Source organism: Solanum pennellii, chromosome 11, assembly GCF_001406875.1.
Source record: "Solanum pennellii chromosome 11, SPENNV200".
NCBI lineage: Eukaryota > Viridiplantae > Streptophyta > Magnoliopsida > Solanales > Solanaceae > Solanum > Solanum pennellii.
The window spans coordinates 24,797,148-24,869,236 of record NC_028647.1 but is presented as its reverse complement, the minus strand read 5'-3'; the positions used below and the strand labels follow the sequence as shown (position 1 = coordinate 24,869,236).

The 72,089-nt window shown below is 34.5% G+C and overlaps 1 protein-coding gene and 1 long non-coding RNA gene across 2 annotated transcripts; one reads left to right on the top strand and one right to left on the bottom strand.

Annotated features, from left to right (window-relative positions):
* Window positions 1-3,566: 3,566 nt before the first annotated feature.
* LOC114074813 lies at window positions 3,567-4,085 on the bottom strand. Its single transcript, XR_003575094.1, has 2 exons — window positions 3,870-4,085; window positions 3,567-3,790 (listed from the first exon to the last, which is right to left on the bottom strand). It is a non-coding gene; the product is annotated as an uncharacterized LOC114074813 (long non-coding RNA).
* Window positions 4,086-37,542: 33,457 nt separating this feature from the next.
* LOC107002845 (GDSL esterase/lipase At1g33811) lies at window positions 37,543-40,266 on the top strand. The gene is made up of 5 exons (XM_015201030.2): window positions 37,543-37,833; window positions 38,152-38,276; window positions 38,642-38,890; window positions 39,547-39,802; window positions 39,884-40,266. Exons 1-5 carry the CDS (start codon window positions 37,590-37,592, stop codon window positions 40,105-40,107), a joined length of 1,098 nt encoding a protein of 365 aa, XP_015056516.1. The 5' UTR covers window positions 37,543-37,589; the 3' UTR covers window positions 40,108-40,266.
* Window positions 40,267-72,089: the final 31,823 nt, after the last annotated feature.

The following is a 72,089-nucleotide window of genomic DNA, read 5'->3' as shown; positions in this document are numbered from 1 at the left end:
GAAATGAAATGCAGACGATTTGTGACAGTTTCTCACCCTTCTTAAGGCTAAAATTAAGATTTTAACTCTCTGAATCCATTTTTGATCCGTAGAACGTATGTAACCTAATGGATAATTATAGATAGGGAAGAGTTTTGATCTGAGAATTATGGCGCAAAAAGCCTTAATTTGGATATGGGGATCATGGGTATGATCTAGGGTTGATAGAATTGTTAGTAATCCAGGTAATTAGTGATTTATTTTATTAATTTCCATGTTATCATGATTGTTTGTATACCAAGAACAAGTGGAACAAATACAAAAACGGAAGAATAATGTTTCTAGCTTTTTTTGAGGTAAGTAATTATTGTGATTCTATGATAGTGTATGTATATTTATTCTTGCTTCATCATGATACATTTATGTATGCGAAGGTTGCGCTATTGATCTCATTAATTGTAAAAGAGGACACATGAATAATGAATGTCATGAATCATGACTTAATTGTATGATTATGAGAATACACTTTGTGATTGTGATTATGGATTTTTGAATGGATAAGGTATTACATTCGGACACACTAACTTAGATTAATTTCCACGTTATGGCATAATTATTGGATCGGTTGCAACGTTCCGGCATAATTATGGGATCGGTTGCCACATTTCGGCATAAACATTTGATCGGGTACCACGTTGCGGTATGCTAACTATTTGGGTTTGGGTTTCATGAGAGGACCAATGATTTGCTATAATTGTGTATCTTGAGAAATGTGAAGTTGTACCATTTTCGTTAATATTAATAAAATTGTATGTGTTCGATATATGCATGTAATTATATTGTTGTAGTGACTTACTTATGTTGCACTTAATGGGATAGCAATATGTTCCTACCTGTACAATGTGGCTACATAATGATACTACACTTGCTCTTTCTTTGTTGAGTACAAGGCATCTTCAGGCGGATATTGGTGGTACTCCTTTGGAAGATCAGTGATCACCAATCAAATTCAAGAGTGACACAGTTCTTCTAGACTGCCATGAGTTATCCTTTGGTCTATGTCCACATTTCAGACTTAGTTTTTTTCTAGTTTGTTATTAGTTCATTATCTTGGGGTTGTAAACCTTCTTGCTAGACTTATGGATTCATTAGATGTTTTGGTACATTGACTTTCAGGTTCTAGCCGTTTTTTCCGCATTGTTTAGTTGTTAGATCTTTTGGAAGTTTGGGAACTTTGATTTTTTGCTATTTAACTTTCTTCCGTAACTTAAAAGTTTTAGTATATGATTAGAGTTGGTTATTTAATTAGCATAAATATTTATCCAACAAGAGGGTTAGTGTGGGCACCAATCACGATGATGTGGGTCGTGACAGCTTATATGGAAAGAGAGGAAGCCATAGTTCAGAAATTTTGAAGGCCCCAATGTGTTTGCTAAGCGAAATTAGATATTAGTGAGGGTTTGAGACTAATGTAAATGATCTGAGTTGTTATGATATTTGTTAGTAGTGAGAGTGTAGGTTTCAACGGAATAATATGAAGTGTATGTGGAGTCTAATAAATTGAGTATGTGTACAATTTCATTGAGGACTAGACTGATTTATTGTGGGTAGCTAAAAATCAATGAGATGGAGTCAACTGAATGAAAATGTTTGATATGGGCACTACGGAGAGTGCATTTTGTGTTATTCGACCTTGGTCTCTTACATGCTTATGTGACCATCTATTTTGTTATGGACATGATTTATAATATGATTCACTACCTATGGCCACACGTTTTCTTACTTCTGTTGGTGAATTGCTAATGGTGGATCAGGTGTACCAATCCTACGATGTAATCTTGGTAGGATAGGATGCTCGAAAAGGCTTGGTCATATTAGATATGAAATAGTTGGTATTTCTTGAGGGAGTTGAAGTATTACCGTTGTTCTACATGCCCCAACTTTGCTTATGAGAATTTATAGGAGAGCTACTATGAATATTTAAAGTTTTCCAACAGCCATAAGATTTATCCCATCATCGGTATCACGTTTGTCTATGTGTGATTGAATGTGGGGAACAATGGGTCAAGTTTTATCGTTCTTAAGGTTTGTCTACAATCGTAACTACTAATCTATTATTTTGACAATGTTATTAGAGGTTTTGTATACTTGAGTGTATCGCCTCGCTAGGCGGTTACTTGACCATTTTCATCTTTAGATTAAATATGTTTGGTCTTTTCTTGATGAGTACTCGATGTATGAATATCATATTTTTATTTTTAAACTCATCAAAAACAATTGTGTTGTAAAAAGGAAATCTTGATAAGATCTATGATGGTTTGTGCATTATACGTGTGTGGTGGTTGGTTCAAGTTCACTTCTGGTGGTAGTCGATATCGATTCAAAATGTTTTTGGCTATGTGAGGAAAATTTCGTCACAATAATTGTGTTTTGGTCTAGTGGGTTTAAGTTTAGATAGGGTTCATGGGTTAGTTTATGGCTTAATAATACCTCTTAATTTGTGGATATTCCAAAGTTCAAATTCTTAACAGTGGATGTTGAGGGAATGATCTTAAGGATGAACTCACATAGAGAATAAACACGGAATGGTAGGTCATAACTTTGATTTTTGGTAATGTTGGTTATTCTTATTTCTTATTTCTTATGTTTGAGAATGAACATGATCTTCCGTGGTGGATAATGTAATGGCCTGAAAAGTCATTTTTATATATTTTTTAATAAATTTACGGTTCTACCCATCTTGTTAGGTTACTCGAGTAAGTTTTGGTTAGTCGGTGAAGTTGGTGTGAGATTTTTGAATTATTTAATATGTACGTTAATTTAATTGACATGTATTTATTACATTATTTATTTTAATTTAATTGGTGGTTAATGGGTCAAGTCTATAATTTATTTTAAGACCCTATATAACTTGACCCATATGCATTAAATTAAGCATTTAGCGTTTGTCACTTTTTTGTAGAAATTTAGTTTATTTAGAAAAAAAAAAGAGAAAAAAAGGGAATAGGCGAGGACTTACTTGTAGCGGCATCCGACAAATGGAAAATGGAAGGCGTACTTCCTCGGGACAGAACTAGTAGAGTTCCAACCATTTCGATTTATATTGAAGTTAGGATATGACGTGTATATTAATATAATGATGTAGGATGAAGTTGGATTTAATATGTAATTTAATATGTAGGCACTATCATTTCTGTTGCTTAGGGAATTACGATTTTGAGTAGTTGCTAAGGTGTAGTTAAGACTAATGATTAAGGCAATCATTATGATAGTCTATAAATGGAATAGTTTCGGTGGCTTTAGTCTATCCTTCCTCGGACTATTTAAGGATTGATATAACTTGTCACCAATTTGAATTTTTACTTTTGATTATCATATGGAGGAGCTAAAGGAAAAGGAAGTGGTGGTCAAACATATTTTCAGAGTGGGGAACAAACTGGCGGATTTCTTAGCTAACAATGTCTTCAATTTTGCAGGTACAAATAGCATTGAGTTTGCATCAGTAAAAGATCTACCAGGACAAGCTCAAGCATTAGGCACACCAAATCTAAGGACAAAGAAGTGTCGAAATGCAAATTTCAATATATAAAAAAAATCTTTTACAAAGAAAAACAAAGAGAATTTCTTGCCCAACAAAAAAGATTTCAGGTCTACAATAAGATCGACACAACGATGGCGCAAAGAGGAATCCTTAGCAACGAACATAAAAATTAGGAAAAATCTGGTTAACAGTGTCATAAACTGCAGAATTAAAGAGGTTACCTAATAAGCCTTTAATTCTTGCAGTGGTATTAGATTCTCGAAGCTCAGCCTGCACGATTTAAGGTTTGTTAGCTCAATCTCTTTGACAAAGTTGTAACAAATTGTTAAGCTCTTGGAGTATGCGTTACCTAGCGGACAAGCTGGACGACTGGTAAGAGTTGAAGAAGTCTTCATCAGACCGGATCCATCGCGTTTGTGAGATTTTGAATGCCCAGGTGGATGCCGCCTAATCTCTTGATCATTTCGTGACAATTTTGCTATAGGAATGTGGCTAGAGTTGTTGATCGTGGTGGTGTCTAGAGCTGCGTCGTGCAGCTGCCAAGGAATAAGAAGCAGAGGGTTTCTCCTTCTCTGAATATTTCTCTGTATTTTGCTTTTGTTTCCTTCTTTGTTCTCTGTCCTTTTGTTTGTTAAAGGAATTTGCTTACTTTTATTTTAATTGAATAAAAGGGTCTTACCCACTTTTGATTTTTTTTTAAAAAAAAAAAATCAAGTTTCGATATTATAATATGGGTGATTAAATACTGGTTGTATTATATTGTGTAAAAGTTGTTAGGATTGTACTATTGGAAGAAATTAAGACTTAATTCCAAGTCTGAAACTTAGGAACTTGATTATAAAATCGAGGTGAGTAATTGGGTTTAGACTTGTCACGCCCTGAAGCTACCCCTAGGATGCAGAGACGGGACCTAGAATCACTACTCCAAGCTAACCCTGCTGGCATATTATAAGCATGCTAAAGATAAAATGAATCAATAAATATTGTGCAGAAGCTAATCATGATATGATTAGAAATGATTGGGAATACCCCTATATCAAATCTGAATATATAAAAAATGAGAGTTTTACAACAACGGAAAAATCAAACTCAAATATTAAAGCTGAATCTAACTATGTTTGAAAATAGTCTCTAATTGACTAGAAGTGCTGGGACATGCCCCAGCTAAGTCTAGCAAAATTGAAATCAAAACTAAAAGCAAAGAAAGATAATCATTTCACTCGTCCTTGAGGAATGAGGACTCACTGTTGATGTTGGTGTACTGAAGATCGGGGACCAATCTATTCGTGATATGGACTCTGAGAACCTGAACCTACATCACGAGAAAATATAGTGCAGAGTATTTGTCAGTACTTTAAGGGTACTGAGCATGCAGGATAGAGTTAAGCTGAACAATAATCATAACTAAATCAAAACATAAATACTGAGAAATAATAAGCGATAAACATGATTCTATACTGAAAATAGTGAACATGAAGTAACTCAATGCAATGATCAAGTTTATAGTGTGTTGAGACTGTAATCTGACGGTAACTAATAACATGGTCAATGAAATAGAATCTAACTCGACTGTGGGAGCTACTAATAACAAATATAAAACCACATGACCTAAATGAGGAGTCCGATGTATACACCCCATTGAGAGGAAACAACATACCTTGCAAGAGGTACAGAGGCATGACTGGTACGATCACTAAAATATAATGACGAACAAAGCAGATTTATCCTACAAGGCACGTAGTTCTAGGACTATTCGGGTACATTTAACCCTAGTTCAGTAGGTATTATGCTACTCCAATTGATTATGCCATTAACAATTTATGACTTGCTTTCTGTAATACTAATAGCTCAAAATACTAAAAAGAAAACTCAGAATGCAACATTAATATACTTATAATGAAAAATTCGAAAACGGAGGCATGTATGTATATATAAAAGAAATAACTGACCTAGCATGTGTAATTCATGAACTAAAAGAACTACATAGCTAGGTTTCTGAATTCATGAAAGAGTCTACACAAAACGATACTAAATTCATGACAATTTGATTTGGATCATTCTAATAGATAAAAGCGAACAATTTCTAACATTTAAGAATCCCTAACTCTTAAAACTAGGGACCTAATGGGTGAAAGGAACCTACTAGGGAAATCTCACATTCCTGATGAAGAATTTCATGGAGAACTCTTGCGATTTTAGGGCTGGAATGGCCGAAACCTTGTTGCATTTTTGGACTAGGGCTTGGTCTACTCTTTCTCCTTCACTATTATAATTTTTCTATGATTTTGGTGAATGATTTCTTAGGATAGATTCTAATTTAGTTACTATGCTAAAACTGACAAAAACTACGTAGTTTAAGAATTATACGATGTTGTGTAGGGTTCCAACGCATAAGAAAAAAACCAAATGAGCCCTGACTTAACTGTTGTTGGGGACAGCCGACGGACCAGACACATGGACTATAGATCAACCAACAGTTTGTATTGGTGAACGATCGATCGTCGTCTAGGCCTGCAATATGGGGCCTCGATCCATGGACTAGAATCACGTTCTGTGGCCTGGCCTACGGTCTGTAGGTTCGGCCGTGGGTTAACACTTGGAAAATTTTTTGAGGACTTTAGGGAAAGGGTCATAGTTGGTGAAGAAAAAACCACCAGCACGGGTCGTGGGTCACCCTACAAGCCACCTGCAAATTTTGAAGTCTTCAATCGGTATGTTTTCATATAAATGGTGTTACATTATCTCCCCTTGGGAACATTCGTCCAATAATCAAGACTAAACTAGTTGGAGATGGACGGAAAAAGCTTCAAACCCTACTTCAAAGTACTAGAAACTGATTTTTGACTAAATTAAGTTCCAAGAACATGAAAATATGTTGAAAATGCAATTAAAAATTGAATGAACATTATTTTACGACTGAATCTACGCATGATTGGCTGAAAACCTGAAGAGGAACTATTACCTCAAGCTTGAATAAAATCGAAAGAAAAGATATGAGGATACTTGCCCTTCATGACTGCTTCTTCCCAGATGTCAAGAATCTCAATTGGTACCTCTTCATAAATGATCCTATCCTTCACAGCCAAACTTTCTAAAGGTACAATAGATGATGTATCACCCACACACTTATTCAACAATGAAATGTGAAAAAACGGATGCACTGTTGCTAATTCTGTTGGCAGTTCTAATTCATAAGCCACTTTACCAAATTTTTCAAGATCTTGTAAGGACCTACATCTTCCTTTTCTCACCAAATCTCATCACCCCCTTCATAGTTCACTTTCAGAAAAACCCAATCATCACTTGGAACTCTAAGCCCCTTCTCTTTACATCTGCATAGGCTTCTGGCAACTTTGGATTGTCATAAGTCTATCTCTAATAAGTTGCACTTTCTCCATAGTATCATGAACTAGATCTGGCTCTATCAAGGCTGTTTCACGTACTTCAAACCAACCAATTATAGATCTACATTCATCTACACCCATATAATGCCTCATAAGGGGCCATCTGAATATTGGAATGGTAACTATTATTATAAGCGAACTCTATAACAAGAAGATGACCATCCCAACTATCCTTGAAATCAATCACGCAAGCTATCAGTATGTCCGCTAAGGTCTGAATGGTACGCTCTATCAGATCATCTGCTTGTAGATGAAATGTTATGCTAAGATTAACCTAAGTACCAAGACCTTTCTTAAATAACTTCCAAAAAAGAGAGGTAAACTGAGGACCTCTATCTGAGATGATAGACAAAGGAACACCACACAAAATAACTATCTCATTAATGTAGAGCTTGGAGTAGTCCTCCGTCGAATTTGTACCGCCAAAAAGCGCACAAACTTAGTAACTCATTCAACTATCACCCAAATAGAGTCATGTTATATGTAATTGAGAGGTAAGCCTTTAATGAAGCTGTGACAACCCCCTCGGGATCCACATACTCAGGTATTGTCTCTGCCATGGGCGGCCATTCGCTCTTTTAATCCCCTCTTATTGGCTCGCAGCCTCAAGGGAGAATCGAACCCGTGACCTATGGCTCCTTTACATCATTTTACCTTTATTTTATGAGAATCCACTTGTATCCCTTCTTTAGACACAACATGCTCAAGAAAAGCAACCGATTGCAACCTAACTCACATTTTCTAAACTTAGAAAATATTTGGCGATCTTTGAGAGTTTGTAGGACAACCTTTAACTGATTTGCACTTTCTTTCTCATTCCTAGAGTAGATGAGGATATCATCAATAAAGACGCTAACAAACAAGTCCAAATACCGCTTGAACACTTTAATCATTAAATCCATGAAAGCTGCAGGGGAATTTTTTAGTCCAAATGACATAAATTCAAATTCATAATGACCATACCGAGTTCTGAAGGTTGTGTTCTTAATTTCACCATCTTTGACTCTGAGATGATAATAACTAGATTTGAGGTCTATCTTCGACAAATAACTAGCATCCTGAAATTGGTCACAAAAGTCATCAATACTGGGGATAGGATACTTATTCTTTATTGTGAATTTGTTCAACTGCCTATAGTCAATGCACATGTTGAGGGTACCATCTTTCTTTTCACAAACAACATTGGTGCATTCCATGTGGAAATAGTGGGTCTAATAAAGCCCTTATCTAGAAGGCCTTTCAACTACTCTTTCGATTCCTTAAACTCAGTTTGATCCATTATGTAAAGAGGAATAGAAGTATTCTAGGTATTTAGAAGGAGATCAATTTCAAATTCGATTATCCTTTTTGGGAAGAACTCCGGGAAGATCTTCTAGAAACACTTATGGAAACTCATTAACAATTGAAACTGACTTAAGAGTTGGGTTTCAAAGCTTAAATACTTAACCCAAAATAGATGATAGAAATACCCCTTAGAAGTCATATTTCTGGCCTTAAGGTAAGAAATGAATTGACCCATATACAGTAAGCTACTACCCTTTCATTCTAAGATTGGTTCGTCTATAAACTCAGAATGAGCAATCCTAATTCTATAATCGATTGAGGCATAACATAAATGTAATCAATACATGCCTAGAATGATATTGAAACCTACCATTTCTAACACTAAAAGATCTGCAAAGTTGACGTTCTGAGAGACTATGGCAGGGCAATATTTGTATACCCATTTAGGTATAACTAAGTCACTGACTAAAGTAGAGACTAAGAAGGGTTCTGAGAGAGTTTTTGGACTAACATCAAAGTTGAATTCTATATAGGGAGTTACAAAGGAAAAAGTAGCCCCTGGATCTAAAAAATCATAAACATCTAGATTAAAACCTCGTAACTTACCAGTGAGAATATCAGGAGCATCATCCTGATCCTAGAAAGCTTGAAAAGCATAGAACCTATTTTGGTGCTGACCGCCACCTGTACCAGATGAGTTAGCTTGTTGAGTTGGGGGACTGGATGGTGCTGCTGAAGTTGTCGACTAAGCTCTACCATTTTTACCTCCTTGACGCATTTTAGAATAAAGAAAATATTTCAACTTATGACCAGTCTAACCATACCCAAAGAACCATTCCTCTTCTTTAAGACACTCGCCCAGATGGTTCTTACCACACTAAGGACAAGTTGGGTAGGTTCTGGTTCCTGAAACACTCCATTTTGACTTAGAAATTGATTCCCCACCTTTCTGATCGTGTCGACACTTGGAGGATGGAATACTAGCTTATGAAGGTGCTGGAGCTGAAGACTTTTGTTGAAGTTCCTAACAATGATCACATCCCAATTTCAATTGAGAATTCTCATAATAGCCTGTCCTAGCCTTCTTATTCTCCTTAGCTTGTTACCTAAGCTTATCTCACTCAACCTGCTGAGTATGAATCATGAGCCTAGAGATATTCATATCTTCCAGCAACATAGCATTCCTACACTCAGTTTTTACTAAGTCATATACCCCATACATAAACTTTTCATTTGAGCCTTCGAATCAGCAACCATGTAAGGAGCATACCTGGAGAGTTGGGTGAAGTTGAGTCCATACTCTTGGACCGTCATGTTACTTTGCCTTTAATTCATGAATACCTTAGATTTTGCATCCTTCAACTCCGTTGTGAAGAAACTGTCCAGAAAGGTCTCACTAAAGCATTCCCAAGTGATAGGAGTTGCATCTATACCCCTGTTCTCTTTCCATTGTGTATATCAAATATGATCTACATCGTTAAGCTAATAAGATTACAACTTTACCCCTATCATTACATGTCACTTGCATCACCCTAAATATTTTCTTGATCTCATATATGAAGTCTTGGGGATCCTCACCAATCTTCCATCCTAAGAACTCTAGCAGATTCATCTGAACAAATCACAAACCCTCGTTGTTACTGATCCACCAACAACTTTTGCAGGAACTGGAACGTACTGGTTGTTCTGGTTAGTCACATCTAAGCCAAAGCTGAATGGTGTTCTAAAACATAGCATTCAAAACTTCTTGATTTGGGACTGGAGGAGCTGTGTTAGTATTTTTGACGTTAGCATTCCTTCCATGATCTCTATGAGGAAGCATGATTTGAAAGCGCATAACGTCAAGTTAGAATGTGGAATTAGATCATTCCTTACGCACGATAAGAGTAACAAAAAAATAATTTTTTTCTAAAACACTTTGCAGCCTCTTTCTCATTACATGTCGTACACGTCACACCCATGAAAAAACTCAACTTACTGCGGCTTTTCAGACATCCTAGGACACTTAAACCTAATGTTCTGATGCTAAGTTTGTCACACCCTGAAGCTACCCCAGGATACGTATGCAGGACCTAGGATTACAAGTGACCCCAAGCTTACTCTATTGGCATATCATAAGCATAGTAAAGATAAACTGAATCAATAAATAATGTGTGGGAGCTAGTCATGAGATAATCTGAAATTATGGGGAATACCCATATACTAAATCTGAAGATATAGAAACTGAGAGTTTAACAACTGAAAAGTCAAACTCAAATACTAAAGTTGAATCTAATTATGTCTGAAAATAGCCTCTAAATGACTAGAAGTGTTGGGACATTCCCTAGCTATCTCTAATAAAAAAGAAACAAGAATAAAAGCAAAGGAAGATAATAATGGCACTCATCCTTGAAGAATGAGGACTCGTCGTTGATGTTGCTGAACTGAAGATCGCTAACCGATCTATGCATGAACTCGAAGTTGAAAATCTAAACCTACATCACGAGAAGATGTAGTGTACAGTATGCATCAGCACTTGAAGGGTACTGAGCAAGCAGGATAGTGTAAAGTTTAACAATAATCATAACTAAATTGAAGCATAAATACTAAGCAATTATAGGAGATAAACACAATGTTATATCGAGAATACTAAACATGAAGTAACTGAATGCAATGACCAAGTTTGTAACACGTTGAGATAGTCATCTGACTGTAACTGATAACATGGTCAATGTAATAGAATTTGACTGGATTGTAGGAGCTACTAATAACTGACATAAAACTATTTTATTTATTAAAAAAGACAATGGGTTTAAGAGTCGTCACTTAATTTTTAAAGAATTATAATGAAAACTAATTATTTTAAAAAGATTAAAATAGTAAATCTAATGAAAATATTAGAAGAGAGTTTTGGGGTTCATATTAGCATTTCGAAAAGGATTTCAAAGCATCCCAAATGCCCGCTAACATGCGGTTATCCGATAATTAACTATTTGGATAATTGATTTTTAAAAAAATAAGCATGCTTGACTAAATGAGGAAATAATGAACTTATGATTAAAATATTTTTTAGGGGGGATAGAAATATGATAAGTATTATTGCTTAAGTAAAGTGTTTTAAGTCAAATAAAATAAAATATACTTATTTGATTTTAACAGTTATGGTTATTTCATCTTTCGGGAAATTGAATTTGATAAAAACCTTAGAATTAATTTAAACGAATAGAACACATGATAACAAATAAATTAGTAAAGGGAGGAAAAGTGTAGGCCCAAGTCCGATTTTTCTGTCCGTCTGAGCCAGTTCTTGGGCCTAATCCAATTTTTGGGCCATTGGCCCAACACTTGGTACCTGTACTAATATTTGCTTTTTTGGGGGCCTTTGGCCCAATTCCAACTATCCTACAAACTAACGAGGTAATAATAACAATTTACATAAAAGGAGCATAGGCCCAATAATAACAAAACACAGCTGAATTTTTAGGGCTTTTTGAGCCCATTTCACTGCATTTAAACAGCGTATACAACTTGTATACAGTCCTTCTTGGACTTTTGAACACCTATATATCAACTTTTTGTGACCTATTCCTCAATTCCATTTGCTGGATGACTCGAGAAATGACATTATCGAGCCTTCGTGGCCCGATGGAATGCAAATGAGGAAGTATTTTAGTTCGAATGGGACTCCATCAGCGATCACATGCATCACAACAAACAATGATGCAGCATTATTAATTTTTTTTTAAAAAAAAAAGAGGGACCTGATTTATATTGACAAGGGTCCTTCACAAGAAATTGAGTTTAATAGATTATAATCACGATTAATAAAGAAAAAAAAACCATTGCCACAAAATTGTTCTAGTTGACTCTTAACATTTAGAATCAACAAAATGGTATTAGATGCTATACAAATCATTTTAACCAAAACTAGATGTGAACCTGTAATCTTAGCATTTTTGTAAGTAAAAACAATTCACGACAGAAAAGAACATTGCATAGAATGGAGAAGCGGCAACAAACCTATGCAATATTAGAGAATTTTCTATGCTAAAAACATGTACAAAAATAATAACAAAATATGACAAGATAATTCATAACCTCTAGGCATAAATAAATAAAATGGAACCTTAATATTTGCAAATTTTGACATGCTTGTTTACTACTCAAACATGGATACAAACAACACTCAACCAAACAATGAATTAAACAAAGCATTTTGGGACCTTTTGATGATAAACAATTGAAACAAAAGGTCAACACTACCTCACATCTCCATGTTATTACATCAAGAACAATACATAAAAACAAACAACCCAAAGCTAGACAAACTAAGTATCCTTATAAAAAAAACTACCCCATATTTGCAAGCTACGGAAAGTGGGGAAACTATTTGGTAAATTTAGTAAGGTACATAACCCTATCCTTTTTCAGAATAGCATGAAACTAAAGAAAAAGTTGTGTGTAATACTTAAATCAATTTGTATCCTAGATGTTATACATTATACCATGAGGAAAGGTGAAAGAGACACTAAGTAGGGATATTATCTTAAATTTATTCATTTTTATATTTTAAGCAATAGATAATCATGTCTTTCATAAAGGAACAGATCATGGGAAACACCAAAGCATGTTAAAGCCCGCTGAATATTTCACAACTAGACCAGTAAAAGAGTAAGATATTTATAGTTATGTATTGACCCAACCCACTGGATCGTGCGGGCACCTACTCTACCACCTAAGTAGGAGAACCTTCGATTCCTAAATAATTAAAGAAATGCAGAAGATTAAAAACTGGAGAAAAAAGGAAATTCAAGTAGATTTTACAAAATAAAGAGTTTTAAAATGACTCAAGTTAACTTGTAAAGTAGTTAACTTTCACAGGGATCTAGTGTAAATAGATACAAGAGTTTCAAAGATTACAAGATATGAATACAATAACAAAAGAAATAACTTTCACCACATGGAAGGAAAAATAGAAGTTGTTGGAGATCGTCTTTGTCTTCACCTGCATAACATCATTGATCCTCAAACAGACTATGCCGAAAAGGAATAGTAAGAGTAATATCAGTACAACTACACGTACTGGAAGGCATCATTGGTTAACCCAATGCCCACAACATAATATTAGAAATCGACTCGCCCGAAACAGGTAATAAGACTATTCATTCATCCACCTTTATATCTTCCTACCCTTACCATTCTCGGATACTTTAACATATACAAGTACACTCGACTCTAACCCTTTACTTGATCCGTCCTTGATCATAACTTAACCATTGTATCTCTTAGAGAAGTTTCCAGATGTAATCACTACCAACCCGGACAACCACTCACGACATACCTGTTGGGTTATGGGCCTTTTTTTCCCTTCCTATGTGGATAAATAAAAGCCCAATTTGGACCAACCCATTTTTGCCCATAGGCCCATTCTTATGAGGCAAATATAAGCCTATTTTGGTCTTATTTTCAGACACACAGAGAGTTTTTCAGCAGCCAAAAAGAGAGAAAGAGAGCAGATTTTCGCAGTCAAAAAATTCAGCCCTAACAGCCAACTTCAAATTGCGATTCCCGCTTCGTTTCTTGTCCGATTGAGCTGATTTTTGAACAGCATATTATATTCATCTCAATCTTTGATTAGGAACTGACAGAGTTGGATTTGGTGGCCTGCAGCTTCAGTTTTGCTGTCGTGAACAGTAGCTGCGAAATTGGTGATTTTGCTCCTTTAATTCTCTAGATTTGGTGCAATCTTATTTTGTTGTTGCTCGTTGTTTGGCACTTGTTTTGTGGCCAATTTTGGAGAACAATATTGTAACTCTTGGTGATTATAGTGGAGCTTTTGGTCCCGTGGTTTTTTACTCTTCACATCGAAGGGTTTTCCACGTAAATCTTGGTGTCTTGTGTGATTGGTTTATTATTGCCTTGTTATATTTGTTTGGTTGAATTACTTGCTGCCTTACTATCATATTGCTTGTGGTTGTTTGTCTTCTCTTGGTTCAAATCGAAAAGGGAAAGTATAGACTTGGGTATTCTTCCGCTGTTATCCTGTCAGGCATTCTTTGTTAGTGCCTTGTCTTTCCCAACAAAGTGGTATCAGAGCATTGGTTATTGTTGATTGTCGTTTTGAATGATGGAGGCAAATATGAGCAAAATGGTGTGTTTAAATGGTAGTAACTATCATATTTGGAAAGGCAAGATGAAAGATCTTCTATTTGTCAAGAAGATGCATTTACCTGTGTTTGCTTCTAATAAGCCTCAGTCTTTGAATGATGAAGAATGGGAATTTGAGCATCTGCAGGTTTGTGGCTATATTAGACAATGGGTTGAAGATAATGTTAGAAATCATATTGTGAATGAGACACATGCCAAAAGTTTGTGGGACAAGCTCGAGACACTTTATGCTTCGAAGACTGGCAACAACAAGTTGTTCCTATTGAAACAATTAATGAATATCAGGTATAAAGAGGGCACTCCTATTTCTGATCATATTAATGATTTTCAGGGTGTTCTTGACCAGCTGTCCGGAATGGGTGTAAAGTTTGATGATGAGATACAGGGACTTTGGCTTCTTAATACTCTGCCAGACTCTTGGGAAACTCTTCGAGTTTCTTTGACTAATTCTGCTCCCAGTGGTGTTGTAACCATGGAATATACTAAGAGTGGTGTCTTGAATGAAGAAATGAGAAGAAGATCTCAAGCCTCATCTTCTTCAGCTTCACACTCCGATGTTTTGGTTACTGAAGATAGGGGGAGAAACAAGTCCAGAGGTCAGAATGATAGAGGTAAAAGTAGAAGCAAGTCAAAGTCTAAATACAAGAATATTACATGTGACTATTGCCACAAGAATGGGCATATCATGAAATATTGTTACAAGCACAAGAGAGATATGAGACAACAAAAGAGAGAAGGCGATAATGAAAATCGTGTTGCTGTTGTTGCTAATGATGATCTTCTTGTTTCTTGTGATGCAAATGCCATTAATCTTGTTCGTGATGAGTCTAGCTGGTTTGTGGATTCTGGTGCTACTTCTCATGTCACGCCAAAGAAGGAATTATTTTCTTCTTATACTCCAGGTAATTTTGGAACGTTGAAAATGGGCAATAATCATGAAGTTGAAGTTATTGGCATTGGGACAGTTTGTTTGGAAAGTAACAATGGTTCCAAACTAGTTCTCAATAATGTCAAGTATGCTCCAGATGTTCGCTTGAATTTGATTTCTGTGGGATATCTTGATGATGAGGGTTATGTTAATACACTTGGTGTTGGCCAGTGGAAGCTTACTAGAGGTTTGATGGTTGTGGCCCGTGGTGACAAGTTGTCTAACTTGTATGTATTTCAGGGCTCCATGTCCAGAGACTCAGTAAATTTGGTGGAGAATGATACTTCATCAGAGTTATGGCATAGAAGGCTGAGTCATATGAGCGAGAAGGGGATTGATAGTTTGGCTAAGAAAAATTTGCTTTCTGGAGTGAAACAAGCAAAGTTGAAGAAATGTGTTCATTGCTTAGCCGGTAAACAGAAAAGAGTTTCTTTTCAGAGTCATCCGCCTTCAAGAAAGCTTGATTTGCTGGAGTTGGTACATTCTGATTTGTGTGGTCCTTTTAAGGTAAGATCTCATGGTGGTGCACTTTACTTTGTGACTTTTATTGATGATCATTCTCGCAAACTCTGGGTATTTCCTTTGAAGTCCAAGGATCAAGTACTTGATGTGTTCAAGAGTTTTCAGGCCTTGGTTGAAAGACAAACAGGGAAGACATTGAAATGCATCCGCTCAGATAATGGTGGTGAGTATATTGGTCCTTTTGATAGATATTGCAGAGAGCAGGGTATTAGGCATCAGAAAACTCCTACAAAGACTCCTCAGTTAAATGGTTTAGCAGAGAGGATGAACAGAACTCTAGTTGAGAGGGTTAGATGTATGCTTTCAGATGCTAAGCTGTCAGATTCCTTTTGGGCAGAAGCACTTAATACTGCTGCTTATGTTATCAATTTATCTCCTGCTGTTGCTTTAGATGGTGATGTCCCTGACAGAGTTTGGACTGGTAAGAATGTTTCTTATGATCATCTTAGAGTCTTTGGGTGTAAAGCCTTTGTACATGTTCCTAAGGATGAAAGGTCAAAGTTGGATGTTAAAACTAGGCAGTGTATCTTCATTGGTTATGGTCAAGATGAATTTGGCTATCGTTTCTATGATCCTGTTGAGAAGAAACTTGTTAGAAGCCGTGATGTTGTGTTCTTTGAAGACCAAACAATTGAAGATTTTGACAAAGCTGACAAGGCTGATTTTCAGAGTAGTGAGAGCTTAGTTGATGTTGATCCAGTTCCTTTGACTATTGCACCGGAAGAAAATCTTCATAATGATGAAAATCAAGTTGATAATGAAGATGGTGATCATGTTCAGAATGACCGGCATGATGTTGTTGATGCTCCAGTGCAAGATGATGTGGTTGTCCAACAACCAATTATAGATGCTCCAGAGAGTTCTCTCAGACGATCTAGTAGAGAGAGAATTCCTTCATCTCGTTATTCTCCCAATGAGTATGTACTCTTGACTGACGGGGGAGAACCTGAGAGTCTTGATGAGGCCATGGAAAGTGAAGAAAAAGAAAGGTGGTTTGATGCTATGGAAGATGAGATTAAATCCTTGCATGATAATCATACCTTTGATTTGGTTAAGTTACCTAAAGACAGAAAAGCTTTGAAAAACAGGTGGGTTTTTCGGGTGAAACATGAAGATGGTAATCCAGTTCCACGGTACAAAGCTAGATTAGTTGTCAAGGGATTTAATCAGAAAAGGGGAGTTGATTTTGATGAGATATTCTCTCCAGTTGTGAAGATGTCATCCATTCGTGTGGTTCTAGGCTTGGCTGCAAGTCTAGATTTAGAGGTTGAGCAAATGGATGTTAAAACTGCTTTCCTCCATGGTGACTTAGATGAAGAAATTTATATGGAGCAACCGGAAGGTTTTGAAGTCAAGGGTAAAGAGAATTATGTTTGCAAATTGAAGAAGAGCTTGTATGGTTTGAAACAAGCTCCCAGGCAGTGGTACAGGAAGTTTGGTTCTTTTATGAGTCAGCAGGGCTTCAAGAAGACTTCTTCAGACCATTGTGTTTTTGTGCAAAAGTTCTCTGATGGTGACTTTATTATTGTGTTGCTTTATGTTGATGACATGCTTGTTGTTGGTCATAATACTTGCAGGATTCAGAAGTTGAAGCAAGAGTTGAGTAAGTCTTTTGCTATGAAAGACTTAGGACCAGCAAGGCAGATTCTTGGCATGCAGATTGTCCGTGATAGAAAGGCCAAGAAATTGGTATTATCACAAGAGAAGTACATTCAGAAAGTACTTCGCAGATTCAGCATGGACAAAGCTAAGGTTGTCAGTACACCTTTAGCTATGCACTTCAAATTGAGCACGAAACAGTGTCCTTCTAGTGATGATGAGAAGGAAGATATGAAGAAAGTTCCTTATGCTTCAGCTGTTGGTAGTTTGATGTATGCGATGGTTTGTACAAGACCGGATATTGCTCACGCTGTTGGAGTTGTTAGCCGTTTTCTTTCTAATCCGGGAAGAGAACATTGGAATGCTGTGAAGTGGGTTATGAGATATCTCTGTGGCACTTCTAGTCTGAGTTTGTGTTTTGGTACAGGGAAGCCTATTCTTTGTGGTTATACTGATTCAGACATGGCTGGTGATGTTGATACTCGCAAGTCTACTTCAGGGTACTTGGTTACTTTTGCAGGGGGAGCTGTGTCTTGGCAATCTAGGTTGCAAAAATGTGTTGCTCTATCTACTACAGAAGCTGAGCTTATTGCTGTCGTTGAAGCTTGTAAAGAATTGCTTTGGATGAAGAGATTCTTGGGGGAACTTGGTTGTGCTCAAGAGAGGTATGTGCTTTATTGTGACAGTCAAAGTGCTATACATCTTGGCAAGAATTCTACGTTCCATGGTCGGTCTAAACACATTGATGTGAGATACCATTGGATTCGAGATGTGTTGGATTCTAAGTTGCTTGAGCTTGAAAAGATTCATACAAATGACAATGGTTCCGATATGATGACTAAAGCTTTGCCAAGAGGGAAGTTTGAAGATTGTTGCATGGTCGCCGGGATGGCGGTCTCCTCCACATAGTCGTGAGGGGGAGAATTGTTGGGTTATGGGCCTTTTTCCCTTCCTATGTGGATAAATAAAAGTCCAATTTGGACCAACCCATTTTTGCCCATAGGCCCATTCTTATGAGGCAAATATAAGCCTATTTAGGTCTTATTTTCAGACATACAAAGAGTTTTTCAGCAGCCAAAAAGAGAGAAAGAGAGCAGTTTTTCGCAGTCAAAAATTCAGCCCTAACAGCCAACTTCAAATTGCGATTCCCGCTTCGTTTCTTGTCCGATTGAGCTGATTTTTGGACAGCATATTATATTCATCTCAATCTTTGATTAGGAACTGACAGAGTTGGATTTGGTGGCCTGCAGCTTCAGTTTTGCTGTCGTGAACAGTAGCTGCGAAATTGGTGATTTTGCTCCTTTAATTCTCTAGATTTGGTGCAATCTTATTTTGTTGTTGCTCGTTGTTTGGCACTTGTTTTGTGGCCAATTTTGGAGAACAATATTGTAACTCTTGGTGATTATAGTGGAGCTTTTGGTCCCGTGGTTTTTTACTCTTCACATCGAAGGGTTTTCCACGTAAATCTTGGTGTCTTGTGTGATTTGTTTATTATTGCCTTGTTATATTTGTTTGGTTGAATTACTTGCTGCCTTACTATCATATTGCTTGTGGTTGTTTGTCTTCTCTTGGTTCAAAGCGAAAAGGGAAAGTATAGACTTGGGTATTCTTCCGCTGTTATCCTGTCAGGCATTTTTGTTAGTGCCTTGTCTTTCCCAACAATACCCTTACTTCTTGCACATCACCACTCAACCCTTGTCTCGTAGTACATTCTATCAAGGCTTGCTAACTATTTCAACAATTAACTCCCTTCCAAGGTAATACCTAACTACTTAACATTCACGATATAACACATCCCACTCCTCAATCTTAAGGAAAATAGAGAACCTCTCTAAGGTATCACATAGTGGCACCTATACCCTCGTCTCCACTTACTATGCCACATCCCAATTTGGGTCTTATCATTTACAGTTCATTTGGTAACGAGACATATAACATGTAAACACGACATAGTAAAACAAACATATACGAATAGTATAAATCAATTATCCTTTTAGGAGAAACATACCTTTTCCCCATATCAAAAACAAGTATACATGGACATAATCATCATAAGTGATTATCTCGTGGAACCCACACCCAAACTGTCAGTGTATTGAAAAATGCAACACCTGATCCAATATATGTGTCAGTACGTGACAACTGTCATATATGACATCCGACCCAATATATGTGTCAGTATGTGACACTGGACCCAATATATATGTAGGAATGTGATACCCAGTCTAGTCAACACAACCACAATCATAATCACACACAGCGAATAGTTCACATAGTCACACAATCAAATAAATGGTTCATGGCATGTAATTATACATACGTAGTTGCTTAACCGATTTCTATTCATAATCCTTTGTTAACATACACACATGCATACATGAGCCATTATCCAACATTTATCACATAAATAGGAAATAAACCATCACCCACTCCTAGTTCACAAAATGGGGCTTATCCTTATAGTAAACATCTTATGTAACAATTACGAATACATGTAAAACCATCCCTTTATCGGTGCACAAAGGCCTACACATGAATTCTACCATCAATTAACAATATCCTACGCAGTGAACATGGATTTAAGACTACTCAATTAATAAACCTAGCCTACTTGAGCGTCAAGCAGTCATAGAGGGATTAAAGCTCCAATTCTAGCTTTCGGACTACGAGAAAATGAATTTTGAATGGTAATCGGAAAATTATCATCAACATTACACTAGAAATCTCTTTCTCCTTTCTTCCCAAGTCTAGAGCAGCCTTTTGAGGGTTTCTAAAAAATGGAGAAAATAAGATTTCGCCTCATTTAAGTTCTGGCCTGATCATCTCGCTCTGGCACTCCTTGACTCGCTAGAGCGCCGCCGCTAGTGGCATATGTGCTGCTTTGGCGAATGATAGACCCAATTCTCCCAACGTTTCTCTTTCCTAAATAACGACAGTTCAGGTCATTACATTATGTCTTTTTGTTGTTTGATAATGTAATTACCCATTTGGTCGTTTTGAATTTTAGAACTTTTTATTTCATAAAAGATTCTTTTGTAGGTTCTAAATGGATATTCTGGACTAATCATAACTATAGTGATATGATTAAAGGGATAGTTTAAATAATTAATTTAGTTGGTGGTTAAAGAAAATAACATTAAAATTAGTAAGGGTTACTTTTGCCACTTTTATAATTAATATTTTAATAATTAATGTAGTAAAAAATCTGTAGAAGAAAACAAAAGAGGGGAAGAGGAGAACAAAGAGAAGACGGCATGGAACAAAAACCGAACGGGTATGCCTTCACGTAAATCTTCAACTAGTTGCAATGTTTTCCTATGCATATTGATTGTTGGGTGGGGGCTTATACCATTACTTATACTACTTCGTGCCATGTTATGGTAGAAAGGACAACAAGAAAAATTAAAGTCTGATAGGATAATTAATGATAAGAAATAACTAAAAAAAGAGGGGTTGTTATAAGTGTATTAGCTAGTGTTAGAACAAATGAACAACAATGATAAAAATACAAGGAATTCAAAACAAAAAGTTATTTATCTTAGAGGCACGTTAATACGTTTCTTGAAGATAGTTGGACTCTCTCCCAGGAGAAACCGGAAGATTAAATAACAACTTTAATTTCGGGGTTCAACTAAACCAAAAAACAAGTAGCATTCAAGGATGTTTCTCTTCTATTCTTGAATCCGTGGTTTCACATTTTGATTGATGTCTCACAAATGGTTTTCAAGGAAAAGTAATTTTTGAGTGCTTATCTTTTCAAACAAAAGAAACTCAATTTATAGCACAAAGTTTTGCAAGAACAACTTTTTAATAAAATAGTATTTATTATAGGTTCATGAATTGAAATGAAAAAGCTTATCTTCGAAAAATCTATAACATAGAATTTTAGAAGTGTTTTGCAAAAAATGTATATAAAGTAGAATTAAAACAAATGAATGTTACATCTCACATTCATGTATTTTGTTATTTCAAAGCTTTTTCAACGGATAAATTTGTTTCAAAATTAATTGAAACACTAACTCTTACAATCCCCCACTTGTTTCATCAAATGTTTTATCTTTGAAAAATCTAAAAATTATTTTGAGACATTAATCTAAGAACATGCATCAATAATGGTGTCTTTTAGACTGAAATCATTAGCTAGTGAAGATTTTTTAAATACTTGACTACTTAGTTAACAAATCTTAACTAAGTGGTTCATCGAATGAAGTTAGAAAAATACTCCACGCATATCACTATGTTCCGGTGAAAATCAAAATTCTTTGACACCTTACGGCCATGTGTCCTGAATCCTTTTAGCCAAGTTCTTTAAGATTTCCCTGTTAAAATCTTATTGAAGCGGACTCTACTTCGCACTTAATGTGGTGATTTCATCAAGAGTAAATTTGCATAATCCGACCAAACAGTCTATGAACTTAATTAAGTGAAATTAATATCATCATCCTTTATAGCAAAGTATCGGTAAATCTATCAAGAGTATTCCTACACACTCCAATCGAAATCGATTTATAGACTTATTAAGAGAACACAATCTAATCATTCTCTTCATTAGGAATATCGAAAAATTTATCAAGAATTTTCTTACTAACTCCAAACGAGATCGGTCTTATAAACTTATTGAGAGAAAAGAATGTCAATCATGTACATCTTCTTATTTCAAAAATGGGAATTTTGTTGATGTTCATCACAATTGTAATTGATTTATTTTTCCCTTTGAACCCAAGATACATCATTAAGTAGGGTTACCATAAAGCACAATTAATTTACAAAAGGCTTTATTCCCATATCATTACAAGTTCCCATCAATATCTCTTTGCCTAACCCTTTAGACAAAGGGTCCGCTAAATTAAATCTGGACTTCACATATTGAAGCAATATTACGCCTTCCTCCAATAATCTTCTCACGTGATTGTGTTTGAGACGAACTTTTATCGATTTTCTATTACAACAATTATTTGATGTCCGAAATATAGTAGCTTGATTATCACAATAGATAGTTAAAGGTGGTACAAGCTTACTGATGTACCGTGGATTCACAGTACTTTCAATGCTTTTTTATTAAGATTGGTGTGTGTCTAGAGCCTTTTTATAGTAGTTTTAACATATTTTTATTTTTGTTTTGCAGGAAAGGTGTCCAACCAAAACGTGGAAGGCAGCTGAAATTTAGTGCAGAGGTGACCGATAAAGGCCATCGACGGCCTGTCGTTCCATCGACGGACCATAGATGGTGACCATCGACTGAAAGTTCATGCATTTGGAGAAACTCGAGGAAAAATGACCAAGCGTGGGATACGAAAGGATTGATGATCCTTCGATTGATCGATGAACCGTCCTGTTGAATCGTCATTAGTTTCAGAGATAGTCCCAATACCCGAAGTTGAAGAAAGTGTAAGTATAGAATGACAGAAGGCATAGACGGATCGTAGATGCATTGACGAACCATGTTGTTGGTCCGTCGGTTGAATTAGAGAGGGTACCATCTGAAGGATGAAAAATGATTCTATGTCTGGACTGATGGAGGCAGTCGACCGTTCGTCGTTTCATCGACGGTCCGCCTGTGGGGGTCGTCGATTATAGTCGCATTTTTGGACAACTTTCCTTATTTTAATTCATTTTAATTTAGGTAATGTTTTCTATAAATAGGGTGTAAAACCTTGTTTTGGGGGTTGAATTCTATTATTTTTCATAGTTTGTTGTTGGAGATTGGTTTTTTGCAACTTTAGCATTAATTCAAATTTCTGAATTTGGGTTTGAAGTGATTTCTTGTTGTTTCAAGTTGAATTTTTAGATTTTCTTCGAATTTGCCAAAGTAAGTTCATGATTCATTGTTTATCTACTATGAATTGTGTTCTTCTACGCATAACAAAGTAAACCTAGCTTAATAACATTTCTCAAACAGGTTATTGCATGCATTGATAATTATTTCGCTTAGAAGCCCTTTTACGAGTGCACGCGTCAGAACTCATGTTATTGCTACTTGCCGGGCCAAGGTGGTAGTTGATAGGAAAAAAAATATCAACACAGATTTAGTGAGATACTATTTAATAGTCTAGTCTCGATTGGTGCGAAGTAATACCTAAGTCATACATCAAATATGATGCTTAATATGAAGTAAAGGTAAGGGTTAGTAGCTTAGACATACGTAGTCGGTCCAAGGTACGGGTGAACTTATCTAAATGCCGGTCCAAGGATTTATAGCTACCTAACTTATCACTTTGCATGCAAAACACTAGGGAAGAATTGTTATTAGCTAAGAATACGATGTTATGAACCTATGGGGAACACTTAGACCCTAGTTTCTCTCACAATTTGATAAAAATCAAAGCTTTACTCGTATTAGTTGTTTTATCTAGAGATATTAAAAGACTTATGACTCACGAAATCCCCCCCCCCCCTTTAATTATCTATTTTTTGGAAAGAACTTGACGAAATCTAATTAATCGTATATTGAAGTTAAGTCTAAACCATTTTCCTCGCGGGATTGACCCCGACCTAGTAGTCGGGTTTTGTACTTGATACGACCGCTTATACTTCTTTAGGAAAGTGTAATTTGAGCATATCACTTACTCCACAAAGGAATATCTATCAGCATAGATCGTAGTCAGTCAGCTTCTCGCAGAAGACATAGCTATAAATTTTAACTCCATGGTTGAATGAGTAATGCATGTCTTCTTCTTTGATTTCCACGAGATCGCTGCTCCAGCCAAAGTGAAAATCTAAGCAGTAATAGATTTTGAGTCATTCACATAAAAATTCAAAGTAGCATCACTACAGCCTTCAAGAACACCTAGAAATGTAGAATAATGTAGTCCAACATTAATTATATCCTTCAGGTATCCTAAAATACGAATTAAGGCATTCCAAAGTTCAACTCCTGGTTACTAGTAAACTTGCTCAAAGTTCATACTACGTAACCAATATCCGGTCTAGTACAATGCATGTCATACATAAGACTCCCAACAATCTAAGAATATGTCAGCTGATCAAGAACATCACTAGAGTTCCGCATTAGTTTGATGCTAGGATCAAATGGTATAGGAGCAGGTTTGTCGTAAAAGTGACCAAACCTCTTTAGAACTTTCTCAATATAACTTGATTGAGTAACAGTTAAGACATCCGCTGATCTCATTATTTTATTGTCCAGAATTACATCAACTTCTTCAAGATTTTACATTTCAAATTGAGAAGCTAGAAACAATTTTGTTAATTTCTTTGAATCTCTCAATATCAGTTCCAAAGATCAGCATATCATCTACGTAAAGACATATTATAACACCAGCTCTTTCTCTAAACTTGCTAAATATGGAAATATCACCACCGTTAATTGAGTTGCCATTAGAAATCATTACTCTTCTAAATTTCTCATTCCATTGTTTTTGAGCTTGTTTTAATTCATAAAGAGATTTAAGAAGCTTACAAACTTTGTGTTCTTGACTAGAAACGACTAATCCTTCTGGTTGTTTTATGTAAACTTTTTCATCTATATCTCCATTCACAATTGTAGTTTTCACATCCATTTAATGTACTACCGGACTATGAATTGTGACTAAAGCAATCAAAATTTTAATCGAAGTCATTTGAGCTACAGGTGCAAAGGTATCAAAATAATCAATATCTTTCAATTGGGTAAAACTTTTTTCTACCAAGCGATCTTTGTATTTATCTAAGGTACCATCGAATTTCAATTTATTTCTTAAGATCAATCTACAAATAATAGACTTACATCTCGGAGGAAGATTTCACAAAATTTATGTATTATTTGACATAATAGAGTGCATTTCATCATCATAGCTTCACCCTTGAAAGGAGCATCATGTGAAGTCATAGCTTTAGTATAACTTTCATGATCCTTTTCAACTAAATAGACTTGAAAATTAGGTCCAAAGTCTCTTGGTTTGATTGATCTTGCACTACGTCTTGGTTGACTTTCTTTCAAAGGTTCAACTATTTTCCTTTCAAGTGGAGATATTGAAGAACTTGCATCCTGTTGCAAAGGTTTATTTTTCTTAGGAAATATATGCTCAAAAAAATTTGCATGCAACAATTGAATAATTGTGTGAGGGCTTGGCGTCTCAAGATTCAAAAATCTATAAGACTTACTGGTTGTGAATAACCAATAAATATACAATCTACTCTTGTATGCCCAATCTTAGTCAATTGTTGATCTGGTAATCTAACATGAGCCAAACAACCTCACACTTTAAAAATATTTATATTCGACTTTCGATTCTTCCAAAATTCATACAAAGATGAATTATGTTTCTTGGAAGGAATTTGATTAATAATATGACATGCAAAGAATAAAGCTTCAGTCCACAAATTTTCAGTGATACCAGATCCATAAACCATAGAGTTAACAATTTCGATGTAAGTTCTATTTTTTCTTTTAGCTACACCATTTTGTTGAGGTGTATAAGACATAATCAATTGCTTCTCAATGCCTTGTTTTTCACAAAAATCAATAAAATCTGATTTTGAATATTCTCCACCTCTGTTAGATCTAATTGACTTAATCTTCAAAGTCAATTTATTTTCAACTTCTCTTTATATATTTTAAAAGTCGCAAATTCCTCATCCTTTGTTTTTAATGGAAAGACATATGTATACCTCGAGTAATCGTCAATGAAAGTGATAAAATATCTCTTTCCATGACGTGATAAACAATCAATCTCACAAATAAATCTGTGTGAATTAACTCTAAAAGTGTGGATATCCTTTCAACATACTTAAAAGGTTTCTTTGTTATTTTACATTTACTAAAAGTAATACACTTAGCAACATGATCATATTCACAATCTTTAATTAATCCATTTTTCACCTTAAGTTGAATGGATCTAAAATTCACATGACCAAGACGTTCATGCAATAAATCTAAAGACTCCACAACATAAGCAGAAATATTTTTATTTTCAATATTGAGTTTGAACATGTCATTTGTAGCATAACCTTTTCCAATAAACATGCCTTGTTTAGACAAAATAAATTTATCTGCCTCAAATTTTTTTTTTAAATCATGCTTCGAAAGAACCATACCTGACACCAAGTTCTTTTTAATATCAGAGACATGCAATACGTATATCAATGTGACCATCTTTCTAAAAGTGAATTTTAGTACAACGGTTCCTTTTCCCACAACCTTAGCAGCGGATAAATTTTCCATATGCAAAACTTTTCGCCCCCACTAATTCATAGGTCCTGAAAGAATTTTGATTACCTGATATATGACAAGTTGCACCAGTGTCTATCTAACATTCCACTTGATCTCCGCTACAAATGCTTCTCTGACCATTGCCACCAGTTCACTTTTTTGTATTGTTATTTGCCTTTTCTTTCTTCTTTTCATCTTTAAGAATTTTACAATCATGTGCATGGTGATCAATTTTATGACAATGATAACATTCTTTCGACTTAGAATTAGAATTAGTAAGCTTGAAATTTTTACTCTTCTTTGCCTTAAAAAATTTATTATTGGCAGATTTTTTCTTGATCTTTTCTTCAATAACATGAGCTTTCATGATGGATTCCTTCAAGAGGTTATTGTCATGGTATCGTGTCTCTTATTCAATTTGCAACTGCTACAATAATTGTTTAAGAGTCAAATCTTCCTTCTTGTGTAAGAGTTTGCTTCTGTACTCCTTCCAAGATGGACGAAGTTTTGAGACAATAACACCAACACGATAGTTTTCATCAAGAGCAATTCCATATTTAGCAATTTTTTTAGCTATAAGTTGAAATTATTGTGTTTGTTCAGTGATTGACTTGTAATCAACCATTTTGACCTCCATATAATTTGAAACAAGAAATTTCTTTGAACTCACTTCTCTGCTAAATGGATAACTTTAAAGTATCACAAATCTCCTTAGTAAATTTGCACTTAATATAATATTGATCATAATATTTATTGGACATTCCTCCAAGAATATAATTCTTCCATACGTATGTTACCAATCTGTGTTATGAAAATCAGAAATTATTTTTATTTATTTAAACTCTCCTATTTTCATTTCCATTACCGATGAGGGACTATTGCCTTTTTCATTAAAGCATTAGAGGACTTTTCAAGTTCCCAACCTTTCAAGTTCTAAACTTTTCAAATTCCTCTCCTTCCCTCTATTTCCCATCAATTCTTGCTACATACCCAACAATCCCCCACATTGATGGGGAATAGTTATAACATAGGAATGCACGGACAATTGTGTACTTTACAATCAAGGATTAATTGCATCTGGATAAGTAGGTTTCCCCTTGGACTTTCCGTAGTGAACATATGTCGGATATACTCGGTCAATCGGTAGATGTGATATCTTTGAACCGTCGAACTTTGGTGTATACCTAGACAACCATATGTCACACAATTAACCCTTTACTGTTTATGATTCTTACGGTTGTGTTCGTTTCAGCCATGAACACCTCCTGGTTTCATGAGTGTATAGAGAATAGGCTTTTGACATAAAATTCTCTTTGAAGCGGCTTCCACTTCACACTCACATAGGTGATTTCTAACCGTGTCATCTCGTAGATACACTATTTGGTCAAATCTACCAAACTTAGCAAATCATTAAAAACTTTAAGCTTTATTACCTCATTAACAAGCCTTAAAGTCTTAACCTTTTCCTGAACATTGTCTTCATCATGAGAATGGATTGAGTTAATTGACAATGTCGAACCGTCAGCCACAACTTTGTTTTTCTCCTTGAATCTAGCTCTTGGGATCTCCAGTCTGCTAGATAGAGTTACCGTCATGCTGACTTGTCCTAAGCCGTAAACCCATTCCCTTAGATGATCTTTCAACTGCCTCTCTCACTAGGCCTTTCGTTAGTGGATCTGACACATTATCGCTTGACTTTACATAGTCAATTGTGATAATTCCACTAGAGAGCAGTTGTCTTATGGTGTTATGTCTACGTCGTATATGACGAGACTTCCCGTTGTACATAACGCTCCCTGCCCTACCTATTGCTGCTTGACTATCGCAATGTATGCAAATTGGTCCAACAGGTTTGGGCCAGAATGGAATATCCTCTAGGAAATTCCGGAGCCATTCCGCTTCTTCACCAGCCTTATCCAAAGCAATGAATTCAGATTCCATTGTGGAGCGAGCAATACATGTCTGTTTGGAAGATTTCCAAGAGACAGCTCCTCCACCAAGTATGAATACATAACCACTCGTGGATTTTACATCATTTGACCCGGTGATCCAATTTGCATCACTATATCCTTCAATCACAGCAGGATATTTATTATAATGCAAAGCATAATGTTGTGTCCATTTTAGATGACCCAACACACGTTTCATAGCCATCCAGTGAGTTTGATTCGGATTACTACTGTACCGACTCAGTTTACTAATAGCACATGTTATATCTGATCGCGTGCAATTCATAATATACATCAAACTTCCCAACACTCTGGCATATTCCAATTGAGAGTCACTTTGACCTTTATTCTTTTTAAATGTACAACTTAAATCAAATGGAGTTTTGACTACATTGAAATTCAAGTAATTGAACTTATCCAATACATTTTCAATATAATGATATTGAGATAATGCTAGTCCCTGGGGAGTTTTGATAATCCTGACCCCTAAGATCAAATCAGCAACTCCTAAGTCTTTCATATCGAACTTGTTAGACAACATGCGCTTAGTAGCATTTATATCGTCAATTTCTTTACTCATTATTAACATGTCATCAACATATAAACAAACAATAACTTCATGATTTATAACGGTTTTAATGTAAACACATTTATCACATTCGTTAATCTTGAATCCATTTGCAAACATTATTTGATCAAATTTAGCATGCCATTGTTTGGGTGCTTGCTTGAGTCCATAAAGTGACTTCACAAGTCTGCACACTTTCTTTTCTTTACCAGGAACTATAAACCCTTCAGGTTGTTCCATGTAAACTTCTTCCTCTAACTCTCCATTTAAGAAGGCTGTCTTTACATCCATTTGGTGGATTTTAAGATCATGCACTGTTGCTAGTGCTATTAACATTCTAGTTGATGTTATCCTTGTTACTGGAGAGTATGTGTCAAAGTAGTCCAGACCTTCCTTTTGTCTGTACCCTTTGACTACCAGTCTAGCCTTATATTTGTCAATAGTCCCATCAGGTTTCATTTTCCTTTTAAAGATCCACTTTGATCCTAAAGGTTTATTTCCTGGAGGAAGATCAGTCAATTCCCAAATGTGATTGCTTAAAATTGATTCAATCTCACTATTGACTGCTTCTTTCCAATAAGTTGACTCTGACGAAGACATAGCTGCTTTAAATGTTTGAGGCTCATTTTCAAGCAATAGTGCTACAAAATCTGGTCCGAAAGAAACAGATTTTCGTTGTCGAGTACTTCGCCTAGGTTCCTCACTAGTTAGAATATTTTCCTTTGATTCTTCTCGTGGTCATTTAGGTCTTTCACTTGTTGACTCACTTTCAGTTTTGTACGGATAAATGTTTTCAAAAAACTCTGCATTATCTGATTCAATTATCGTTTTAACATGAATCTCAGGATTATCAGATTTGTGAACAAAAAATCGACAGGCTTCACTATTCACAGCATACCCAATAAAGACACAATCTATTGTTTTGGGTCCAATTTTAACCCTCTTCGGTAAAGGAACCTCTACCTTGGCTAAACACCCCCACACTTTGAAATATTTCAAGTTGGGTTTTCTTCCTTTCCACAACTCATATGGAATTGATTGTGTTTTTCGATGGGGTACTCTATTGAGTATTTTATTAGCTGTAAGGATGGCTTCCCCCCAAAGATTTCGCGGTGAACCAGAATTGATCATTAAGGCATTCATCATTTCCTTTAATGTTCTGTTCTTCCGTTCTGCCAAACCATTTGACTGTGGTGTATAAGGTGCAGTAGTTTGATGAATAATACCATATTCCAAACATATCTCTGCAAAAGGAGATTCATATTCTCCACCCCTATCACTCCGAATCATTTTTATCTTTAGATTCAATTGATTTTCCACTTCATTTTTGTATTGCTTAAATGCATCAATTGCTTCATCTTTACTATTAAGCAAATATACATAACAAAATCGAGTGTAGTCATTAATAAAAGTTATAAAATATTTTTTTCCACCACGAGATGGTGTTGACTTCATATCGCATATATCTGTGTGAATTAAGTCTAAAGTTTTAGAATTTCTTTCAACAGACTTGTAAGGATGTTTAACAAACTTACTTTCCACACAAATTTCACATTTCGACTTATCGCATTTAAAATCAGGCAATACTTCTAGATTAACCAATTTTCGCAAGGCTTTGTAATTTACATGTCCCAAACGGGCATGCCATAAATCACTTAACTCTAATAAGTAAACAGAAGCAGAAATTTTTATTAATACTGTCAACAACCATTACATTTAGTTTGAAAAGACCCTCATTGAGGTAGCCCTTTCCTATGAACATTTCATTCTTACTTATTACAGCTTTATCACTAACTAGGACACACTTAAACCCGTTCTTAACGAGTAGTGCAGCAGAAACTAAATTCTTCCTAATAGTAGGGACATGCAGAACATTGTTTAAAGTCAACACTTTGCCGGATGTCATTTTCAACATTACTTTCCCAGTTCCTGCAATCCTTGCTGTTGCTGTGTTTCCCATGAATAAATCTTCATCGTACTCAGCAGGAGTGTACGTTGCAAAGGCTTCTTTTGCAGAGCAAATATGTCTAGTGGCACCTGAGTCGAGAAACCACTCCTTGGGATTTCCAACTAAGTTACACTCCGATATCATTGCACACAAGTCATCTGCATCTTCCATCTTTTCCACGATGTTTGCTTGACTTTTGCCTTTGCCTTTGTTTTTGTCCTTTCTTGGAGCATGACAATCAGAAGATCTATGACCAGCCTTGCCACAATTATAACAGTTGCCTTTGAATTTCTTCTTGGCCTGTTCTGACTTCTGCCCGTTGGACTTCTTTCTCTTTTTGTCTTTGGTAGGAGCTTCTTCAACAATATTAACTCCAATGATTGTTGAACTCTTACGCGACTTCTTTTCGGCATTTCTGTTATCTTCCTCAATCTTGAGCCGAATCACAAGATCTTCAAGCTTCATTTCTTTACGCTTGTGCTTTAGATAATTCTTGAAATCATTCCACGAAGGAGGCAACTTCTCGATCATTGCAGCCACTTGAAAAGCTTCATTTACTACCATATCTTCAGCAATCAGATCATGGAGAATAAGTTGAAGTTCCTGCACTTGTGATCCAACAGTTTTACTATCTACCATTTTATAGTCTAAAAACTTTGCGACCACAAACTTTTTCAAACATGCATCTTCTGTCTTATATTTCTTCTCAAGTGCATTCCACAACTCTTTTGAAGTTGTTATTGCACTATAGACATTATATAAGTCATCCTCTAAAGCACTCAAAATGTAACCTTTACATAGGAAGTCTGACTGTTTCCATGCTTCAACAATCATAAATTTTTCCCTGTCTGGCATATCATCAGCAGGAACTGGAGTATCTTCACTTGTAAATTTCTGCAGACCAAGAGTGGTAAGCCAGAAAAATACTCGTTGCTGCCATCCTTTGAAATTCACACCTGTGAATTTACCCGATTTCTCTGCTTATGATACAAGAGTTCGGGTTGGTGCAGCAACAGCCACTGTAACACCAGTATTTTCCATTTCTGATAAACAAAATTGATACAATATAAGTAAGCAATAAACTATACTTGCAGACTTAAAGGAGTATAAAATCACAAAGATTTTTGTCTCCACCAGAAACACAGATTTAATAATTTCCTTAAGATTGTTGCCAATCTGTGTTATGAAAATCAGAAATTACTGGTTGTAATAAATCATTCAGAAACACGAAGTAACTGAGATTTTCAGAACCTGTAAGTAAGATGAACAGAAATTTATTTGTAAAAAAAAAAATTGAATCTGTAAAAACTTACCAGAATCGAATACTCTTTTTTAATAATTTAGGAAGAAAATCAAGTCCACTGAATTCACAGTGTCCCCTTAAGGAAATTATTCCCCTCTAGTATCCGAGGTTTGATTTGGAATATAACCTCCCAGGGTAAAATGATTTTAATCAGTAGAGTATAGATACCAAAAACTCTACAGTCAGCGAATCAATCCACAGCAGGAAAGTACACGAAGAAAATTCGTAGGGAAATATTCTGAAGACTGAATGGTATTTATAGGCAAGAAGAATATATTCTGAAAGGTTGCAACCCTTTCAGAATTGACACGACCATTAATGAAAGGTTGCAAACTTTCAAATGGTATTGACTGTTCCTGAAAGTTGCAACCTTTCAGAACAGTCATGGCGGGAATTTTTAAATATAACGGAATTTAAAACGTCACGCGCGCGGATAACTTCTGTTATCAACTAATTAATTGAAAATAATTTTTGGCCATTTAATTAATTAAATAAATAAATAAAATAAATTTTTTCAAATAATTATCTCTCGATCGATCATTTGCCAAAGCCGAAGCCGAAGCGAGCGGCGACGACGACGGCGCGAGGGGGGTCCCTCTTTCCAACCCTTTTAACAATTAATAGGAGTGTTTATTTATTTAAACTCTCCTATTTTCATTTCTATTACCGATGAGGGACTATTGCCTTTTTCATTAAAGCATTAGAGGACTTTTCAAGTTCCCAACCTTTCAAGTTCTAAACTTTTCAAATTCCTCTCCTTCCCTCTATTTCCCATCAATTCTTGCTACATACCCAACAACGTAATCATCAACTTCTCATTTGCAATTTGTTCTTTCATTAAAGTAGCCTCGTCTGTTACTACCTCAGCACTAGGAGCCTCAGGACAAGGTCTTTTCAAAAACATATGCCAACATTAATCGTCTTAAAAAGAATTTCATCTTTCCACGTCATCTAGTAAATTCATTGCCATCAAATATTTCAAAACTAGAATTAGAAAAATTTGGAACACTGTTTGTTATCAATGTGGATGTCATAGAGATAACTATCTTCAAATTGTTAGAACAAATGAACAAGAATGATAAAAACACAAGGAATTCAAAACAAAACATGTTTGACTTAGAGGCACGTTAATACGTTTCTTGAAGATAGTTAGAGTATCTCCCACGAGCAACAGGAAGAATAAATATAAACTCTATCTTCAGGATTCAACTTAGCCACAAAAAAAATAGCATTCAAGGATGTTGCTCTTCTATTCTTGAATTGGTGATTTCACCTTTTGATTAATGTCTCACAAATGATTTTCAAGGAGAAGTAATTTTTGAGTGCTTATCTTTCAAACAAAAGAAACTCAATTTATAGTACAAAAGTTTTGCAAGAATAACTTTTAATTAAATAATATTTATTATAGGTTCATGAATTGAAATGAAAATAGAACTTTCAAAAATCTATAACTTATAATTTTAAAAGTGTCTTGCAAAAAAGTTTATAGCGTAGAATTAAAACAAATGAACGTTACAACTCACATTCATGTATTTTGTTATTTCAAAAAATTTTCAACGGATGAATTTGTTTCAAAATTTATTAAAACACTAACTCTTACCTAGAGCAGCCTTTTGAGGGTTTCGGGGTGATCCTCGCCTCTTTTTGATGTTTTGGGGAAAAAAATTAAGACTCGCCTCATTTAAGTTCTGGCCCGACCATCCGGCTCAGGCGCTCCTTGTCCCACTGGAGCGCTGCCGCCCTAGTGGCATTTGTCCCGCTTTGGCAGGATATTGGACCCAATTCTTTCGACATTTTTCCTTTTCTAAATAATGATGGTTCGGTTTATTACATTGTGTTTTCTTCATTGTTCGATAATGTAACGATCCGTTTGGTCGTTTTGAGTTCTAGAACTTTTGATTTCATAAAATACTTTTTGATAGGTTCTAAATAGATATTTTGGACTATTCGTAACTATAGTGATATGATTAAAGGGATAGTTTAAATAATTAACTTAGTTGGTGATTAAAGAAAATAAGGGCTTACTTTTGTCAATTTTATAATTAGTCTTTTAGTAATTAGGGCAGTGAATAATTTGTAGAAGAAAAGAAAAGAGGGGAAAAGGAGAACAAAGAGTAGAGAGTGTGGAACAAAAACAAAATTGAAAATGGGTGTGCCTTAAGGTATATATATCTTCAACTAGCTGCAGTGTTTTTCTACGCATATTGAATGTTGGGTAGAGGCTTATAGTATTACATATACTAGTTAGTGTCATGTAATGGCAGAATGGATAGTAAGAAAAATGATGGGTTGCTATAAGTGTATTATCTAGTGAATACAAAGATTCAATTTTTTTGTAGTCGAAGCTAAAAAGGAGTTTTTTTTTTTTGTATATTATCATATAATTTAATTCATTTTTAGTCGTATTTCAATTAATATATTAATTAAATGAGGAAAGATGGAAAAAGGAATATTAGAAAATTATTTTTACGTGGAGGCTATATGTTGCTGCTACATTTTACCTGCAATTATGAGTAATGATTACTAAATGTTTGAGGCATCAATTGGTATAATGGATAATTGGTCTCGGTGGGTTATAGGCTTACGGATTTTTGGTCGATTAAATTGTGTTGAAATTATCTAAGAGTAATTAGGATAAGAATAATAATAATAAAAACATGACTGAAGGGTGCATAGATAATGGTGATAGGCAAGAGGTTTCATATTCTCCTCTCTGAAATACCGATGCACGTGATTAATATGACTTGTTTTGGATGGTTATCACATTATGAACTAAATTTTGATATATTGAAATAGATGATTAAAAATTATATATATATAGATTTAGATTAGATATATAGTAATATGAGTATTTATGAATCCGTTAATTTATGAATATTATATACTTGATAGGTTAGAAATATTTGGATATATTGAAAAAAGAAAAAGCATTGGGAAATTATCTTTGCATAATTTCGGATCTTCGATGGAGGTAGGTCATAGTTTGTTCTAATTTGATAGATATATTGTTAATAGTGATTTATATGCATTGAGTGATATTGTGAAGTTCTCTATGTAATTGATTGTCTGGTTTGTGATTGGTCTTAAATCCTGAGACCGTGAAATTTATAATATGAAACCTCCTCTATCAAAGTGATGTCCTAAATAAAGAAAGTTTGATGAAATATTGTTAATTGAATGAAAAGTAGTGATAATAAATGATAAATTAATGATATTTTTGGATCAAAAGTGTCACGTTCTGACATGGTATAATTGGATCGAAGTGTCATGTTTATTATTGGATCTGAATGTCACGTTCCAACATGGTATAACTGGATCGGAATGTCACGTTCCAAAACAATATAATTAAATCGTGAGTGCCACATTCCGACACGGTATAATTGGATCGGAGTTTAACATTCCGACACAGTATAATTTAATCGGAGTGCCACGTTCTGACACGATAACATTAAAGGAAAAGTGAATTAACTTAATGTACTCAATCTCAAAGAACTCATTTTATCAAATAAGTGTGGTGTGGAGGCACAAGTCCCCATATGTGTGCATGATATTGTGATTGATTGCGTACTTACTTTAGTGTTGTTATCAATGATTCATGTTGTTTGTTTCTTGCCACATGTTAAGTGTTATAGTTGATTTTATACTATTATTCATTGTATATTAGCTTCTATTTTGGGATGGTTGATGATACCTACTCAATGCATGTTGCCCCGTACTGATCACTACTTGTGTTTTTCTTTGTTTTCCTTGAATGGAGTGCAACGAGTTTACCAGCAACTTCGACTCGCCTTCAGCTCTAGCTAGTCTCAGCATATCAGGTTCAAGGGTGAGTTATTCATTCGAGCTTGCGTTGGATTCTCTAGGTCATGACCTGATGTCCTCAGTTTTCGGACACAAATTACTTTATTTTATTTATTTTGGTGTCTTTGATACTCTTAGACTAAGTATTTGGAGATTAGATGTCCGTGATGTAATGACTTTCAGGTTATGAGAAACAATATTTAATAATATTTTGAGCTTCCAAATTATGTTTGTATTTTGTAAGTTGAGGATAAATTTATTGGTTCTCCCACGAAAGAGTTTAAGTGTAAATGTCACTCATGCCTCGATTTAGATCGTGACAGATAATCATTTATCTTTTTAAAACAATACGTTTATACTTTTTTACTTTTATATGTAATCTCAAATGTTTAATAAATTCATGTACTTAACTATTACAAAGAGGTACAAAAATTAGTGCAAAAGTAAAAATGAAATAAAGGGGATGTAGTAAAAAGATGACTAAATGTTACATTAAATTTTATTGCATTAGAACTCATATTTAATCTTTTATATACAAATTTTTTAATATATTGTTCAAGAAATATATTGTATCTGTTAATTTTTAACATAGTCATGTTTTTTTTTTTTTAGGATTTTAGTTTTTTATTTATATGAAACATTTTGTGTATAGCAAGTCTACTTCTAACAAAATGTAATTTAATCAATATAAAAATATATTTGTCTATTTATTATAATGTGATGTCTTTTATTATGGATGTGATGTCTTTATTTATTTTTCTTTCTTTTCTGATTGAACTTGTAAATATTTCTATAAATTTCGTGTTACCTCGCCTACACATTTTCTAATATTTTTCTTTATACGTATCTTTTTCATAGCAAACTTTTTTTTTTATTTTTAAAACTTACCTTCAGTAATTAAAATATATTAATTCCTTTAATATAATAAAAAATTCATTTTTCATGAAGCATTAAAAAATATTAAACCCCAACATCTAACACAAAATTTTCATGATATTTTATGAAAAGTTACATTCTTCTGCCAAACTTACGTACTAAAAACTTAGCTTTGAACTTAGATTGAAGTTACGTAAGCTTCACTGGGATAACTATTCTAATGTGAAATGTGATTAAGGTTCGAGAAGCGTCCAGTGGGGCCACCAAAATCATTGCCATAAGGTTAATAATAGTATATGTTTTCCCAAAATAAAAGTGTTTGTAATGCAGTTATCACGAGATACACTTTCTGTCACCGCTGTATATAATATTCACACATTCACAACTTTATAAAGTCATCCACTAGTATATTACTTTTACACCTTCAAATTAAATTCCCATCCTCCCTTGGCAGTTGGCACATGAACTTCATAAAATATGTAACAGAAAGCAAATGCATACTCATCGACACTAGCTATAAATAGGACTAGTACCACTATATATATTTTCCATCTTTCTACTTAATTTTTTACTGTGTATTATAAATTTAGTAATGGGAAAATTGTTAATGTTGACATTTTTATCTTTTTTCTTGTTGACAACTAATAAGGCTTGGTCACAACAACAAGATCCTCAAGTTCCTTGTTTGTTCATCTTTGGGGACTCACTTGTTGACAATGGCAACAACAATGGGATACTTACTCTTGCTAGGGCCAATTACATGCCTTATGGTCTTGACTTCCCCCAAGGCGCCACTGGTCGTTTCACTAATGGTCGTACTTTTGTTGACATTTTAGGTAATTATGATTATAACCGTATACTCTATTCATTAAAAAAGAATAACCTCTTTTCTTTTTTAGCAGTATTTTAACTTCAATTTTCCACATGACATGTGTAAGACCACAAAATTAAAGGATATTTAGGTACATTTGATATAACTTTAAGTTAGGACTACAACATTTAAAAGTTTTTTTATTTTTTGAAACTCTGTTCCAAGTCAAACTAGGACATTATTTTTTAAACAGAAGGATTACTCAGATTATTTTAAATGTTTTTTGTTTTTGGTTTGTATTGCGCTAATTTCATTGATATCATTATGCACTAAATGTACATAGCTCAACTTCTTGGCTTTCCCAATTATATTCCTCCCTATGCAAGAGTTCGTGGTCGAAATTTGTTGAGAGGAGCAAATTATGCATCAGGAGCAGCAGGAATTAGAGATGAAACGGGAAATAACTTGGTATATATACATTTAATAAAATATATTTCATGTATTTGGTTGAAATTGTTTTCTAGTACTACATTTTAATTAAGTTCGACTTTAACTTCTATAAATCACAAAATAAAACACAAAAAAAGGTATAACACACAAATTAATGTGCTATTAACTTGACTTCAACTAGAATCTATAAAAATTGAACAAGTATACACATGAGTATTACCTTGTATATTACAAATCAATTTGAATGTATCTCATCACGCGAATTTCAACAAAGGAGACCACATTTATCTACTTGTTACTATTTAACATGTTAAATGACAAGGTAAAAAATTATTGTGTTGTAAATCCTTTGAAATGAATAATAGTACATGGTGTAAATGCAGGGTGATCATATGCCAATGAAGCAACAAGTAGGAAACTTTGGAAGAAGTGTTGAGGAGCTGAGAAGATTATTCAGAGGAGATAACTCCACACTAAATGCATATTTGAGCAAGTGTATTTTGTACTCAGGATTAGGAAGCAATGACTATCTCAACAATTACTTCATGACTGATTATTACTCAACTCATTCACAGTATACCCCACAACAATATGCTTCTGCACTTCTTCAAGATTATTCCCACCAATTGTCGGTTAGTGAGTTCAACTAAACGCGAACAAGCACTTCACCTTTTTAGTTACTATCGTCATTTGGTTGGGAACAAGTTATCCAAGAAAAAGTTAAACTGGGGTTAACTATCCTAGGATAACTTATCCACCATGAATATGGATAACTTATCTCATCGCTCTGATATAATTATGGGATAAGTTATCCCAAACATGGAAACCAAACAAGAAAAGAAAAAACATTTATCTCATCACTATTTCCTTATCCCATCATTTTTATTTTTAATCCCTCATACCAAACGACCCAACTATTAGGAAGTTTCCCAGTATTTCAGTGGCAATTTTGTTTTCCATCATGCGTATGTCAAATTTTTCATTAATTATTTCTAGTAATGTAAGTTAAACCAATTCTCTATATAGAACATGCAATTCTTATAAGATATAATAAATACAAAACAAGGTGACATAAAAGGCATGTAAATACTACAACAAAAACAACTTTTAGCGGCAATAAATAGATACATAAACAAAGAATGCTAAAGTCTTTACTAGCATTAGTTAAGCGTCATTAGATCCAATATTGTTAAAGATTTTAGCCTTTAGGGACATATCAAAGGGCATTGATTGCCGCTAAAGATCATTTTTGATGTAGGTAATGTGCCTTATATTTTGATGTGTTTAGGAATTATACAATTTAGGAGGTCGAAAAGTAATTGTGACAGCAATAGGGCAAATAGGATGCATACCTTATCAGCTAGCAAGATATGATGGCAATGGAAGCAGATGCAATGAAGAGATCAACGACGCCATTCAACTCTTTAATTCTGGACTCAAAAGGGTTGTTATTCGTTTCAATAAGGTTTTGCCTGGAGCAAAGTTTGTGTTCTTGGATTCATTTGAAAGCAGTAAAGATCTTGTTCTCAATGCAAAAACTTATGGTAAATATATTCTCTATTTCAATCTTTAATCATTTTAAACATGAAAAACCAAAAGTAATTGAATATATCTGTTGAATATAGGTTTTGAAGTGGTCGATAAGGGTTGTTGTGGAGTGGGAAGGAACAATGGACAGATAACATGTCTTCCTCTTCAACAGCCATGTGAAGATCGTTCCAAATATATATTTTGGGATGCTTTTCATCCTACTGAAGTAGCAAATATTCTGTTGGCAAAGAAATCATACAGCTCCAAGTCAAAGACATTTAATTATCCAATAAATATACAACAATTGGTTAGGCTCTGAGGTGTACGCCCTAATTGTAATGCTTGTTAGATTCATTGTTTCTTCTTTATTTCTTTGTTTTTCTATTAGAATTGTATTTTCATATTGAATTTCAATGTGTTGAAGGTGTACTTAAACATACCCTCTTAAAATGTTTCTTATGAATCAAGTGTTACTATAGTATTTAAGAGTTTTACTTCGAAAAATATCTAGCCTACCATACATAATATACATATATTGCACTCACGTAGTCATATTTTTAGATTACACTGACAAAGTTGACAATATTATATAATACTTTCTCCCTCTTTATCTTTACTTGTTGACTATACTATTTTGAGATGTCAAACAATACTTTTCTAATTTTTTTAAAAAATTGATGAATAATTTATCATTTTGTATCAATTTTACCCTTGCTATTGAATACTAATCCCTCCGTCCCATTTTATGTGACATCATTTTACTTGACATGATGTTAAAGGAAAATAAAAACACTTTCGAAACTTGTGCTCTAAACCAATTCTTAGATATTTGTATGGTTGATATTCATTTCATTACGGGTAAAAAAGGAATTTTAAAGTGACATTATTTCTAACTATAATGAGGTGACATTCTTTTTAGGACGAACTTAAAAAATGGGTGTCATATAAAATGTGAAAGAGGCAATATTCATTTTTCAATGTTTAGATGACATACATTTAATAGGGGTGGTTTGGTACCCAATAATTTACTACTTGTTAATCCATGTGTCAAGTTGATAGTTAACAACTATTGTTGAACAAAGAGAGTATTATATAATTATTGTAAATGGTATCAATCTTGAATAAAAGTGTATAAGATGTATATATATACACATTTTTACATAGTTTATAAAATTATATAATATGATACAAAAATTGAGTTTCGTCTCCTACGAACATTGACACTAAAACTGTCATAATCCAAAGTATACCCTAGACGTGACATGACATATAGGACCCCGAGAATCCCTACATAAGCCACTTAGAATACATCATACTAGATAACAGATTTAAATAAAGAGTTCAAAAGATAACATTTCATATTTCAAAAGAGCTTTTTCAAAAAAGTACCAGAAGTCTAACATAAGTCTCAAAACTATCTATACATCAAACGAGTGATTGAGACGCAATTAATACATAACATACAACATCTAAAAGGAAAGTACATGAAAGTAGTAAAAGAATATTGACTTTCAAATCATAAGGACTCATCAATCTTCAATGTCTATACAAGATTACTAGCCACGAGTGAGGGAGGTAGGAGTGTCGGACCCTACATTGGTGAAACAACCTAGACACAAGTATGTGTTATTAAATGGAATGTACCAGGTATGATAGAAATGCATTAGATATATTAAATCATGCTAAAAAAGACTTTATATGACATGTAATGACCAAGCTAAATCATAAAACATCATGTTAAAAAATATACGACGTCATAACCATGGTCAATGCAAGTTAAACACCTTAAAACACAATTGAGATACTATTAGAAAGTAACCTTAATTCATTGTCATAGGAGATTAACCTTTAACCGACATAGACTATGTGATCTATAACATGGAATCCGGTGTCTATCACCCACTGAAAAGAGATGACCTTACTTGCCAAGGTAAGAATCATAACTTCTAGTTTAGGTGGATCCACTAGCTAATGTGTATCTAAGACAAACCTATGATGGAACATAGTTATGGAACATGGGTAATCCCCTGTTGTCCATTTAGTTACAAGCATAAATCTCACGAGATAGTCATTAATCTTAACTTGTCTTATTATCCATGGAAGGGCACATCAAGTAGTCAATCCAAACTAGAGTTCATTATAATAGCTCCTTGTAGAAGCGAAGATCGATGTCCGTCCCATTCGGCGAAGCAATCTTGGACCCTCTTGGTCGGAGCCTGTAGAAATGACTGACTGAAAATAGAGAGAGATCACCTTCATTTGTTGTTACAACAGGCGGAGAGTAGTGACCTATTGGTCTAATTCATGCTTCCCCTTGGTATCGATAAAGGGGTCGCTAGCCTACAAAACCACCTTTCTAGTCGAGCGCACGAGAGAAGCCAGGAAAAAAGCGCACACGAAGATTCTAAATAATATGTGAAAAGACATGAAACATAATCAACCTCTCTACCTTAAGCCTTCTAACATGGTCGATTCTAGATCAGTTGGACCTTTAATCAATCAACATTTATTTTTGATTGACCTCCTCCTTTCTTTAATTCACAGGCTTAGGTGAGAAAGCTTTATCTTATGAATCCTTTATGTGAGAAAACCCTTTCAATATCATTTTTTGAGTAGTATGTGAAAAATCTTTTCACAACAATGTGTTACTCTCAAAGCAACCTTAAATAATTTGTTTCAATACTTTCAAAAGAGTTAGTTTCTGCTTACTTTATTTGACCAATCAATAAATCAATCTTTCAAGTCTCAGACGATTGGTTCTAACTATGAATGTCTTTTCTTAACTTCTTTTAAGCTCAGAGAATTCAACACTAATAACTACATTTTATACAAATGCTGATAACACGGGGCAAATATGATGAATATGGTCCCTCAATTGTCCACAAAAGGTGTTTCTAAGATTTTGTGAGAACTTAAAATCCTCTTCAGTTAGTCCAGGGACCAAAAGCATAAGATTGAGCAGCTGTTTTCTGTTTTCCTTGCTTGATTGACTTCTTTTGATTGCAAATTAGCTGGTATGCAGGAAACTGATAATAATTTAACTTAGATTCGTAAGAAAAAAATTACGAACTTGGTAACGGAGTTCAACTAGACGAAAACTAGCTTGAGTATGATCTTGTAGAGGTAAGGCTTTCATCCTAAACAAGATAGAGGTCAATGTCAAAACCCCATCACTACAGAGGAGAACGCTTGAGTTAATGTGTTGTGAACCAAAAGTTGGCTCCGTGAGGGCTTGTGGGCTAAAAGTGGTGAATGGGAATGATTTAATTCTAACTATTGGGAAGAGCAAAATATTAGAGAGTTTTATTTGAGGTTCTGACCCAATTAACATTTGTTGAAAAGGACTAGAAGCTAAAAGAACGGGTATTCAAATTGTAAAAGTGTATCTATATTTCCTCATCCCTTTTCATTGATCAGTTTTGCTATCCCTTTCTTCTATCTTTGTTCTTCAATTTCCTTTTTAGTTCTTAAATTCCTTTGTAATTCCAATTAATATCGCTATACTAATAGTATAACCTAGTTAGTTGGAACTAATAATTATCAAACAGTATGTCACATTTGGTGATGCTGGAGGAAACTGGAGCATGTCAACGTCAAAGCTCCAGACTCCATCATCCTCGAGTAATCTTGTAGGCTTAATTGTCACCTCTACAAGTTAAGAGAACTTCATGAAAACAAGTTCAGTAAAGTTCCATTAATTTAGAGAATGATCAAATAAATTCTAACAAATTAACCTTCTCCAAAATTAATAATTTTGAATTATAGTGTCGCCCACCAAAATGCTCAACATGTTTAGCTTAGGATAGGCTTTGAGAAACTTCAAATCCAAGTAATTACTTTCAAGAATGAACAAGAAATTAAGCATCAGGACTGAAATATGGAGGAATTGGATATCATTACAACCCCTAAGCTTCAAGTTAGAGAGCAATGGAGCCACAAGGGCTTTAGTATCCAATATTTGAGCAAAAATAACATGTCTTAGGTCGATAATTACAAGATTCAAGGCAATGTGAAGGTACAATTTGTTATCTTAAAATATCTCAATCAATTGTGATTATGGAGATTCAAATAGAAAAGAAGACAAAGGTTTTGGATGGAGAGTTCCTAAACACCTCCAGTAGAACAACAAATGATCAATATCTGAATTACGCTAATCGACACTCTAAATATCGAGAACAGGCTTGATAATTGGGCCATTGTATTGCAAGAAGATTTTGTAGACAATGTTGGTTGAGTTTATTTGCCCGGATTCTTATCATAAACAAATTTTTCTTTTAGGAAAAGGTTTTAATATTTTGAGTTGCATTTTATTATAGGAAAGGTTTTGAAACTCTATAAATATAGGTTTGTTCCTTCTAACTTAATTAACATTCACAATGTAGTCCTAGGGTTTTAAGTGTTGCGGTTATGGAGGAGAATTTCATGTACCTCGTTTTATTCCGAGTGAATTGGTTGAGGTTGTTAATTTATATATTTTGTACTCTCATTTTTATGGTGAATTTCTCATCTCCCTTGTGGACGTAGGCATTTGACCGAACCACATTGAATCGGTCTGTTTTGGTGGGTTTCTTGTTTGTCTTCTTACTCATGATCTTTTGAGATTTTCTTTGCTCGCTTCCATGATACACCTTTTCATTTAAGATCTTAAAAATTAGTTTCAGAGTTAGATCCAATGATGGATCTATGTTAGAGATGGGTGTTTATCAGGGCGGATGTTGTTCTAGCCGCAACCTTTTTGACAGTAATGAAGATCTTTGTTGGAGAAATTGTTTTGAGAGGTTCCCTATGTCGAGACGTAGATTAGATGAAGGATATTATGGAGAAGAGATGCAAGATCCTAAATATTATGTGAAGAAGATGGATAAATTTATTTTGTCGGAAATTCAGGCCAAGGGGGAGATTTTTTAGGGTTTATTTGCCGTGATTTCTTACCATAAATAAGTTTTAAATTTTAGGAAAAGGTTTTGATATTTTGAGTAGTCCTTTTCTTGTAGGAAATATTTTGGTACTCTATAAACATAGTCTTGTTCTTTCTAACTTAATTTGCACTCCAATGTAGTCCTAGGGTTTTGAGAGTTGCAGTTTTGGGGAAGAATTTTGTGTACCTCTTTATATTTAGAGTGAATTGGTTGTGGTTGTTTATCTCTATGTTTGTTATCTCATATTTATAGTGTATTTTTCATCTCCTTTGTAGACGTAGGTTGATTGACCGAACCACGTTAAATCTTTCTGTCTTTTGGTGTGTTTCTCGTTTGTCTTCTTACTCATGGTCTTTCGATGTTTGCTTTGCTAGATTCCGCATTAAACCTTCTTATTTCTGTCCTTACAAGTGGTATTAGAGTTAGGGGAATCAGTTTGTTGATGGAACAAAGTTAAAAATTGGGTATTCAACTTGGCGGGTGTAGTTCTAGTCGCAACCTTTTTGATAATAATGAAGATTTTTGTTGGAGAAATTGTTTCTGAGAGATTCTGTGTGTCGAGACATAGATTTGAAGGAAGATATCATGGAGAATAGATTCAAGATCCTAAAAATTATGTGAACAAGGTGGACAAATTTATTTTGTCAGAAATTTAGGCCAAGGGGGATATTTGTTGGGTTTATTTGTCCGGATTTCTTACCATGAATAAGTTTTTCTTTTAGAAATAAATTTTAATATTTTGAGTACTCTTTTTCTTGTAGGAAAGGTTTTGAGACTCTATAAATATAGCTTTGTTCCTTCTAACTTAATTAGCATTCACAATGTAGTCCTAGGGCTTTGAGAGTTGCAGTTATGGAGGAGAATTTTATGTACCTTGTTGTATTCCAAGTGAATTGGTTGAAGTTTTTATTTTCTATATTTTGTACTCCCGTATTTGATATGGATTGTTCATATCTTTTATTGACGTTGGTCGTTTCATCGAACCACATTAAATTTGTCTCTTTTGGTGTATTTCTCATTTGTCTTTTTACTCATGGTCTTTCGAGGTTTGCTTTGCTAACTTCTACGATATACCTGCTTATTTACGGTCCTAACAACTGTGAGGGGCTGCAAATAATGTGGTGATGTATGTGTTCAAGTAGCTTTGAAGTAATTTGAATAATTTCACCATGTCATTTCTCTACCTAGCTATAAAAAGTTACATTATTGATCTTGAAATGATAGTTTTGAAATTTTGACCCCATTTGCCCAACGGACAAACTTTAAGATAAACTTGTTGAAATTATTCCAGAAAGTTCAATTTATGTTATACTAAATAAATTGACTTAACTACATGGTTTTATTTTTCACAGTAAATGGTTGCATCCATTCATTGACATCTAAACTTTGCCTCAGTCATCTAAAAGTCTAAGAAAAAACGTTAAAAAAATAGAACTATAAAGAGGGTTAATTTTGTCCCTAAGACATGATTTATGCTACATAAAACAAATAGATTTTTTTCAAGTTTTATTCAAAATGAGAAACAATATTTTTCATATCTTTATCTATTCAAAATAATAATTCATAAAAAGTATCAGAAAATGAATTGATATATACTAAACATGATTGGCTCAATTTGTTAACAATTCCCAAGCATTCACGAATTTCAACATCAATCAAAATAGAAAATCAAAGCAACAAATCATATCAAAAGAGAGAGAAACAAAGATAAATAGCCTTAAATTATATTTATTTATAAAGGACTATCCATACAAAAGGGAACTGATCTAGCTGAAGCAGTTCCATTAGCATCTTCTTCTAGAATGTTAGTAGTAAACGAAGGAGACGCATCAAAAATGTATAGTTTGTCTATAATCATAGTAGGATCCATTGTTTTCCTTCCGTATTGAGATAAAGCATCAGCGACTCCATTAGCCTCCCTTGGAGTATGGTGAAGTGTTGAACCTTCCAATTTCTGGAGCAATGAACTGCAATCAACATGTATGTTTGAGTACAAAGCATTATTAGTGTATAGGGAATTTAAAAGTACCTGTGAGTCGGTTTCCACAACACTTTCTTCATAGTTTTTGTTTTTGCTAGTGTCAAGCCATGTAATAGGGACAATAGTACCGCATGGTAAGCACTATCCACTTTAGTTTTACATGCAAAACCCGTAATCCACTGTCGTGAGTCCTTATCACACCTCCAGTGCCACGTTTGAATGTTTCAGGTTGAAAGGATCCATCAATGTTTAGTTTGAAGTGGCCATCAGGTGGTTTCTGCCATGTGATAGGAATCCTGGTTTTTTTTTTGGGGTGGTTTTCCCCAGAAGTGTAAGAGATATGCTGAAGCTCAAGGGCTTGGAAGAGGATAGTGTGCGTAATTCCATTGACATGATTAGAGGGTTGGTGTTTAAACAACTTGTTATTTTTAATTTCGAAATATTCCAAAGAGTAATTGGTGTAAGTACGGAAATATGAACCAAGTGATTGTTCCAGGTTGTGGTCAGTGCTGTGGAGTGACACAATCTGTAGATGTTGTTATAAATATCATTGTTGTCTAAAGTTATACCAAAATTTTCCCAGATTTTACAAGAGACCGGGCAGTGGGAAAAATGTGGGGTGCAGTTTCTTCTAAATTTGAACAACAAATACAATTTTTATTATCATTAATATTTTTATACAATAGAACGGAGGAGGTAGGGAGTAAACTGAGAATGAGGATCCACATAAAGACTTATTCTTTTATGTGTTTTAAGTTTTCAAATCTAGGTCAAGTTGATAGGAGTTTGAATGTAGTTTTCTTTATTAACGTCTAGGTAAAGGTTGTAGGCACTACTTGCACTGAATTTACCACCACTACTAATATTCCAAAGGTGATTATCCTTTTTGGGCATAAATAGTTGAGTATAACTATTGTGGATGGAGGTTCTTATATGGGCAGGGACCTCGAAAGAGATTCTGGAGAAATCCCAATCATTGTTTCTCTTTACATCCATACCTACAAGATCCATATTTGATTTATTAAGGGGTCCATGGATAGTTTCTCGCTGAGTGTGAGTCCCTTCGATCCATCTTTCGTTCAAATGATTTATTTTGGTTCCATCTCCTATGTTCCAAGAGATAGCTTTATGGAATAGATGGTAAGATTTAGTATGGCTTTTCCATATATATGAGTCGTAGGAGTGAAATTTGTTCGTAAAGTCTTTGTTTCTCCTATTGATATAATTTTTTGAAAGCAATTTAACCCATACACTGTCTTTGTTATTAGAAATCTCCAATGCAAGTCGGCTAAAAGGGAGAAATTAATACCACTCGTGTTTTTAAATCCTAGACCACCATGATTCTTCGTGGTGGTGCACGTGTTACAATTTACAAAGTTGCATAAGTTGGGATGGAGGCTAGGACTACTTCAGTGAGGGTAGTTCTTCTTTTTAGGAAAAGGAATGGTATTTTCCACACACTATGTTTTTTATTCAGATGGTCTATAATGTATGTTGGGTTTTAAATTGTATGAATGAAAAATGAAGAGTTGTGACTTTTATGAAGAGTTGCATCTTTTATAAAATGTTGCTACTTTTATGAAAGATTGTGATCTTTTCGAAATATTGTGAATCTTCCAAAGGTTTGTAACTTTTCTGGTAAGGCACAATAAGAACTTTTTCACACTACCCTTTGTTTTCTATAAATTGAGGGATATCCTCTCATTTTAAACAGATACAATTTCTGGACTTCTACTACTACTACTACTAAATCTAGTATTTTAAGTGTATTTTACTGTCGTTAAGTGGCTCGCTGACACCAGCGTTTTGGATATCAATACACTGGTGATTGATATCATTCTATCTAGGGAGGGCATATCCCAAATCAAACCTTGGATAATAGAGGGAAATAATTTCTTTAAGGGGACATTGTACATTCAATGGACTTGATCTTTTTTCTCTTTTTCCAGATTCTGGTATGTGTTGCAAATTTTAGATTTGTGCATTAATTTTTGTTCTTCTGCTCTTCACTGGTTCATTAAACTTGGGTAACTTCGTGTTTCGGTAAAGTTTGTTGAAATCAGTAAGATTCTTTAAAAACAGATTGACAACAATTCTTCGTTAAGAAAAATATTTCCTATATTTTTAAATTGTTTTGGATTCTAGTTTCTCCACTAGTTTTAATTTTCTAATTATGAAAATACTCTTAAACTTTGTTGTGTCTTAACAAGTTCTTCAAAGATTTGTTCTAAGTATCTTAGGAATATAAGATGAACAACAATCTTAAGGAAATTATTATACTCTTGGTATTTCTTGTAATCTATTGATTGAGAGAAACGGATCATGAAAGTAGAAGATTAATGCATTACTTCTCGAGAATTCATTTTTTTTTTAACAAGGTTGAAGTGAGAATGTACAGAAAATAATTGGTGGTATTCCTTTTAAAGATTACAACATGTAACCTTCTTATTATTTATCTAAGGATCAAAATAGATTTTAAGAGTTAACATTTTTTATTTTTTATCTTGTGTATCTTTGGAAAAAGATCTGCAAACAATATGTTCTGGAATGAATTTTTTTTGGCAAATAGTGTTGCCTTTAAAATTCTCTAGTTTGCAAAATGATAGATGCACATTTTTGTTTGATAAAATTGTATATAAAAATGTTATAGTTGGAAGACTATTTGAAAAGAAAAACATTTCTATGTGATAAAGAAATATGTTCAATTCTGTTTGGAGACTAAAAAAAACTTTTGTTGTTTTGTGCTCCATGTGAGATTTGATTGTGTCTGATTTTTGTAGACTAACAACTTTTGTAGTTTTCTACTCTGGATAAATCAGACTATGCAATTGACTTGAAAAATATGAAAACTTCACATAATAAGTCAATGTTGTACTTTTGACTTTCGATAAACTTCACTTTTATATAGAAACATATTGTATTAAAAAAATTGTATTGTTGTTAGTGTTCTAAATACAGTGGTATGTTTATTTGTGATAGAGAGAAAAATACCAGTGACTTAGAGTTTGTGATTTTGTACCTCTGTGGGATGAACTTTTACACTATGTAAAGATTGTCAAAGAAAACTGAAACAATATAATTCTTTTTTAGTTTAATATTTCCAAATGAGGTTTTATAATGCCAATGACATTTTGATAGTCTGGAAAAATATGTGGAAAAACTATTTTCAAATACTTGAAAAATAATTTTGAGATCACATTTAAAATGTGGGGGTTCTTTGCTTATGATAAAGATAAAATTAGACTTGGTGTCTAATTTAATTTGGAGCAAAATATATGATATTCAATGATACTTTTATATTATGTTAGACCCACAAAATTCTTGGAGTATATTCGGTATTGTGGTTGTTGAGTTTCTCTATTACGATTATATAGTGTGACTAGTATGAAACTACCAAATTATATATATACTTGTTCAAAATAATTGTGTTCTTTTATGAAAAGTGTCACTTAAAACGTTGTGATTTTTCATGAAAAGATATGTGTATTATAATAAAAGTATTTGCATAGACATGAATATTGATTAATAATAAATATTTGGACTATATTTCCTTCATTAAACCCGATGAAACTTTGTTCATGGATAGTTCTATAACAATCAAACTGAAAGTTATGGAAAGGTCCTTCTGAAAGGACATTTAACAAGGTGATGACTCTAAACAATGTTTGTATCACACAACATTATAAGAAATAAGAACAAAATATTAGTGAGAAAAATGCTACCTCGTGAAGAGCTTTTCAAACTCAATATTTTTATTTGTTCTTACTTGCTTGAGTCAAAGTTTGTGACATGAACACTTGGGGCAGGTCAATTACAAAACCTTGTAAGGAAAACTGATCAACTTAGAAGTTTTGTCTAACTTTGAGTGCAATAAATGAAAATGTCATGTTTTTGTGGAATCTAAGTGTGTTGAACATTCTTATAAATTTGTTGAAAGGATTCTAATCCCTTATGATTTACACTGACATTTGCGATATGAAGTCAACACCATCTCGTCGTGGAAAAAGTATTTCATAACTGTCATTGACAATTGCATTAAAAATGATTATGTCTATTTGTTGAATGGTAAGGATGAAACAATAGAAATGTCTAGACAATATATTATCGAAATTGAAAATCAATTGGAAAAAAGATAAGAAGTGATAAGAATGGAGATTATAAATCTCCTTGTGCATAAATGTGTTTGGAATATGGAATTATCCATCAAACGACTGCCCTTTTCACCTCAATCTAATGAAAAACTGAACGTTGAAAGAAATGGTGGATGCATTACATATAAGTTCGAGTTTACCATAAAACTTGCGTGGAGGAACTATGCTTGCTGCGATGGGAACAACAATTTTTTTTGTCTTTTCAGAAAGAAAGAAATTTTGTTTGTTCAGGACACAATTTATTCCATATGAGAAATAAAAAGGAAGGACATCCAAAATTGAAATATTTGAAAGTGTGAAGGTTTCAACAAAAATCCAAGTACCAATTCCTAAAAGGATTAAAATAGGACCTAAGATTGTGGTCTGTAAAAATTAGACTTGAGTAGTTTAGTGAAAGGTCTAAACGACCTTGGAAAGCATAAAAGGAGAATGTACTTAATAAAGAGAGTCAGAGGCCTAATAAATGTCAAAGGACATCTACTTCCTTCAAATATGATTTCCTGACATTTCTTTTGTCTTCTGTAGAATCATCCTTTTTGACATATGGTGTCAATAGTGAGATTGGTTCAATTTTGAGCAATCCTATTGGAAGTTAGTTGATCTTCCTCTAAGAAATAAACCCTTAGGATCAAAGTGAATCCTCAAAAGGAAAATGAAAGTCAATGAAAATGTTGACAAATATAAAGCAAGACAAACACAAGTCTTGATCTTTTCAACACATAATCGCCAGTAACAAGAATTACATCATTTGTATGTTAATTGTGTTACTGTGGTATTGACCTCCAAATTCACCTAATGAATGTAAAAACAACTCTCTTAATGGAGAATTAGAGAAAAAAAATTTCATGGAATTGCCCAAGAGTTTTATGGTTCCTGGTAAATAAAAAAAAGTGTGTGAACTTGTTAAGTCACATTATGAACTAAAACAAGCACTCAAACAATGACATAAGAAATTTGACCAAACCATGTGGGAAATGAATTTAAGAATAATGGATGTGATAAATGTGTTCACATTAAAATCACAAGGTCATTGTTTGTTTGTATATTAGTGATATGTTGATCATCAATAGAGACGTTAATAACATAAATGCTACTAAACATATGCTAAAAATGAAGTTTGGAATGAAATATCTTGGAGTTGCTGATGCAATCTTACGTATAAGAATCTTTAGAACTCCATAATGTTTAGCATTTTCACGGTCTCATTGCATTGAAAAGGTACTTGACTAGTTCAAACATTTGAATTTCAATATTATCAAGTCTCCAATAAATATGTGGTTTGCATTTCTAAAGAGTGAAGGCGAAAGGAACTGAAAATGGATTTTGCTAGAGTATTGGGAAGTGTGATGTACATCGCAAAGTGTGCGCGATCACATATATCATATGCTATTAACAAACTGAGTAGGTTCATGAGTCATCCCAATCGAACTCATTAGTTGGCAATAAATAGGGTTTTAGAGTGTTTTAAAAATACTTAAAATTATGTCTTGCATTATAACAATATCCTGCACTATTGAAAGGATATAGTGATGCAAATTGGATCACCGAATAAATGAAGTAAAATCCACGAGTGGATATGTATTTACTCTTAGTAGAGGAGCAGTATCTTGGAAATATTTCAAAAGAGACATGCATCGCTAGCTCTACAATGATCCTTGAGCTAGGTGCTCTAGATACCATCTATGCGTATTAATACAAGAATGTCCCAATCAATTCATCGAGTGACATAAAACAGCATATCCGAAATTGGGATCTCTCTCGCAATGTAAGGTCGGTGAATAAGTTGACAGACTCTTGAATTTCTTGATAGATATTCTGTTTTGGCCCAAACCATTGGCATTAGTATGCATACACTTTGGTAGTCAGGATACAACAGGTAGGGCATGGAGTATGATGTATAACGGAAAGTCTCGTCATATATGACACAGACATAATACCGTTAGAAAACTACTTTCTAGTGGAATTATCAGAAATGACTATGTAAAGTCAATGGATAAAGTGTTGGATCCAGTTACAAAAAGGTCTAACTAGAGAGAAATTTTAAAGATCATTTAAGATAATGAGTTTATGGCTTAGGACAAGTCATCATGGCGGTAAATCTATCTAGAAGACTGGAGATACCAAGAGCTAGATTCAAGGAGAAAAACAAAGTTGTAACTGACGGTTCAATATTCACAACCAACTCAATCCATTCTCATGATGAAGACAATGCTCAAGAACAAGGATACAATATTAAGGCTTGTTAATGAGTTAATAAAGCTTAACGGTTTTAGTGATTTGCTAAGATTGGCAGAGTTGACCAAATAGTGTATCTATGTAATAACACAGTTAGAAATCACCTATGTGAGTGTGAAGTATAAGCCACTTAAAAGAGGATGATATTCAAAATCTCATCGCTCTATACACTCATGAAACCCGGGCGTATTCATGGCTAAAACAAACACAATCGTAAGAACCATAAATGGTAAAAGGTTGTTTGTGTGACATATGGTTGTCTAGGTATACACTAAAGCTCGACGGTTAAAATATATTGCATCTACGATTGATCGAGTATATCCGACATATGTTCACTATAGAAAGTCCAAGGGAAACCTACTTATCTAGATGCAATTAATTGTTTCTCATAAAGAACACATACTTGTCAGTTTCTTTGTCTTTGAGTCATTCCCCATTCATACGGGGGATTGGTGGGTTTCAAAAGGTGTGAATGAAAAATGAAGAGTTGCGACTTTTATGAAAAGGTTTGACTTTTATGAAAAGTTACAACTTTTATAAAAAGTTGGTGACTTTTATGAAAGGTTGTGATATTTCCGAAAGATTGTGACTTTTCCAAAGGTTTGTGACCTTTTTGGTAAGGCTCAATAAAAACCTTTCTCACTACCCTTTATTTTCTTTAAATTGAGGATTTCCTCTCATTTTAAAAAGATACAATTTCTTGACTTCTTCTACTACTACTATTACTAAATCTAGTATTCTAAGTGTACTTTACTGCCGTTGAGTGGTTCGCTGAACCAGCGTTTTGAATATCAATACACTGGTGATTGAGATCATTCTATCCTAGGAGGACATATCCCAAATCAACCTCGGATACTAGAGGGGAATAATTTTTTTAAGGGGAAATTTTGCATTCAGTTGACTTGATCTTCTTTCTCTTTTTCCAGATTCTGGTATGTGTTACAAATTTTAGATTTGTGAATGAATTTTTGTTCTTTTGTTCTTCACTGGTTCATTAAACTTTGGTAACTTTTTAATTCTGCAAAGTTTGTTGGAATTTTCTTTACTAGTTTTAATTTTCTAGTTGTGAAAATACTCGTAAATTTTGTTGTGTCTTACCAAGTTCTTCAAAGATTTGTTCTAAATATCTTAGGAATACAAGATGAACAACAATGTATTGGTAGTCTTGGCTTTTCGGATGGTGGTTTGTATTGGGTAAGCCTAGGTATTTACCTAGTTTTTCTATTTGGAAGATATTCATCATAGTAGATAATTCATTCCTCACATCAGGACTAACATTAGACGAAAAAAGGGTGGAGAATTTGTTGATACTGATTTTTTGCCCTGACTGGTTTGAAAGAGCATTGAAGATGTGGATAATCGAGGATGCATTTACGGAGTCATCTTTGTCGAGAAGGATGATGTCATCCGCAAAAAGGAGGTTAGATATAGGAACTCGTATTATACCTATCCTAACCAGTTGCCGATGGCTTTCTTGGATGGAGAAGTCTATGAGTCTCGAATGAGTCCCCGTACAAATGATAAAAATGTACGGTGAGAGGGAGCGTCTTTGCCTTAATCCTCTTGTAGGTATGAAATATCTAGTCGGAGTTCCATTTATGGAGGAAGATGATATATAAGATATGATAAGGTTGATAATATTGTTTGCGAAGTTTAAGATCGTTAGAGATTGCCGAATGAAGGACCATTCTAATCCGTCAAAGGCCTTTTCTAGATCAATTTTCAGAAGCATTTTCCCAAATTTTCCTTTAGTTCATTGGAAAGAGTGAATAGCTTCCTGAACAATAATAAAGTTGTCTAGTGTTTTACGCCTGGAATGAATCTACATTATTCCAGACTGATGATATCATTTAGGAAGGCCTAATTCTATTAAAATGATTTTAGCGATGGTCTTGTAGATTGTATTGCAAAGGCTAATAGGCCTATAGTTGGTAATTTATTCGGGATTTTTAATTTTCGGGATAAGGCAAATGTAGGTCTTGTTTAATTTAGGGGGAACAGAGTTAGTGCTAAAAGCAGTCATACAAGTGGAAATTATTGTTTCTTCCGTTTCATTCTAGAATTTTTGGAAGAATAGAGGGTGGAGGCCATCCGGTCCAAGGATTAAAGGGGTATAAAGGAGAAGATAGCTTATTTAACTTCCTCTCTAGTTAAAGGTCTTCCAAGTATAGCCTTGTTTTCTTGGAATATGGCATTTACACAATTTGTGGGAAGGGGTAGAGAGCTTTGGGTTAACTCAGTTGTATAAATATTTTGGAAGTGTTGGAGGATAATCTTGTTAATGAAATTTGAATCAAATGTCCAGTTTCCTACTGAATCATTTAGCCCTGCGATCTTGTTCCTACGTCTCTTATTAGTGGTAGAGACATGAAAGAATTTAGTATTTGCATCCCCATCATTTATCCATTGAATCCTTCATTTTTGTTTCCAGAAGTCTCCCTCCTGTTTAAGGATTTAGTTAAAGTCGATCATGAGGTTATTTTCTAATTCATAATGGAAGTGCTTTTTATGTGTGGGGTTCATTTGCTGCAAATCGTTAATGCATTTAAGGAATTTATTTTTATGCTTCTAGATGTTGCCAAAAGTTTCATTATTCCATATTTTAACAGCCTCAGTAAATGCTACCAGATTATTTTCATAATCCATGTCTTTATTCATGTAACCTATAATAATATTTGGAAAGTCAGGGTGGCGAAGCCACATGGTTTCAAATCTTAAAATTTTGTTAGTCTTGGGGTGGTTTTTAGTGAACTTAAACAGAATGGGGCAGTGGTCGGAGGGGCGGGAGGAAGGTGGAAAATACTTGAGTCAGGATAGAGGCTCAACCATTCTTGGTTGCTAAGAAATCTATCGAGTTTTTCCATAATGAGAGTATTGTTATTTTTATGAGTTTATTAGCCAAGTGAATTTTAATCTAATCGTTTAGGCTGCTTAAGAATTTGGAACATTTAGTCTTATTGATCGATCTTCCTCCTAATATTTGTGAAGCGCTACTTATCTCGTTGAAATCTTCACATACCAACCAAGGTCCATTAATAGTGGTTGCTATATTTCTTAAGCTATCCCATAACATATCTCTATAACTATGCTTATTTTTTTGCTTAAATAATAGAAAAGAATATTTTGGGGGTTCTAGAGCGTAACTCAATAGTTGTGTATTTCCTGTTCGGTTAAGACAATTTGGCTCAATTGTGATCTCTTGAACTTCTCTAAAAACAGAGCAATGCCTCCTGAGTATCCTGTTGTTTGGACTTGTATGACGTCCGTGAAGCTCAATGCTTGGAGTATGGTATCGTGGTCAGTGTCGTCTTAACCCCTAGGTCACTAAAGCTATCTCTTGGGGCCCCATATATTTTAGGGTCCCCATTTGTAAAAGCAATTGCTTATATATGTTATTTTTTTAAATTACATGTACTATGAGTGTTATGATCTCTACTAAGGAAATTGCATATGAGATTAGCAAAATCACAAAGTCCCTTCAAGAATCTTTTAGAGTTGATTGCGCTATATATATAGAGTAGATCAAACTATTTTTTTCACTTCAAAATAGATTTGAACCAATTGAAGCATATGGAAAAGTTTTTGATTTCTTATTTAGTGGTAAAATATTGAGATCACTAGATGATGAGAACTTAAAAAATATTGTCTTAATCTTAAAGTTGTAGCTGGAAATGTTTAGGGATGTCTTCGATATTTCCTTTGGGACTTTGGTTACGAAATTCCGTTCTAGATTTTGATGCATATATATTGTCAAAGGAGTTACTCAGATACAGAGTCTGAATATGTTTTCCTCGAATGTTTTTTTGTCATGTTTGTTTATTTTTAGTGTGTGTAAGGTTATAAGTCATTTGAAAGTGAAATTGTTGTTTGGGATTTTTCCATACTCTAATTGGTTTGAAGGGATAGTTTCCGCAATAGGTATAGTGGTAGTACTATGATCTAATTCTAGTTCCGTTGGTTTAGAAATAGTGGTACTGGTTGATGTGGCTGTGAGGGAATCCTGGGGTTGGGGCTGGTAGGCAAACTGATAGGTAGGATTGTGTTTGAGATTACCCCCTATTATGCTAGTAGACTTCCTTTTATAGGGGATATTTTTTTGTTAGTAATCGGAGCGGTAACAAAGGCTTCTACGTTTGGGTTATTTCCATCCTTTAAGTTGAATTTAGAGACCAGAGTTCTGACGTGGCCTATATCTTCATCATGGGTTCATGTGTAATTATTTTTTCTGTGAGCCGTGTACCAATTTTTCTCCAGGATTATCGTTTCAAGAGTTGGGGAAATTTTGGCCTGCCTCATCATTCACATTTGACAGGATAGTGTTTTTGGGATTTTGTGGATCATAAGTTTGGTGAGAGGAATAATCAGTGGTTTGTCTTTTGGTATTAACATTGGTTTGACTATTGTTGTTTACATTTAATATGGATACACTTTTGGAATTTACGGGTTCACTTTCATTTGTCGTCTCACTTTTTTGGTTTGATGTAGGGTGGTTTTTAGAATGAACCATGGTTGAATTGTTGTTGAAGATTTTTCTTGAAAAAGAAGACAAAACAATATATTTTGCTGAAGTAATTCTTTTTATGTTGTTCATTTTGTATTCCGAAGATACTTAGAACAAAACTTTGAATAACTTAATAATACATAACAAAGTTTAAGAACATATTCACAACTAGAAAACTAAAAGTAGTAGAGAAACAAGATCAGAAACAGATTAGAAAAAATAGACAAAATATTTTCTTAAAGAACAATTATTGTCAATTTGTGTTTAAAGAATCTTACTGATTTCAACGAACTTTGCAGAAACACAAATTTACCAAATTTTTAATGAACCAGTGAAGAACAGAAGAATAGAAATTAATTCACAAATTAAAAATCTGTACTACATACCAAGCCCGCTGAATGCACAGTGTCGCTTAAGAAAACTATTCCCCTCTAGTATCCGAGGTTTGATTTAGAATATGTCCTCCCAGGATAGAATGATCTCAATCACCAGTGTATTGATACCCAAAATGCTGGTGTAGCGAGCCACTCAACGGCAGTAAAGTACACTTAGAATACTAGATTTAGAAGTAGTAGAAGAAGTCCAGAAAATTCTATTTTTAAAATGAGAGGAAAACAAAGGATAGTACGAAAAGGTTCTTATTGTGTTTTACCGGAAAGGTCACAATCTTTTGGAAAGGTCCTCACCTTTCATAAAAGTCACAACTTTCCATAAAAGTCGCAACTTTTCATAAAAGTCGCAATTTTTCATAAGTGTCGCAACCTTTCATAAAAGTCACAACTTTTCATAAAAGTCGCAACTCTTTATTTTCCATTCACACCTTTTAAAACCCAACAATACCCCACTTGAATGGGGAATGAATCCAAGACAAAGAAACACACAAATATGTGTACTTTACAAACAAGAATTAATTGCATCTGGATGAGTAGGTTTCTCCTTGGACTTCCCATAGTGAACATATGTTGGATATATTCGGTCAATCGGTAGATGCGATATCTTTAAACCATCAAGCTTTGGTGTATACCTGGACAATCATATGTCACACAATTAACCCTTTACCATTTATGGTTCTCACGGTTGTGTTTATTTCAGCCATGAACACCTCCTGATTTCATGAGTGTATAGAGAGATGGGCTTTTGACAATCATTTTCTTCGAAGCGGCTTAGACTTCACACTCATATAGGTGATTTCTAATCGTGTTATTGCGTAGATATACTATTTGGTCAACTCTGCAAAACTTAGCAAATCATTAAAATCATTAAGCTTTATTAACTCATTAAAAAGCCTTAATATTGTATCTGTTGGGAAAGACAAGGCACTAACAAAAATGCCTGACAGGATAACAGCGGAAGAATACCCAAGTCTATACTTTCCCTTTTCGCTTTGAACCAAGAGAAGACAAACAACCACAAGCAATATGATAGTAAGGCAGCAAGTAATTCACCAAACAAATATAACAAGGCAATAATAAACAAATCACACAAGACACCAAGATTTACGTGGAAAACCCTTCGATGTGAAGAGTAAAAAACCACGGGACCAAAAGCTCCACTATAATCACCAAGAGTTACAATATTGTTCTCCAAAATTGGCCACAAAACAAGTGCCAAACAACGAGCAACAACAAAATAAGATTGCACCAAATCTAGAGAATTAAAGGAGCAAAATCACCAATTTCGCAGCTACTGTTCACGACAGCAAAACTGAAGCTGCAGGCCACCAAATCCAACTCTGTCAGTTCCTAATCAAAGATTGAGATGAATATAATATGCTGTCCAAAAATCAGCTCAATCGGACAAGAAACGAAGCGGGAATCGCAATTTGAAGTTGGCTGTTAGGGCTGAATTTTTGACTGCGAAAATCTGCTCTCTTTCTCTCTTTTTGGCTGCTGAAAAACTCTCTGTGTGTCTGAAAATAAGACCTAAATAGGCTTATATTTGCCTCATAAGAATGGGCCTATGGGCAAAAATGGGTTGGTCCAAATTGGGCTTTTATTTATCCACATAGGAAGGGAAAAAGGCCCATAACCCAACAATTCTCCCCCTCACGACTATGTGGAGGAGACCGCCATCCCGGCGACCATGCAACAATCTTCAAACTTCCCTCTTGGCAAAGCTTTAGTCATCATATCGGAACCATTGTCATTTGTATGAATCTTTTCAAGCTCAAGCAACTTAGAATCCAACACATCTCGAATCCAATGGTATCTCACATCAATGTGTTTAGACCGACCATGGAACGTAGAATTCTTGCCAAGATGTATAGCACTTTGACTGTCACAATAAAGCACATACCTCTCTTGAGCACAACCAAGTTCCCCCAAGAATCTCTTCATCCAAAGCAATTCTTTACAAGCTTCAACGACAGCAATAAGCTCAGCTTCTGTAGTAGATAGAGCAACACATTTTTGCAACCTAGATTGCCAAGACACAGCTCCCCCTGCAAAAGTAACCAAGTACCCTGAAGTAGACTTGCGAGTATCAACATCACCAGCCATGTCTGAATCAGTATAACCACAAAGAATAGGCTTCCCTGTACCAAAACACAAACTCAGACTAGAAGTGCCACAGAGATATCTCATAACCCACTTCACAGCATTCCAATGTTCTCTTCCCGGATTAGAAAGAAAACGGCTAACAACTCCAACAGCGTGAGCAATATCCGGTCTTGTACAAACCATCGCATACATCAAACTACCAACAGCTGAAGCATAAGGAACTTTCTTCATATCTTCCTTCTCATCATCACTAGAAGGACACTGTTTCGTGCTCAATTTGAAGTGCATAGCTAAAGGTGTACTGACAACCTTAGCTTTGTCCATGCTGAATCTGCGAAGTACTTTCTGAATGTACTTCTCTTGTGATAATACCAATTTCTTGGCCTTTCTATCACGGACAATCTGCATGCCAAGAATCTGCCTTGCTGGTCCTAAGTCTTTCATAGCAAAAGACTTACTCAACTCTTGCTTCAACTTCTGAATCCTGCAAGTATTATGACCAACAACAAGCATGTCATCAACATAAAGCAACACAATAATAAAGTCACCATCAGAGAACTTTTGCACAAAAACACAATGGTCTGAAGAAGTCTTCTTGAAGCCCTGCTGACTCATAAAAGAACCAAACTTCCTGTACCACTGCCTGGGAGCTTGTTTCAAACCATACAAGCTCTTCTTCAATTTGCAAACATAATTCTCTTTACCCTTGACTTCAAAACCTTCCGGTTGCTCCATATAAATTTCTTCATCTAAGTCACCATGGAGGAAAGCAGTTTTAACATCCATTTGCTCAACCTCTAAATCTAGACTTGCAGCCAAGCCTAGAACCACACGAATGGATGACATCTTCACAACTGGAGAGAATATCTCATCAAAATCAACTCCCCTTTTCTGATTAAATCCCTTGACAACTAATCTAGCTTTGTACCGTGGAACTGGATTACCATCTTCATGTTTCACCCGAAAAACCCACCTGTTTTTCAAAGCTTTTCTGTCTTTAGGTAACTTAACCAAATCAAAGGTATGATTATCATGCAAGGATTTAATCTCATCTTCCATAGCATCAAACCACCTTTCTTTTTCTTCACTTTCCATGGCCTCATCAAGACTCTCAGGTTCTCCCCCGTCAGTCAAGAGTACATACTCATTGGGAGAATAACGAGATGAAGGAATTCTCTCTCTACTAGATCGTCTGAGAGAACTCTCTGGAGCATCTATAATTGGTTGTTGGACAACCACATCATCTTGCACTGGAGCATCAACAACATCATGCCGGTCATTCTGAACATGATCACCATCTTCATTATCAACTTGATTTTCATCATTATGAAGATTTTCTTCCGGTGCAATAGTCAAAGGAACTGGATCAACATCAACTAAGCTCTCACTACTCTGAAAATCAGCCTTGTCAGCTTTGTCAAAATCTTCAATTGTTTGGTCTTCAAAGAACACAACATCACGGCTTCTAACAAGTTTCTTCTCAACAGGATCATAGAAACGATAGCCAAATTCATCTTGACCATAACCAATGAAGATACACTGCCTAGTTTTAACATCCAACTTTGACCTTTCATCCTTAGGAACATGTACAAAGGCTTTACACCCAAAGACTCTAAGATGATCATAAGAAACATTCTTACCAGTCCAAACTCTGTCAGGGACATCACCATCTAAAGCAACAGCAGGAGATAAATTGATAACATAAGCAGCAGTATTAAGTGCTTCTGCCCAAAAGGAATCTGACAGCTTAGCATCTGAAAGCATACATCTAACCCTCTCAACTAGAGTTCTGTTCATCCTCTCTGCTAAACCATTTAACTGAGGAGTCTTTGGAGGAGTTTTCTGATGCCTAATACCCTGCTCTCTGCAATATCTATCAAAAGGACCAATATACTCACCACCATTATCTGAGCGGATGCATTTCAATGTCTTCCCTGTTTGTCTTTCAACCAAGGCCTGAAAACTCTTGAACACATCAAGTACTTGATCCTTGGACTTCAAAGGAAATACCCAGAGTTTGCGAGAATGATCATCAATAAAAGTCACAAAGTAAAGTGCACCACCATGAGATCTTACCTTAAAAGGACCACACAAATCAGAATGTACCAACTCCAGCAAATCAAGCTTTCTTGAAGGCGGATGACTCTGAAAAGAAACTCTTTTCTGTTTACCGGCTAAGCAATGAACACATTTCTTCAACTTTGCTTGTTTCACTCCAGAAAGCAAATTTTTCTTAGCCAAACTATCAATCCCCTTCTCGCTCATATGACTCAGCCTTCTATACCATAACTCTGATGAAGTATCATTCTCCACCAAATTTACTGAGTCTCTGGACATGGAGCCCTGAAATACATACAAGTTAGACAACTTGTCACCACGGGCCACAACCATCAAACCTCTAGTAAGCTTCCACTGGCCAACACCAAGTGTATTAACATAACCCTCATCATCAAGATATCCCACAGAAATCAAATTCAAGCGAACATCTGGAGCATGCTTGACATTATTGAGAACTAGTTTGGAACCATTGTTACTTTCCAAACAAACTGTCCCAATACCAATAACTTCAACTTCATGATTATTGCCCATTTTCAACGTTCCAAAATTACCTGGAGTATAAGAAGAAAATAATTCCTTCTTTGGCGTGACATGAGAAGTAGCACCAGAATCCACAAACCAGCTAGACTCATCACGAACAAGATTAATGGCATTTGCATCACAAGAAACAAGAAGATCATCATTAGCAACAACAGCAACACGATTTTCATTATCGCCTTCTCTCTTTTGTTGTCTCATATCTCTCTTGTGCTTGTAACAATATTTCATGATATGCCCATTCTTGTGGCAATAGTCACATGTAATATTCTTGTATTTAGACTTTGACTTGCTTCTACTTTTACCTCTATCATTCTGACCTCTGGACTTGTTTCTCCCCCTATCTTCAGTAACCAAAACATCGGAGTGTGAAGCTGAAGAAGATGAGGCTTGAGATCTTCTTCTCATTTCTTCATTCAAGACACCACTCTTAGTATATTCCATGGTTATAACACCACTGGGAGCAGAATTAGTCAAAGAAACTCGAAGAGTTTCCCAAGAGTCTGGCAGAGTATTAAGAAGCCAAAGTCCCTGTATCTCATCATCAAACTTTACACCCATTCCGGACAGCTGGTCAAGAACACCCTGAAAATCATTAATATGATCAGAAATAGGAGTGCCCTCTTTATACCTGATATTCATTAATTGTTTCAATAGGAACAACTTGTTGTTGCCAGTCTTCGAAGCATAAAGTGTCTCGAGCTTGTCCCACAAACTTTTGGCATGTGTCTCATTCACAATATGATTTCTAACATTATCTTCAACCCATTGTCTAATATAGCCATAAACCTGCAGATGCTCAAATTCCCATTCTTCATCATTCAAAGACTGAGGCTTATTAGAAGCAAACACAGGTAAATGCATCTTCTTGACAAATAGAAGATCTTTCATCTTGCCTTTCCAAATATGATAGTTACTACCATTTAAACACACCATTTTGCTCATATTTGCCTCCATCATTCAAAACGACAATCAACAATAACCAATGCTCTGATACCACTTTGTTGGGAAAGACAAGGCACTAACAAAGAATGCCTGACAGGATAACAGCGGAAGAATACCCAAGTCTATACTTTCCCTTTTCGATTTGAACCAAGAGAAGACAAACAACCACAAGCAATATGATAGTAAGGCAGCAAGTAATTCAACCAAACAAATATAACAAGACAATAATAAACCAATCACACAAGACACCAAGATTTACGTGGAAAACCCTTCGATGTGAAGAGTAAAAAACCACGGGACCAAAAACTCCACTATAATCACCAAGAGTTACAATATTGTTCTCCAAAATTGGCCACAAAACAAGTGCCAAACAACGAGCAACAACAAAATAAGATTGCACCAAATCTAGAGAATTAAAGGAGCAAAATCACCAATTTCGCAGCTACTGTTCACGACAGCAAAACTGAAGCTGCAGGCCACCAAATCCAACTCTGTCAGTTCCTAATCAAAGATTGAGATGAAGATAATATGCTGTCCAAAAATCAGCTCAATCGGACAAGAAACGAAGCGGGAATCGCAATTTGAAGTTGGCTATTAGATCTGAATTTTTGCCTGCGAAAAAACTGCTATGTTTCTCTTTTGGCTGCTGAAAAACTGCTATGTCTTTTTTTGAAAATAAGACCCTAAATAGGCTTATATTTGCCTCATAAGAATGGGCCTATGGGCAAAAATGGGTTGGTCCAAATTGGGCTTTTATTTATCCACATAGGAAGGGAAAAAGACCTATAACCCAACAGTATCCTTGTTCCTGAACATTGTCTTCATCATGAGAATGGATTGAGTTGGTTGACAATGTCGAACCGTCATTCACAACTTTGTTTTTCTCCTTGAATCTAGTTCTTCGGATCTCTAGTCTGCTACATAGAGTTACCGCCATGATGACTTGTCCTAAGCCATAAATTCGTTCCCTTAGATGATCTTTCAACATTTTCTCTAGTTAGGCCATTTGTATGTGGATCCGACACATTATCCTTTGACTTTACATAGTCAATTCTGATAATTCCACTAGAAAGTAGTTTTCTAACAATATCATGTCTATGTCCTATATGATGAGACTTATACATCATGATCCATTCCCTACCTATTGCATCTTGATTATCAAAGTGTATGCACACTAATGCCAATGGTTGGGCCAAAAAAATATCTATCACGAAATTTCTGAGTCTTTCAACTTATTCGACCGACCCTATCTTGAGAACCAAGCTCAAAGATCATTATAGAGCTAGCGATACATGTCTTCCAAGAGACTGCTCCTCTACCAAGAGTAAATACATATCCACTCGTGGATTTTACTTCATTTTTCCGGTGATCCAATTTGCATCATTATACCCTTTCAATGCTACTGGATATTGTTATAATGCAATACATAGTTTTAAGTATTTCTCAAATACTCCACACTTTTTATTGTCATCTAAAGAGTTATATTGGGATCACTTGTGAATCGGATCATTTCATTAATAGCAAATGTTATATCTAATCGCGCACACTATGTGATATACATCATACTTCCTAATACTCTAGCACAATCAAATTGTGAGTCACTTTCACTTTCAATCTTTTGAAATGCAAAGCTCACATTTATTGGAGACTTGACAATGTTAAAATCCAAATATTTGAACTAGTCAAGTACCTTTTCAACGCATGCACAATGAGATCGTGAAAATGCTAAATATTATGGAGTTCTAAGGATTTTTATACCTAAGATCGCATCAGCAACTCCAAGATATTTCATTCCATACTTGCTTTCTAGCATACTTTAGTAGCATTTATGTCATTTGTGTCTCTATTGATGATCAACATATCACCAATATACAAACAAACAATGACCTTGTGATATTAATGTGAAAACATTTATCACTTCTATCATTCTTAAATCCATTTGTCAACATGGTTTGGTCTAATTTCTTATGTCATTGTCTGAATGCTTGTTTTAGTCCATAATGTGACTTAACAAGTTTTCGCACTTTCTTTTATTTACCAGGAACCATAAAACCCTCGGGTTGTTCCATGTAAATGTCTTCCTCCAATCTCTGTTTAAGAGAAATGTTTTCACATTCATTGGATGACTTTGGAGGTCATATGTCACAACTGATAATATTAACTTCCGAATGGATGTAATTCTAGTTACTGACGATTATATATATCAACAAGATCAAAACCTTGTTTTTGTCTAAAGCCTTTGACACAAAGTCTTGCTCTATATTTTTCAACAGTTATATCGACTTTCATTTCCCTTTTGAGGATTCACTTTTAACCCAAAAATTTATTTCCTGGAGGAAGATCAACCAACTTCCAATAGGATTGCTCAAGATTAAACCAATCTCACTATTGACACCATTTGTCCAAAACGATGAGTCTACATACGACACAATAAATATTACAAAATCATATTCGAAGGAAGTATATGTCCCTTGAAATTTAGTACGCCTCTGAATCTCTTTATTAAGTACATTCTCCTTTTGTTCTTTTAAACTCCGTTTAGACCTTTCACTAGACTGCTCAAGTATAATTTTACAGTCCACGGTCTTAGATCCTGTTTCAATCCTTTTAGGAATAGAAACTTAGACTTTGGCTATACACCCCCACACTTTGAAATATTTCAAGTTGGATTTCCTTCTTTTTCCGTTTCTCATATGGAATAGATTGTGTTCTGAACAAACAAAATTGTTTTCTTTATGAAAAGACAATTTTTTTGTTGTTCCCTTTTGCAATAGGAATAGTTCCTCCACAAAAGTTGTGGTAACCCCAAACATATAAATAATGCCTCCATCATTTCTTTTAATGTTTAGTTTTTCATTAGATTAAGGTGAATAGAGCAGCAAATTTATGTATAATTTCACTTTTCAAACACATTTATGCAAAATGAAATTTAAACTCTGCATCCCTATCACTTCCTATCTTTTTCCCAACTGATATTCAACTTTAATATAATATTGTCTAGACGTTTCCATTACTTCATCCTTATCATTCAGCAAATAGGCATAGTCATTTCTAACGCAATTGTCAATAAAAGTAACGAGATGGTATTGACTTCATATAAAAAATGTCAGCGTAAATCAATTCTAAGGGATTAGAATACCTTTCAACAGATTTATAAGAATGCTCAGCATTCTTAGATTCCACACAAACTTTGACATTTTTATTTGCACTCAAAGTTAGACAAAACTTCTAAGTTGATTAATTTTTCTTACAAGGTTTTTATTTTTAATTGACATTCCCCAAGTTCTCATGTAACAAACTTTGACTCAAGCAAGTATAAATATATAAGTTTGAAAAGCTCTTCGCGAGGTAGCTTTTTTCTCGAATATTTTGTTCTAACTTCTTACAATTTTGTGTGGTACAAACATTGTTTAGAGTCAACACCTTGTCAAATGTCCTTTTCATAAAGACCTTTCCATCACTTTCAATTTGATTGTTATAGAACTATCCCAGAACAAAGTTTCATCGGGTCCAATATAGGCGATATAGTCCAAATGTTTTTTTTGCAAACTATGACAAATGACAATTCAGCAATATTCATGTCTATACAAATAATTATATATAATAGACATATCTTTACATGAAAAATCACAACATATTAAGCGACACTTTCTTATTAAGGAACTCAATCATTTTGAACAAGTATATATATAATTTGGTAGTTTCATACTAGTAACACCATATACTACTAATAGAGAAACTCAACAACCACTATACTAAATATACTCCAATATTTTTGTGGATCTAACATAATACAAAAGTATCATTGAATTTCATTTCTTTTACTCCAAAATTGAATTAGACACCAAGTATATTTTTATTTTTATCATAAGCAAAGAACCCCCACATTTTAAATGTGATCTCAAAAATAAAATTCAAGTATTTGAAAATAATTATTCCACATATTTCCCAAACTATCAAAATGTCATTGGCCGTATGAAACCTATTTTGAAACTATTTTTCTACGCAAAAATTATAGAGTTTCAGTTCTCTTTGACAATATTACATAGTGTCAAAGTTCATTCCACAGAGGCACAAACTCACCAACTCTAAGTCACTAGTCTTTTTTCTCTATCACAAATAGACATGCTACTTAGTATTTAGAATGTTTCTATATAACAGTGAAACTTATAGAAAATCAAAAGTACACCACAGACTTAGTCTAATTTATTCAGAGTAGAAAACTACAAAAGTTTTTAATCCACAACAATCAGACATAATCAAATTCACAAGGAGTACAAAACTACTAAGGTTTTTTTTTTGTCTCCAAACAGAATTAAACATATTCTTTATCACATAGAAATATTTTTCTTATTAAATAATCTTCCAACTATAACATTCTGACATACTGTTTTATCAAACAAAAATATGCATCTCTCATTTTTGCAAACTAAAAATTTTAAAGGCAACAATATTTGCCAAGTAAAATTCATTCCACAACATATGGCTTGCAGATCTTTTTCCAAAGATACACGTGATACAAATCAAAGATGATAACTTTTAGAAACTATTTTCCTCCTTAGACAATATAATAAGATGGTTACCTAGTAACTTTAAGCGGTGTAGCACAATTTTTTTCTATTACATTCTTACTTCGACCTTGCTAAACAACCAACGAATCATGGAGAAGCAATACATTTATTTTTGACTTTCATGATCAAATTCTCTCAATCAGTAGAATACAAAAAATACTAACAGTATAATAATTTCCTTAAAAGGACATTGTGCATTCAATGGGCTTGATCTTCTTTCTATTTTTTCAGATTCTGGTATGTTTTATAAATTTTAGATTTGTGAAATAATTTCTATTCTTCTGTTCTTCATTGGTTCATTTAAACTTTGGTAACTTCGTGTTTCAGCAAAGTTTGTTGGAATTAGTAAGATTCTTTAAACTCAGATTGACAAAAATTCTTCTTTAAAAAAAATATTCCATATATTTTTTCTAATCTGTTTCTGATCTAGTTTCTCTACTATTTTTAATTTTCTAGTTGTGAAAATGTCCTTAAACTTTGTTGTGTATTATCAATTTCTTTAAAGTTTTGTTCTAAGTATCTTAGGAATACAAAATGAATAACAATGTTAAGGAAATTATTATATTGTTAGTATTTTTGTTTATCACTATCTTTTATATATATATATATANNNNTATATATATATATATATATAGATATAGATATAGATATATATATATAGATATAGATATATATATATATACACACACACACACAACATGATATAAATCAATCTAGCTAGCTTTAGGTATGAAATTGTGATCCCCAATTAATGGAATTTGATTTTTGATACCCAATTAATGGGATTTGATCTACAAACATGTGTTTTATACCGTTTCGGAAAAATATTTATTTTTAGTAAGTTTTCGACCTTTTGGGAGTCACAACTTAATTTTGTAAAAAAAACTAAGAAAACTATGTTTTCAAAAGACTTAACAGCACAATCATTTGAAGGTTTACGACACCTAAAATATTTCACTAACTCGTGATTATCCGACAACTAATTTTATTTGGCTAAAGTGATTTAACTTAAATTTATTTTGAATTTATAAAATTTATTTCGAATTTTATTAAAAGTGAACATTAGCCTATCTTCTATATGTAACTCACAAAATTTAATTAAGCCATTTTAAGTCCTTTAGTCGATTGAATTAGTTTGATCGTTTAAAATGAAACATTGAAGTCTTGCGGGGATTCAAGTTTTTTAACCCTAAGACTAACGACAGAAATTTCAACAACAAGCAAAACAAAACAGCAAAATAAGGAGGAGAGGGAGAGAGAGAGAGAGAGAGAGAAAGAGAGAGAGAGAGAAAGAGAGAGGGGAGGGGTTGGGTCCAAATCCGGGTTTTATGTCCGCCTGGACTGGTATTTGGACCCATTTCATCTTGGGGCTTAAGCCCACTTGTACCTGTCCTAATTTCTAATAGTCTAATTCTAATAGTTTTGTCACAACCGGGCTCTAGACCCTAGTCGGAACTAGCGTCGTTGACCACTCAGAGGTCGCAGACAAGCCTACATAGTTACTTGAATTATACATAGAATTCATAGTAGGATACGTTATACTCATATAATATTTTTCTACATCAATTAATAATCGTTTACAACAACCATCTAATACCAAGATACTCAACCGAATGAAATAGTCATATCTGCATAAAATATAAAGTTACAAGAATGGCACCAATACAATGTCTGAGAATAATTGAGAAAGAAACGCTAGTGGAACATACTCCACTAGCTCAAGCCTACATCTAAGCTAGAATATAACGGGCAAGCGTCCTCGAAAGCATGAGGGTCTACCAAGTCCGGATGAATGCTCCACGTCTGGATAGCTTTAGCGTCGTCTCGTAAACTCTAGCGTCTACCTATGCCTGCACCTAAAAGTAAAGAGTTGTATGGGATTAGTACACACTTGTACTAACGATGGGTATATGCAAGCACACACCAAGGACATGCATTATTTAGAATAGCTCTCTCGTAATGATATGAGATATAGAAAGTCAAGTCAGTGGACTTGCAAAATCGGATTAGGAAAGTCATGCCATGAGGGTAACATGCATCACCACACATATCATTTTCCAAATAGCACATAACATATTGCACATATCATATAAAATAGTTCATATCATTCATTCATACGCCATGAGACCTTGAAATAATGGACTTGACATTAAGACTCTCCAAAATGAGGGCTCAACATATGAGACCTCAACTATGGAGCCTTCTTTAGCAAACACAGAGTCTGCTTCGTTCATTCTTACATACTTCGCTTTCATTCATTCATAGGCTAGTGTAAACACCAGTCATACCTAGGATGTAGTTTAAGACTTTCATCGGGTTCACTGTGCAATGACCAAGAATGACCTAGTGTCATTACTTAAGTCTAGTTCACCTCCTGATTATCCTATCCTAACATCTTTAGTATCGTTCATTTCTTTGTGTACATTACTTGAGGCTACCCTCATTATTTCTTTGGGAACTTTAACCTTAACTGACATAGATCATGTGAGAATCATGAAATTCAGTGTTTAACCCCACACCAAAAAGAGCTGGAATCACCAGCCAAAGTGAACCAAAACATGCTAGCGTGTATAGGGAGTTGAACCCTGCTACAACCCTATATTGAATAGGTTCAAAGACTAGGAGATATAAGGAGACCCATACGCGTCTGGACGGACAGTCTCATCTCATGAGAATTACACGAACCTCTGCCTTCCCGGAAGAAGGAATCGCAACTCATAGCTAGCTTATCGGTGCTCAGTATAAAGTTCCATTACATTCATCTCATACATCATAGAAGCTAGCTTCTAGCATGAGGGCATCATAGCTAATTATATGATTTCTCATCTCATCATTAGTATTAAGTATGCATTAACTTCAATACTTTCATAAGAGTGTTCATAGAGATTGGTCTCTTCATTAACTTTACACTCTCATAGGTGAGTACCTCTTGGTAACATTTACTTAGGCTCATTTGAGATTCCTCTCACCTTTCGCTTTAGCCTCTTATCATCTCGTCACCACATTCTTTATCTTCAGCACATTAACTCTTCATAATTACTCAACACTTTACGTGAATGTTTGTTTCATCGTATGGCAATGCACTTGCCCCTTTAATGTGTGTCACACTCTTACTTAACCCCTCTGGGGTTCATTATCTCATCACATAACATCTTAGGTTCACTTACTTTAAAACGTATGCTAGACTTATGAGTCCACACATACAAGCCATGAGGCTTCATTCATAGTTTGTCTAAGTGATTCATATTTACCCAAGATTATGTGGTACAAGATTTATGCATCTTGTAGATATGCCAAGATATTGATTTCGATCATTGGAGGCAGCATTTGATAAATATTTGTTTACGTATGACTTATGTATCATTACGGAATTGGGCAAGGGAACCCGATTTCGAATCCCTTGAACAACACTTAATCTTATATTAAACTTGATGATTGCATTTTTCAGATTTGGGGGATCCTAGTTCGATCCCCATCACTTTTTTTTTCTTTTCCTCTTCTCTTTTTCGTTTAAGGTGAGGAGGTTGTGGGATCAATCCCCCACAAGCTCATTCTTTTTCTCTTAATTTATTTTTTAACTTTCTCACCTATTCAAGGGGTTGTGGGTTCAATCCCCACTCTTCACATTTATTTTTCTCCTAACTCTCTCATCCATTCAAGAAATCATTGGTTCAATCCCCACTCTCCACATTTATTTTCTACTTTATTTTTCTCCTAACTCTCTCATCTATTCAAGAGGTTGTGGGTTCAATCCCCATTCTCCACATTTATTTTTCCTTTCATTTTTTTCATGAAATTTTTATGTAGTTTACATTTGGTGAGGTCATGGGTTCAATCCCCAATGATGTCACATTTTTAAAATTTTTTTAGAACCTAGTTCATCTTCCAATCCATTTTTCTCTCAT

What these genes read in the sequence shown, in the direction of transcription:
- LOC107002845 (XM_015201030.2), top strand. Translation starts at nt 37,590, where the DNA reads ATGGGAAAATTGTTAATGTTGACATTTTTATCTTTTTTCTTGTTGACA. An exon ending in ATTATTCCCACCAATTGTCG is followed by an intron (nt 38,891 to 39,546) that starts GTTAGTGAGTTC and finishes TGATGTGTTTAG; the next exon opens with GAATTATACAATTTAGGAGG. An exon ending in TCTCAATGCAAAAACTTATG is followed by an intron (nt 39,803 to 39,883) that starts GTAAATATATTC and finishes TGTTGAATATAG; the next exon opens with GTTTTGAAGTGGTCGATAAG.